At 37.9% G+C, this 72,089-nt stretch overlaps 1 pseudogene; it reads right to left on the bottom strand.

The window, feature by feature from the left end:
• Positions 1 to 41,994: 41,994 nt before the first annotated feature.
• LOC122706424 lies at positions 41,995 to 57,838 on the bottom strand (annotated as a pseudogene).
• Positions 57,839 to 72,089: the final 14,251 nt, after the last annotated feature.

Here is a 72,089-nt window from a genome sequence, read left to right as displayed (position 1 = left end):
AATACCAGACCACCTGACCCACCTCTTGAGAGACCTGTATGCAGGTCAGGAAGCAACAGTTAGAACTGGACATGGAACAACAGACTGGTTCCAAATAGGAAAATGAGTATGTCAAGGCTGTATATTGTCACCTTAATTATTTAACTTATATGCAAAGTACATCATGAGAAATGCTGGGCTGGAGGAAACACAAGTTGGAATCAAGATTGCCAGGAGAAATACCAATAACCTCAGATATGCAGATGACACCACTCTTATGGCAGAAAGTGAAGAGGAACTAAGAAACCTCTTCATGAAAGTGAAAGAGGAGAGTGAAAAGTTGGCTTTAAGCTCAACATTCAGAAAACTAAGATCATTGCATCTGGTCCCATCACTTCATGGGAAATATATGGGGAGACAGTCAAACAGTGTCAGACTTTATATTTTGGGGCTCCAAAATCACTGCAGATGGTGACTGCAGCCATGAAATTAAAAGATGCTTATTCCTTGGAAGGGAAGTTATGACTAACCTAGACAGCATATTAAAAAGCAGAGACATTACTTTGCCAACAAAGGTCCATCTAGTCAACGCTATGGTTTTTCCAGTGGTCATGTATGGATGTGAGAGTTGGACTGTGAAGAAAGCTGAGTGCTGAAAGAATTGATGCTTTTGAACTATGGTGTTGGAGAAGATTCTTGAGAGTCCCTTGGACAGCAAGGAGATCCAACCAGTCCATCCTGAAGGAGATCAGTCCTAGGTGTTCATTGGAAGGACTGATGCTGAAGATGAAACTCCAATACTTTGGCCACCTCATGTGAAGAGTTGACTCATTGAACAAGACCCTGAGTATGGGAGGGATTGGGGGCAGGAGGAGAGGGGGATGACAGAGGATGAGACGGTTGGATGCATCACCGACTCGATGGACATGAGTTTGAGTAAACTCCGGGAGTTTGTGATGGACAGAGAGGCCTGGCGTGCTGCGATTCATGGGGTCGCAAAGAGTCGTACACGACTGAGTGACTGAACTGAACTGAACTGAACTGAAAGACTAGCAGGGTACTCTTTCTGCCTCCTTCTGATGTCTATGTCAGAAGCTTTCTCTATCCCTTTTATACTTTAATAAAACTCTATTACACAAAAGCCTGAGAGATCAAGCCTCTTCTCTGGCCTCGTATTGAATTCTTCTCCTCCAGAGGCCAAGAATCCTGGTATTTCAAGGTTCAGCAACAACCTTTCACTAATTCATTTGTTGATTTCCTACTTGCACCTCATTTCTTTCTTTGGAATAACTTCCATTCTTCAGAATTATTGTTTTCAGGGATGACAGACTCACTCAGTCTTTACTTAGTGGAAATATATTTACTTCACCCTCAATCCTGAATGTTAATTTAACTGGGTACAGAGTTTTCAGTTTGTTATAGCCACGCGTTCCAGGAAACAAACTCACTCAGGAGGACAATGCAGATAGTGTAGTGCAGTTTATTACACCGGCGGGCCCAAGGCAGAGTCTCCTCTTGGCCAAGGACCCCGACCAGCATTTGTGAAAATCTTTTATACCCCATGTGTAGGTGTCTGAACCCACCACCCCAAATTCCTTGAGACTTACATAAACAAAGGAAGGGTAAATACAATCACAATAACCCCATCATTCATGTGTTATGTGTTCAAACAGTTAATAATCAATAAGCTCATGGTTATATTCCAACCAGTTAATAACCGATAAGCCTGTGGTTACATTCTGATAGATACAGAAAAAATTTATGACCTATCTGGAGGCACGGGTTATTAGAGTATGTTTTCTCTTAGGCTATGAGTAACCTGGATATGATCTTCAAGATTTGCCTGTCCAGAGGGGGTCTTATCCTTCTGTTGTCGTTCCCATAGACACTGAACACAGAGTTCAGAGTCCATTGGAGAGGCAGCCGAGCACAATCAGCATGAACAGGCCTGAGATGGAGCCCAGGCCCTATGAACTCCTTCAAGTTGAGAGCTATTTTATCTTATCAGTTTTAGCATTTTAAGTTATAGCTTCTTTTCCTTTTGGATTCTGTTCTTGCCATTGATCTATCTCTTGTCAGGTTAAATTCTAATAGTAGGTCTTTTCTCACTCTTTCATAGTACTTTTTCATTTTTGTGTTCTGCAGTTTCACGACAATATTAAAGGGTGGTTTTATGTTTAGATTGTTCTGCTAAGGATTCCTTGTATTTGTTGACTGTGAAAATACTTTTTATTAACTCCAGAAAATTTTCACCTTGTATACCAGCATACATTTACTTTCACTAATTCTAATACCTTCCTGAATATAATGTTTGGAACTTGTCAACCTATTTCCCGTGTCTCTTAACATTTCACTTACTTTCCACTTCTATATTTCTCCAAACGGCTTCATAATTCATAAGTCAGATCAGCTCCAGTTAATTTATTCTTTTTTCAGCTGTATCAACCTGTTGTTTAATTGATCCACTAAATTTTTAACAATAATGTTGATTTTCAATTATTTCTACAGATTCCACTTGGTCCTCTTGTAGATATGAATTTTAACATTTGCTCTCCTTGTGGTTTAATGTATAAATCATTTGGGTGAAGATAATTTCTATTTTTTTTTAATTGGAGGATAATTGCTCTGCAATGTTGTGTTGGTTTCTGCCATACAACAATGTGAATCTGCCGTAGGTACGTGTACGTCCCCTCCCTCTAAACCTCCCTCATGCTCCCACCCCATCCCCCACCTCCAGGTTGTCAGAGCACCCACTTGTGCTTCCCGGGCTATACAACAAATTCCCACTACCTATCTATTTAGCATATGGTAATGTATATGTTTCAACGCTACTCTCTCAAGTCTTCCCATCCTCTCCTTCCCCAAGTCTGTGTCCACAAGTCTGTCCTCCATATCTGTATTTCTATCCCTGCCCTGCAAATACACTCATCAGTACTATTTTTCTAGATCCATATATATATATGTTGACATACAATATTTGTCTTTTTCTCTTTCTTATTTCATTCTATATAATCGGCTCTAGGTTGGGTGAAGACATTTTTCAAAGAATAATATTTCTCAACCATGAGGAAAGAAGTCATAATAAAGAGTTAATAATGTGACAATAAAGACAACCATCGCATAAAAATTAGTTTCTCAGTTTCCATCCTTGATCCACTACAGCCTTTGTTCCAGAGATCAACCAAAATGATATTGTAAAAACATGTATTAGATCACAACAATACTCAAGTTGTGACTATCCCGTCTCCTCCATCACATTTAATAAGATTCAAGTCTTTCCTATGACTTATAAAGCCCTCACGATCTGGTTTCTCAGATGTGCCACGCACACTGCCTTCCTTGAAAATTTGCTTATGTTTGTCCTTCTCCTAGAACATTCTCCAAGGTATTCTCAGTACATTCAAGTCTTTGCTAAAATGTCATCTCATCCAAGATGAGAAGTTAAATCAATCCCTCCAGCTTAAGTAGCACTCACTTGTTATTCTCTATCACCTTATCATGCTATACTTATTTTTGCAACATTCATCACCATTTATGTATTGAGTTTCTACTATATGTTAGGTGATGCTCTAATGGCTAAGCAAAACAGACAAAAATCCCTTCTCTCATGAAGCTTACATTTTAATTTCATATCAGATGATATATGTTTATTTTTTATTGTCTATCTTCTGCCATAACCATCTCCCCTGGAAACTTGATGCTTTTATCTCCCATTTTTACACACTAAGCCTTCAGAAATGCATCAGTTATAGTTCAGGTAAACTACTCTGGCACTGGTTTTCATGGAAGTTTTGGTTAGTAGGTTTCCACTTTCATAAGCTGTAATTCCCTGTTATTAGCCTGTCAATCTCTCCAATTAGAGGAAGGGGACCACAGTTCACCCTGTGACCTCATTTCTCTTAGGGATCTAAGAAGAGTTGCTGATATTTTACTTTCTTTCAGCATTTTATTTGTTGTTAGGAATGTAGTGATGTTTTCTAAGCTTTTCATATAACAAACTGGAAACTGAAAGTCTGCTTAAGGTTATTCAGAAATATATTTCTCCTAATAAAAACAGGAACATCAACACACACACACATACACACATATATTATATATAAGAAATAAATGTATATACCATTGTCTTTATCACCTATCCCTCAACATCCTTCTTTCTGACTTTGAATGGGTTTAGAAGGTGATGATTGGAGCCTCTGCAGCCATCCTATAACCGGGAAGCAAGACTTTGCTGACATGCTAAAGATGACAGATCAGAAAGATGAATGGAATTTGGATCCAGAATTTGATCTCTGTACTATATCTGGGACTGTCCATCTCTGGACTCTTGTTATGTGAGATAAAAATAGGTCTCTGTTATCTTGTTTAAGTCACTTTTCATCAGTTATTCTGTGACTTTGCAGATAAGAGTAGTCAGATCCAAAAAAGAAGAACTAATGTTAAATCAGCCAGTTACAGCCTCTTTCATTTCAAACTATTAAATCAATCATCTATGTTCTGCTCCCTCTCTGTAATTTCTCCTAAGATGATATTTTGGGAGCTACAGGAAATATTGCTTTGTTCTTGAGGTCTCTGAAAAGACTAGAGTTCCATCTTGCCACTGTTTCTGGCCCTCTTAGGTCCCTGCTCCAAGTGGCTGGTGAGGATCAGTTTCTGCTCAGCACATCTGCTCCTCCTGATCCTGGAAGCATCAGCATTTACTCTCCACCTCATCACTGTTCACCATTTGCTGTTTGAGAAGTGTTTACTCTATCCGAGGTAAGCTCCACAAGTCACTTCGGGGTTGACTGCCTCATTTCAACTATTGCCAGTGCTTCATATCCCTTGAATTTTGACTGTGACTTCTATTCAAATCCTATCAAGGAAGTGATCTCCTTGTGCTTATTGACCACATAATCACATCTTGCTACATGACTAATGACGGAACTATTTGATACTTTTGTGAGTGTTACAGGAACCAATGAACTTCAGGGGAACTCAAGGAATCCAAAAGAAGGCATTCATGGTGACTAAACAATCTACACTACAGATAATAATCATGTGTACTTATCCCATATTGTCATAGTTCAGTAATTTTCCAAAGTGCAAAATAGATAGCTGAGGAATAAAAAGCCCCTTGGTTTTGACTTTGCCCACAGTTCTTTTAAATATTCCTTCAGTAACATCCATTGTGATAAGGGCAAGGAGGATACATTTATCTCAACACTTGCCATCCTCCCTCCATGTTCCTTCTTCTTAAAACTAATTAGGGACCAAGAAAGTAGATTTTCTACTTAATTTTTTTTTTTTCATCCAGACTTCCTTAACACTGTGTCTCTCACACTCCTGCCTCTTCTTCAGTATTGTAATGATAGAATCATACTGAGGAGCCTGATTTATGGGGGAAAAAGTGAAAAGTCTTAGCAGTTAAACAATACAAGACAATATTCCTTAACCAAAGTAACTTAAATTGATAAAGACTAAACTAATTGACAGGGAATTTGTTGGACAGAGTGGGTAGCTCAAAAATCTAAAGGGAGTGCTTTCAGTTCAGTTCAGTTCAGTCGCTCAGTCGTGTCCGACTCTTTGTGACCCCATGAATCACAGCACGACAGGCCTCCCTGTCCATCACAATCTCCCGGAGTTTACTCAAACTCATGTCCATCGAGTCGGTGATGCCATCCAGCCATCTCATCCTCTGTCATCCCCTTCTCCTCCTGCCCCCAACCCCTCCCATACTCAGGGTCTTTTTCAATGAGTCAACTCTTTGCATGAGGTGGCCAAAGCATTGGAGTTTCAGCTTCAGCATCATTCCTTCCAATGAACACCCAGCACCGATCTCCTTTAGGATGGACTGGTTGGATCTCCTTGCTGTCCAAGAGGCTCTCAAGAGTCTTCTCCAACACCACAGTTCAAACGCATCAATTCTTCGGCGCTCAGCTTTCTTTATAGTCCAACTCTCACATCCATACATGACCACAGGAAAAACCATAGCCTTGACTAAATGGACCTTTGTTGACAAAGTAATGTCTCTGCTTTTTAATATGCTATCTAGGTTGGTCATAACTTTCCTTCCAAGGAGTAAGTGTCTTTTAATTTCATGGCTGCAATCACCATCTGCAGTGATTTTGGAGCCTAAAGAAATAAAGTCTGTCACTGTTTCCACTGTTTCCCCATCTATTTGCCATGAAGTGATGGGACCAGATGCAATGATCTTAGTTTTCTGAATGTTGAGATTTAAGCCAACTTTTTCACTCTTCTCTTTTACTTTCATCAAGAGGCTCTTTATTTCTTCTTCACTTTCTGCCATAAGGGTGGTGTCATCTGCATATCTGAGGCTATTAATATTTCTCCTGGCAATCTTGATTCCAGCTTGCACTTCCTCCAGCCCAGCATTTCTCATGATATGCTCTGCATATAAGTTAAACAAGCAGGGTGACAATATACAGCCTTGACGTACTCCTTTCCCAATTTGGAACCAGTCTGGTGTTCCACGTCCAGTTCTAACTGTTGCTTCCTGACCTGCATACAGGTTTCTCAAGAGGCAGGTCAGGTGGTGCTTTACAACTAGCACAGGGAGTGCTCTACAACTAGTCAAAAGGAACCTAAGAATAATTGAACGGGTAATGAGCACCAAGGCAAGTCTATGGGCTGTGCTGTACTTGGTCGCTCAGTTGTATCTGACTCTTTGTGACCTCATGGACTGTAGTCCACCAGGCTCTTCTGTCCATGGAGATTCTCCAGGCAAGAATACTGGAGGGGGTTGCCATGCCCTCCTCCAGGGGATCTTCCCAACCCAGGGATCAAATCCAGGTCTCCTGCACTGCATGTGAATTCTTTACCATCTCAGCCACCAGGGAAGCCCAAGAGTACTGGAGCAGGCAGCCTAGCCCTTCTCCAGGGGATCTTTCTGACCCAGGGATCGAACTGGGGTCTCCTGCATTGACAGGCAGATTATTTACTGCTGAGCCACCAAAAGAGACCCTGGTAGAAGGATAATTTCCCACACACAAAAATGAGCTGCTTACAGAAAGTTATACAGATGCTGGGCAGCAAAACAGTAGATGTCTAATTACATGAGGAGAGATCTGGACAAAGGAGATTTCCCAACTACTTTCTCCCTTTGAAAAATTTCCACAGTTAATAATCCTTAACATAAAGGTATTGTCATTTTCTTTAGGGTGGAAAATATAGCTCTAAATCAGTGAGCAAATAAGGGCTATTTTATTATTAAAACATTTTATTTTCTTAATCACTTTAGCAGATGCTAAGGGAACTCTGAAACATTAGGGTTCAACAAAACAACACAATGAACAAATACAAGATGTGGATTTGGTTTTTGGAGCATTTCATCATCATCATTTAAAAGTAAACACACAGCGTGCACTTAATCTGTGGGTAAAGCAAGAGTTTCCAATCTCAGTTGCATAACTAACAGAGAATTATGTCAATAGAGTTTAATGAGCTTGGGTTTAGAACTTGACAGTCTTTGGATCAGTTTCCCAACTTGTGAAATTGGGACAACAATTGTGTTTCCTTAAACTATCTTCAGGAATCAAGGAAAAATCAAATAAGATAAGACAAATAAAATATTTTAGAATACACATTATGTTTTTTACCATCAATATTAAAATGCCCCGTTAAATTAATGCTAGATACACGAAGGATTCCATCAAGAAATAATACATTGAATATGGCTTATGTAAAACACATCATAAAATGAATCCTCACAGATAAACAATTTTTGAGACAATATCATATTCATAACTCTCTCAAGGCTAACTTCAACATATCCAACTGAATCACTAAACTCTACTTCCTTCCCAGAGGAGACAACATTTAGTATACTTCAACAAAACATACTTTTTTCTTCTCTTTCTGAAAGATAATCAACTGCCAGAAATAAAAAATATAAAGCATATCAAAGATACATTTCAACATCCCCAAAGGATAATAATCTTATCTCTCTTCTGCAATACAGGTTTAATCAAATTTTATAATCAAGAGCAAAAGAAACTTTGCTATTTTGCTGCCCATCAATTTTTGTAAAAATTTATTTTAGATTATATATATATATATATATTTTTTTTTTTTTGCTTAAAGGTTAATTACATACTTTGTTTCTCAAATTTAGCTTCAACTTTCTCATTTGAATTTCATAAAGAAAATAAGAGGATTTTCTCTTTTCTCATACAACTATTTGGCAGAAGAAATTCCTACAATATTATGAACAGAGTCCTTAAACTGCATGCTAAGGCAAAAAAGGTCTCTCTAGGGTATGCGATGTTCTAGGACCTAAGAAATTTACAGTTTTAAGAAGTTCCACCTTAGAGTATCCATTTTTCAGTCTGTCTCTAATGCCAATGTACAAGACACAAGTAATTTATAATGCAGTAAACAGACACTCACATTGGCCTTTTTCTGCTGAGCAGTTTGAACAAGGCCACTAAAACAATGGCATCCTGAAAATAACCTCTTTCATCTTGTGTATAAGCAATCGATATTAAGATACTAGAATGACTATAACACCAAGATAAGTAGTTTAAAATACTCTGCTCTAGAAATAATAGCTTGGACAATAATCTAGAGTGTGGAAAATATATTCTAGAAATACAAAACATATGAAATATGAAAATATTTCTATATGAGATAAGATACAAATTAATGCATGAAATGCTTGCAATTAGTCGTGTGACAAAATCACTTTAATGAATAAATAATAATTACATACATCATCTAGTTGCTTTGTCTGGCCAAACACAATCTTTTTCCATTAATTTATAATTAAAAACAATCTTAAAATACACTTATTGCTAACATTTGTGTGCATGATTTAGAAACCATAAATTTTATAACAAACCTAATGTTTATTTTTCCTAATATAAATGAGACTTCACTAAAATGTGACATAATCTCACTTCAATTCAGATAAATGAAACACACTGTTGACAAAATCTTTAAATATCTTCTAAGAATAGCACGAGTTATATTTGGATCTGCAATACAACAAACTCAAGTAGCAAAGAAAGTCATAGTTTTAAACATAACTATTTTCAAAATTACAATATTCAGGATTTTTTTGCAAATGAAGATAATAACAGTATTTATTATTTATTTGTAGATCCAATTTGAAAGAGCAGATAGTGATATGTAGTCATGTTCTCAAAGAGTACAAAGGAAAGCAATAATTTAAATTAGGAATTTATCTGGAATTTGTAGAGGTATGTACAATTTAAAAATATACTTATTAGCCTCCAACTAATAAAAATAAATGAAAAAAAAAAGTTAGGGGTATGGGATTAACAGATACAAATTACTATGTATAAATTAGACAAGCAACAATGATATATTGTATAGCACAAGGAATTATTATCTTTTAATAACTTTTTAATGGTATATAATGTATAAAAATACTGAACCATTATATTATACACCTGAAACTAATATTGTAAATCAACTATATGTCAATAAAAATTCTGTTTCATCAATAAAAAAATATGTATATATATACTTCATTCTCAAAGAATGAAGAATCTGATGCTACTCAACACACTATGGTAAATAAAAGAGGCTAACAGAACTACTAGCTACTTCTTGTTTAAAAATATGTATTAGATCAGAATTTCTTTGATAACAGAATTACTAGCTTGTTCTGATTTATTTTTCTAACTCAAGCTCCTATCTAGTCAGCGGCCTTAACTTTTCCCAAGATAGGTAAAGAAAAGCAAATTTAGAAAGAAAAAGTACAGTGGACATATTATTTTTCATATTCTTTATCTCTGCAGTAAAGAGTAGGAAAAGTTAGGCCAAGCATGAAGAAAGGAGGAGAATGGAACAACAGCCAATTTAATTTTCTTCTGTGGTTATTTCTTCAAACTCTGAATTAAACATTTTTTATTTAATTTATTGTAACTTTACATAACAATTGAAGTTTTATATAGCATTTTAGTATAAGAACTAGAAAATTCTCCTGCTGACAGATTCAAGAAATTTGAGACTTATCTATTACATTCTTGCTTCATAACAATTAGAAACTTGGGATGTACTAGGAATACTTGTACCTATCAAATTCTTATAAATGTTTGTGTTTTCACAACCATTATTTATTTTGCAAAGTGCCTCTTGGAGGACATGAAAGCAGATAGAACTCCATTTTACAAAAGAAAGTTAATGATAAAGTTATTGTAAATAAATTCAAGAATGTAATGAAAATTCACATGCCTTGATTATGTTCTTTCTTTTTGCAATTACATGCATAATTCAAAGTTTTTCCTTGTCATTTAATTTGGTTTATCAAGTGTCAGTGAAAAGATACTCAAACGTCACTGAATTTAAAGTGCCATAAAATTTGACAGTATATGTGTTTGGGTTGATTGATATATATTCATATCTCATTTTATTGCATTTTGCTTTATTGCATTTTACAGATATTACATTTTTCACAAACTGAAGCTTTGTGGCAACTGTGTATTAAACAAGACTGTCAGTCCCACTTTTCCAATAACATTTGCTCATTCTGCATCTCTGTATCACATTTTGTTAATACTCCTAGTATTTTAAACTTTTTCATTATTACTATACCTGTTATGGCGATCTGTGACCAGTGACTTTTGATGTTACTATTGTATTTGTTTGGAGGCACTATGAATTGTGCCCATATAAGATGATAAACAATGGATAAATATTATGCGTATTGTGACTCCACCACTGATCAGCCATTCCTCTTTCTCTCTCCCTCTCCTCTGGTTCTTCTGTTCCCTGAGACACAACAGTATTGAAAATAGGCCAATTAATAAGCTTCAAAAGCCTCTAATTGTTTAAGTGAGAAAAAGAGTCACTTAAAATCAAAAGCTATAAATGACTAAACTTAGTGAGGAAGTCATGTCTAAAGCCAAGACAGATCAAAAGCTAAGCCTTGTGCCAAACAGTCAAGTTGTGAATGCAAATGAAAAGTTCTTGAAGGAACTTAAAAGTACTACTCCAGTGAACATAAGAATAAGAAACAGCCTTATAGGTGATATGGAGAAAGTTTTAGTGGTCTGGATAGAAGGACAAGCCAGCCACAGCACTCCCTTATGTCAAAGCTTAATTCAGAGCAAGACCCTAACCTAACTCTCTTCAACTGTATGAAGAATGAGAAAGGTGAGGAAGCTGAAGAAAAGTATGAAGCTAGTAGAGATTGGTTCATGAGGTTTAAGAGAAGAAGCCCTCTTCATAACGTAAAATCATAAATGCTGACATTGAAGCTGCAGCAAGTTACTCAGAAGATCTAGCTGAGGTCATTAATAAAGGTGGCTACATGAAACAAGAGATTTTCAATGGAGACACAACAGCTTTCTTTCGGAAGAAGATGCAATAGAAGACTTTGATAGGTAGAGAAGAGAAATTGGTGGCTGACTTTAGAGCTTCAAAAGACAGGCTGACTGTCTTGTTGGAGACCAATGCACTGGTGACTTTAAGTTGAAGCCAGTGCTCACTTACCATTCTGAAAATCCTTGGACCCTTTACAGTTATGTTAAATCTACTCTGCCTATGCTCTGTAAATGGAATAATATAGCCTAGACAATAGCACATCTGCTTACAACATGGTTTATCTACTATTTTAAGCCCACTGTTGACAACTACAGCCCAAAAAAAAAAAAAAAAACCATTTCAAACTGGTACTGCTCACTGCCAAGACAAGCACCTGGTCACCCAAGAACTCCGGTGGAGATGGACAATGAGATTAATATTGTTTCCACGTCTGCTAACACAGCCTGAATTCAGCAGCATGGAACAAGGAGTTATTTAGACTTTCAAGTCATATTGTTTAAGAATTACATTTCATAACAATATAGCTGCCAAAGAAACCAATTCTTTTGATGGATCTGGGCAAAGTAAATTGAAAACCTGGAAAGGATTCGTCATTCTAGATGCCATTAAGAAAATTTGTGACTCAGGGGGAGAGGTCAAAATATCAACACTAACAGGAGTTGGGAAGACATTGATTCTACTCCTTATGGATGACTGTGAGGAGTTCAAGACTTCAGTGGAGGAAGTCAATGCAGATGTGGTAGAAATAGCAAGAGAACTACAAGTGGAGCCTGAAGATGTGACCAAATCGCTATTATCTGATGATAAAAATTTAACAGATGAGGAGTTGCTTCTTAAGGATCAGCAAAGAAAGCGGTTTCTTGAGATAGAACCTACTCCCAGTGAAGACACTGTGAAAATTGTTGAACCAACAACAAAGGATTTAGAATATTACATATACTCAGCTATTAAAGCAGCAACAGAGTTTGAGAGGATTGACTTCAATTTTGAGAGTTCTCCTGTGGGTGAAATACCATAAAAAACCATTGGGTACTACAGAGAAATTATTTGTGAAACAAAGAATCAATCAATGCTGCAACCTTCATTGTTGTCTTATTTTAAGAAATTGCCACAGTCACCCCAACCTTCAGCAACAACCACCCTGATCAGTCAGTCAGCAGCCATCTACTTGGAGGCAAGAACTTCCACAAGCAAAAAAGATTATGATTCTCTGAAGGCTCAGATGAAGTTTAGCATTTGTAGCAATAAATTATTTTTAATCAAGGTTAAGTGCACTGTTTATTTTAGACATAATGCTATCGGAGGCTTTATACTATACTCAATTGCAGTATAGTATAAACATAACTTTTCTGTGCATTAGAAAATCAAAATATGTGTCACCCACTTTATTTTAATATTTACTTTATCTCTGTGTTCTGGAAACAAAGCCACAATATCTCCGAGATGTGTCTACAATTAATGATCTATTTTACTTAGTTTAAATATCTCCAAATAAACCATGTAATTACTTGTCATCATGACCCCTCAATGTATGACCACTCAACCACTAGTTCTAATTTTTTTCAAGTTCCTAAGTAGCCTTCAAATCATTTGAACACATTTTTACCACTGAAACTCGTAACTTTTTGCATTCCATGATACTGTTTCTCCTCTCCCCTGTTGAACTGCATTTCTGTCTCCATAGTCATCTGCTCTTGTTTATTATGCTCCTATATATAAATTCATAGGTTCATTCAGATAATGTCTTCCTTTTCTTCACAGCTTCATAAATTCTCACAGATTGCCTGAGCACCTTAATGCAGATGACTCAAAACTTTTCTTTAGCAATGGTGACATTTCCTTTGTTTTGTTTTACGCATACTTCATTGTTTTGTTACCCACTCCAGTGTTCTTGCCTGGAGAATCCCAGGGACGGCAGAGCCTGGTGGGCTGCCGTCTATGGGGTCGCACAGAGTCGGACAAGACTGAAGCGACTTAGCAGCAGCAGCAGCATTTTGTTATCAATTACATTCCTGTATAGTTTCTCTGGCTTCCCTAGTGGCTCAGATAGTAAAGAATCTGCCTGCAATGCAGGAGACCCAGTTCAATCCTTGGGTTGGGAAGACCCTGGAGAAGGAAATGGCAACCCACTCCAGTATTCTTGTCCGGACAGAGGAGCCTGGCAGGCTACAGTCCATGGGTCGCAAACAGTCGGACATAGCTATGCGACTACCACTTCACTCATAGTTTCTACCTTGAGTTTAGTACAAGAAAAAAGCATTTCAAATAGGTTTGAGAAATATTGGCAGGTACATTTTCTACCAATTTTATTTTTTTCTTGTAACACATGTTTAATCTGGGATATATTTTTATGACAGATGTTAGGTTAAGAAGCTTTGGTTAGTTCACACTATTAAAGAAACTATGTATACTTCTAACCTATGATCTTACTGAGCTTTAATTTGTGATAATGTTTCAGTTCATTTGTTGGATTTACTCAGAAGATATTCATATGATTATTAAAAAAATGAAAATACTATTGTAACATTCAGATATAATTTTAATTTTTTAAATATTTCTATCTTTGTGTTACATGGGTTACTATGAGTAACAGTAAACAAAAAGGGTGATACTAAAAACACTAGAATTATCCCAGAGCGACGCGACTTCTGTCTACTCGTTTTCAGCACCTTTGCTACCATTCTTCACACTAGAAACAAAGATTATTTTGAAACCTAAATGTGATTCTTCTTAATGTTTTCTATTGTCATCTCACTATTTTCACTAAATGGCTTAACTTGGCTTATGAAGCCCTATCTGATCTAATTCGCCATTCCACTTCTTCAGGTCTGTTTCTTGCCATAGCATCTCCTCTCCTGGTTCCAGTCACCCTGGCTGCCTTTTAATGCCTCTCATCCACAAGACTTCTACCACTCACTATAAGGACTTTGAACTCCATCTAGTTAGCGCTCACTTTACTAGTTTGCATTCTTTATCCGGAGGCATTTTCATGAAGAATATGTTAATGGTACAATTTCTTCTGTGCTGTATCTCACACAATATTCATATATTTTCTGTGTACAAAACTCTGAGATTATATTTCACATGAAAATGTGAAAGAATAATCTCAATAAATTTAGAAAAAAATTTCAAATTACAGGAAAAAAACTGTTATCAATCTACTTCTTTTTAAAATATAAATTTTTGGCCTAGATGCTTAAAGAAGAGCTACACAGTCTCATAAACACACATATTTCATTATAGGGAGTATATGGTGGCATTTGGTGAAATAAACTTCTTGTTTCAGCTCAGATAAATTTTCTATTTTCTTCTTTCTTCACTAATTTCCTCTATCTTGTCTATTTTTCTCATTCCCTCACATTTCTTAAATCAGCAATGATATTACTTTAAAAAATTATCTATAGATAGGTTTTTTAAAATATAGTGATTAAGAAGGTAGCTCTGCACTTAGAATAAATGTATCTGAAAACTATCCCCACTTTTCTAGCTCTGAAGACTTTGGCCAGTAACTCAAGCTCCCTGTGTCTTAGTTTTCTCATGGGTAAAGTAATAAATGTTTAAAAAAAAAATAGCACTGACTTTACAGGGCTATAGTGAAGATTACAGTGCTTGGTAGATTAAAAATTGGGAAATACAGTATTCAAGGTTCAGGATAAATAAAAGATGCATTTGATGCAGAGATATCTGACAGAAAAATTAATTAAAAATTAATTTTGGAAGATATTTGCTTTCAATGCACTATAATCAAAGTAATGGAGGATGTTCATAGATCCAAGAACACAACATCTATGATCAAAAATAAGAAATTGCAATAAACTACTAGAATGTGTCAAAGTCCTGTGAAATCTAATAATTTCCTGTCTGTGTGCACTCAATTTTTGTGCAGTCACAGTAAGAAATACAGGTCTCTAGACACACTGGCCCCTGCTACCGCTTCTTAATTTTTGGCTTGAGTCAAGAGTTTGCCAGTATCTGGCCTAATTAAGCTTAACCCAGTGAATTACACAGCTGAAAGAAATGGACCATCTGTTCAACCAAAAACAGAATGTTTTTCATTTCTTTGAATGTGCTGTGTTCTCTCCTCTTGTTATTGTTTAGTCACTAAGTGTGTCTGACTCTTTTGTGACCCCATGGACTGCAGCCCACCAGGCTCCTCTGTCCACAGGATTTTCCAGGCAAGAATACTGGAGTGGGTTGCAATTCCTTCTCCAGCACATCTTCCCAACCCAGGGATCAAACCCATGTCTTTGGCTTGGCATGTACATTCTTTTACCACTGAGCCACCTGGGAAGCCCTGCTCTCTCCTTTGTGTGTGAAAAGTGCGTGTTAGGCTCTCAGTTGTATCTGACTCTTTGAAACCCCGTGAACTGTAGACTGTCAGACTCCTCCAGCTGTGGAATTCTCTGGGCAAGAAAACTGGAGTGGGTAGCCATTCCCTTCTCCCGGGGATCTTCCCAAACCAGGGATCGAACCCAGGTCTCCTGCATTACAGGCGGATTGCTTACCATCTGAGCTACCAGGGAAGCCTGTTCTCTCCTCTACATGGACCTAATGGTGTATTATACATGGTATTTTCTCTGAAATCCTACACATCATTTCTTTACCTACCTATCATATTTCAGATCTCATTTTAAATATCATTTTCTCTAAGAAGACTCTGTGATCCTATTAAGAGTACTCTCATATAAACATTATTCACTCTGTTAGCAATCTATACTTACCTGATCAGACAATTTATCATGTTTTACCATAATTACTTAATTTTCCGTTTCATTTGCTTGACTTTAGCCTCTTCCAGAAAAAGGATAGTGTCTGCTATGCTAAGTGTTAGGTCCCAAACAATCAGGATAGTGCTTTATATAAAATTATAGTAATCAATAAATATGTAAAAAGATTAATTAAATGAGACTACATTGGGCATCTGAGATCTATTCCGTGTCTTCTATGTTTTGCCTTTATGATTCATTAATTTCTTAACTTTATCCTCTATTTCACAAAATGGGCTTTTCTATTACCCTGTCTTATATTTACTCCCACCAAGTGCACTTTTAAAGCAGAAATTGTCAATCACATTTTCCTCTACAATAACCTTTATTATACTTTTCACAACGATCCTTTTAAGCTATTCGATCTCATCAAATGTCCTTCTGAACTTTAATAAATAAATAAGTAGAAGATATTCAAACTTCTCTTATTTCTTATGGAAACACTTTTCAAAGGTCTATGATTTTTGTCCCAATACAGAGATTGGTTCCATTTCTGTGCCTTATAATAAAGCTTTACAAGTACGTGAATTCTTTTCATATATTTACAAGATGTCACCAGGCTTTTGACTAGGAGATCGACATTACCCTGGGTCCTGACTTGGTCCTGGCTGTCACACCATTTCCCAAGAGGACTCAAGCACAGGAATACATACCAAGAAGTGGAGGAATTGAAATAGTACGCTAATTGTAACTTGATCTTTGGTCCCAAACGACTATGTAGTGCACTGATAATGGGAATGAACTGACACAGAACATGTGGAACACTTTTTTTTTTTTTTTGGTTCATTTGCAATAAACTAATATTCAAATCAAAGCAAATAAGATGACCTATTTCCCCTAAGCCACACAAATATAAAGATTTTCAATTCCATTGAGATGAGATGTGCCAGTATCTGATAAAACATATCTAGAGAGCAAGAAACAGAGTTCATCACTATTCTAATATACGCAGAGGTATCTGTCATCCTTCACAGAAGAAAGACAGGAAGATTCTGGAATAACTCCTAGAAACAAACACTAAATCAAGTAAGTTCTCCTACTCCTTTACCCCTAAAATGGGAGGTCTGTGTTTGCCCTGATGGGAGATGATGCCAATTTATGCTACCAGCTCAGTAACCCAGCCTCTTCAAAGGAGAGGAAGGTAGCTGAACCACTGACTGTCCAGCACATAAAGGTTTTCTATGTGTAGACTCTCTTGTTTCTAGAGAGTCCTATGCACCAGCACCAGCTTCCCTGACACAAATATGAGATCTTGTTCAAACTGTTTCTTGAAGTTGCTGTAATAGTTGTTATCCCTATTGTATCAAGAGTCATAGTAGGGGGAGGTCACAATTTTTACCTTTATTGTCACATGCCCACATACTCTAACTATATACTGTGATTAACTGTCGCTTCTCAGGTATTTGACTGCCCCACAAGGAAAGGGTAGTTCACTTTTGAAACCACTGATACAGTGGAGTGCAAAAAGGCCAAAGCTAGAATTCTCAGTCTGTTCTATAATATCACACTGTCTTGATCTCTGTGGCCTCCAAAGATGTAACAGGATCTTTGTTTTCATAACTCACCTTCTTAAGAAATATGAATCAAAAGTTGATGTCACCCTTCAATGTCATGTCATATATATTGGCCTAGCAAAAAACCATTGATATTTATGGTCTGTGGATAGGACCCACTTTTTTCCAGTCTTATATAAAATTCTATATTTTTTTTATTTCAGTTCAGTCGCTCAGTCATGTCCAACTCTTTGCAAACCCATGGACTGTAGCACACGAGGCCTCCCTGTCCATCACCAACTCCCAGAGTTTACTCAAACTCATGTCCATCGAGTCGGTGATGCCACCCAAACATCTTATCCTCTGTTGTCCCCTTCTCTTCCTGCCTTCAATCTTTCCCAGCATCAGGGTCTTTTCAAATGAGTCAGTTCTTCGCATCAGGTGGCCAAAGTATTGGAACTTCAGCTTCAGCATCAGTCTTCTCAATGAATACTCAGGACTGATTTCCTTTAGGATGGACTGGTTGGATCTCCTTGCAGTCCAAGGGACTCGCAAGAGTCTTCTCCAATACCACAGTTCAAAAGCATCAATTCTTCGGTGCTCAGCTTTCTTTATAGTCCAACTCTCACATCCATACACGACTACTGAAAAAAAAGATAGCTTTGACTAAATGGACCTTTGTTGACAAAGTAATGTCTCTGCTTTTTAATATGCTGTCTAGGTTGGTCATAGCTTTTCTTCCAAGGAGCAAATGTCTTTTAATTTCATGGGTGCAGTTACCATCTGCAGTGATTTTGGAACCCCCAAAAATAAAGTCTGCTATTGTTTCCATTGTTTCCCCATCTATTTGCCATGAAGTGATGGGACTGGATGCCATGATCTTAGTTTTCTGAATATTGAGCTTTAAGCCAACTTTTTCACACTCCTCTTTCACTTTTATCAAGAAGCTCTTTAGTTCTTCTTCACTCTCTGCCATAAGGGTGGTGTCATCTGCATATGTGAGGTTATTGATATTTCTCCTGGCAATCTTGATTCCAGCTTGTGCTTCCTCCAGCCCAGCGTTTCTCATGATGTATTCTGCACATAAGTTAAATAAGCATGGTGATGATATACAGCCTTGACGTACTCCTTTCCTGATTTGGAACCAGTCTGTTGTTCCATGTCCAGCTCTAACTGTTGCTTCCTGACCTGCCTACAGGTTTCTCAAGAGGCAGGTCAGATGGCCTGCTATTCCCATCTCTTTCAGAATTTTCCATAGTTCGCTGTGATCCACACAGTCAAAGGCTTTGGTATAGCCAATAAAGCAGAAGTAGATGTTTTTCTTGAACTCTATTGCTTTTTTGATGATCCAGTGGATGTTGGCAATTTGATCTCTGGTTCCTCTGCCTTTTCTAAATCCAGCTTGAGCATCTGGAAATTCATGGTTCACATACTGTTGAAGCCTGGCTTGGAGAATTTTGATGTTACTTCAATTTATTAAAACAGTATTACATTAATCCTTTCAAGAAGCCTAGGGTGGGTGCTATTATCCACATTTTAAAACTACATTGAAACTCACTGTGGTTGAATGATATGTTCCAAGTAGTAGAAAATGTAGGAGAAAGCGAGCAGCCTGGCCTATCTGGGCTTTCTTGCACATTCTCGAGTCCTTTACTAAATACAACCAGTCATACTTACACTGACAAAAAGAAACATATGCTTTATAGAAAAGAGCTGCTGTTTTAGACAAAACTGACTTCAAATGTCTGCTACATAGCTCAAGATCATGTGACCTTAGCCTCTTTTAGACTTAATTTATCATCTATAATATAGGCAAATTATCATGATGAATACAATGGCTCTCTAATAAGATGCATGCATGCTTAGTTGCTCAGTTATGTCCAACTCTTTGTGACCCTCTGGACTGTAGCCTGCCAGACTCCTGTCCATGGGATTTTCCTGGCAAGAATACTCGAGTGGGGTGCCATTACCTCCTTGAGCAGATCTTCCCAACCCAGGGGTCGAACCCACATCTCCCATGTCTCCTGTATTACAGATGGATTCTTTACCCACTGAGCCATTGGGGAAGCCCCTCTAATAACATACCACTACTTGAAAATCACGATATCCAAAACAAACAGTAATTTCTTCTTTAAAATCTGCTGTTTGCTTTTCCTCGCATTTTATTAGAGCATAACAGTCCCAAAGACTTTAAGTTTGACATCAGTTATCTTTGACTCTTTTCTCACCTTCATTTTTAATCCGTTACCAGATATATTATTTCTATCCCTAAAACCTATCACAATCTTCTAGCCTTTTAATTTATATTTCCAAAAAGTATTTTCCTATTTCCTTGTAACTGGGAAATTACAATTGACAATTACAATTGAGAGTTGTAATTACCTCCTTATTGCCCCCAGACCATAAATGTTTCCAAAATAATGTCTCTAAATTCTGAAGCCATGCCTTCAACAAACTGGCCATACCCAAGTATCAGTTCTAAATTCTAACAACCACGTATCTTCCACTGGCTGAAACAAAAATATTTTCTCCTACAGAGAATATCTTCCACATTCCAACACTATGTGCGAATGTTCACACTGACCTCTCAGCTTGGACTCTTTCCTTTACCCCCAGTGATGTGAATCTTTGAAGTCAGGGCTCAGCTGTCACTTCTTCATATAAACTATCAATGATAAGTTCAAAGAGGGATAACTGCTACTGTGAATCTATTTCATTATAAAATTTATTTTTACTAAATGTATTAAAGCATGACTAAACTCTGTCTTGAACTAAAATGATTTGCCCATAAGCTTCAACGGAGTATAGAACATAACACTGCATTACTATTCCCCAAAGTCCTTATCATCAAGTGAGTTTATATTTGTTGAAGATTATTTTCTTTCATAATATTTCTATCTTTGTCATATACTTTCATTTTAAGCCCTTTAAAAAAGTCCTCTCCAGTCTTCTTATTCCAGAAAGACTCATTTTCAGGACTGCAAACATGAATGTGAGGATGCATCAAACACTTTCCAATGAAGCCCAGAAAACAAATTAAGATGTGACTTTGAGAAATAGCACCAGTCAAACATAATTCTAGAACTGGGCAAACAAGACACTTCTTGTTTCTTTGGGGAGACTCTCATTGCCAAGGCTGAAAATGATGAAGTGCTGATTTCTGTGAAAAGAGGCTCATGCATCTTGAGTGCTTAGGTGAAAACTGGCCATATGTATGCATCAACTTTGTCATAATTTTCTAGTTACTACAGCACATAAAATTTACTGTGCCTTTTCCCTTTGATATTTTTTTAATCTGAGAGAATAATATTTTCTTAACTATAACTACAATCTAAGTCATAAATCAAAGCACATGTACTATGCTATAAAAATTCAGTGGCATTACTAAAGCTGAGATAATATTTACAAGAAAATGTAAAATTTTTGTCAAAGTAATAAACAGCTAGTGATTTTACTTTTGGTTCGTTTAATGTTACTTTAATAATAATAATATTAGTAATTAGATTTCTGCTAGAATTTTTTCTTAAGGTACTTGAATGTGATTTAACTTTATGAACAAATTAGCAATTTAGGCTGAAGAAACCCAGGCATTTGGTTCTGAATTGTACTAGAAACATGTCAGATATAAAGTATAATACATTGTCAAAAGAAAATTGGTTTTTAAGTTAGAGTAATTTTGAAAATATGTTTGAATTACCATATCTCTAAACTAAATTCATAAGAAAATGAAACTGAAATACAGACAAGTTAACATACAAGAGCAGGAAAAATATCACCTGATAATGCAATTATTTCACATATTTTTTTAGAGTATGCATATATGTGCATCAGATTATTTATAGTACCTATATGGATAATTGCTCAAATCATTAACATGCATTAAAGTCTACTTGCTAAAATAAAAAATCAACATCATGACATGATGCTATAATTCTCTAGTGGCTTGTGACTGATTCTATTTTTGTCTCCTATTTACTTGTGAAAACTGTAGAATCGGCATCTCTAATTCACCTTAGTAGGTCCCCAATTTGTACAGTTGCAGGATGTACAAAATTTGCTGCAGATTTATAGCGTCACAATGATTTCTTTCCCCTTTTAACATGAAATTGTATTTTTAATGTAAACAAAACCTTTAAAATGAGGGAAAAAAAAAAAAGCTGTCTTTTCCTGTCAGTGCTTACAGCCTTAATGGGACATCAAGATGGTCTCCTCGAAGTTGCAGAGAAAGCAAACTTCCAACACCTCTGCTGCCTTAGACTACTAGCATTTTAAACCAAATTTACTTAGCTCTTATTTGGGAAAGGGATAATAACACTTTTGTATAGTCATGGACAGAGAATTCCTCACGTATTTAATAAATCTCCATTCAAGTAAATCACAGCTAATTGCTATAGCACATAAAAAAGTGTTTCTTGCACTCCAACCAAGAATATTTTTGCATATATACCTATTATATTTGTGTAAGATTTTAAAATATTTAATAGAAATGCCTGACCAATTCAGATGAATTTCTATTTAAGATTTCATTCAAATATTAAAATAAGGATGCCTCAAAATATTTAATGCAAAAATTAGATTGCTACAGCATACATGATACTGCTCAAATATTCTGAACTAAAGGCAGTTGAAATGGCAATGCTTAGTCATTTAAACTTACACAAAATCAATTTTCAAAAATTAGAAAAACAGGCATTTCTACTTTCAGCTTAAAAATATAAAGATTTTGGAAGCAGTCACTCTGATTCTTAGAAAAAGAAAAAACCTGGACAATCCAAAAATTGGTGATATTTCTTGGATCCATTAGCAATCTGAGATCTCAGCGCAAATTGCCACTATTAAATTTGGAGAGAAAGGTGAATCTCGAGAATCAGAGCCAAGGTCTGCTTAGTGGGAGCAGAAGCTGCTAGATTCATAAAAATTACAATGTTAATAGTTGAGTTGTGTCTGACTTTTTTGCAACCCCATGGACTATAGCCTACCAGGCTCCTCTGTCCATGGAATTCTCCAGGAATGAATACTGGAGTGGGTTGTCATTCCATTACCCAGGGGATCTTCCCAAACATGGATCAAAGCCAGGTCTCCTGCACTGCAGGCAGATTCTTAACTATCTGAGCCACCAGGGAGATTCAGAGCCATAAACTAGTTCAGTTCAGTCACTCAGTTGTGTCTGACTCTTTGTGACCCATGGACTGCAGCACCCTACGCTTCCCTGTCCATCACCAACTCCTGGAGCCTACTCAAACTCATCTCCACTGCGTCAGTGATGCCATCCAACCATCTCATCCTCTGTCATCTCCTTCTCGTCCTGCCCTCAATCTTCCCCAGCATCAGGGTCTTTTCAAATGAGTCAGCTCTTCACATCAGGTGGCCAACGTATTGGAGCTTCAGCTTCAGCATCAGTTCTTCCAATGAATATTCAGGACTGATTTCCTTTAGGATGGACAGGTTGGATCTCCTTGCAGTCCAAGGGATTCTCAAGAGTCTTCTCTCAGCACCACAGTTCAAAAGCATCAATTATTTGGTGCTCAGCTTTCTTTATAGTCCAACTCTCATATCCATACATGACTATTGGAAAAACCATAGCTTTGACTAGATGGACCTTTGTTGGTAAAGCAATGTCTCTGCTTTTTAGCATGCTGTCTAGGATGGTCATAGCTTTTCTTCCAAGGAGCAAACATCTTTTAATTTCATGGCTGCAGCCAAGTCATCTGTAGATGTAGATTGTAGAGTGCTCCCTCTCCCCCACATTTTAGCACCACAATGAGGCTGCTCCAGGAGATAATAGCTAAAAGAGCTAAAAGATGCTTACTCTTTCTGAGTAGCAGTACAGAGAAGCCCCCAAGTCAAGAGGAGAGATTAAAATAATGGCAGAGGAATTCAAAGCATCTTGCAACTACAGTTGAACAAACATTGAATGCAGCTCCAAGCCAAATTAATATAAATTCTCACTAAAAGCCTATTTACTTGATTTCTTATTGTGTGTGCATGTGTGCGTGCATGCATGTGTGTGTATGTGTGTGTGTGTGCGCGCATGTGTGCGCATTCTTCTTTGTATTATAGCCTGCCAGGTTCCTCTTTCCATGGGATTTTTCAGGAAAGAATACTGGAGTGGGTTGCCATTTCTTCCTCCATGGGATCGTCCCAACGCAGGAATCATACCTACATCTCTGATGCCTTATTACCCAGTATAATCTGTCTGCTCTATAATAAAAAAAAGTAAAAGTTCTGCCAAAAAGCAAGAAAAAATAAACACTGTCTAAAGATACACAGCAGTATCAGAACCACGATCTGATAGGACATGGATGCTGGACCTAGTGGATTTAAAATATCAATCATTAACATGTTAAAGGCTCTAATGGAGAAAAAGGAGACATATGCAATGACATGGGTAATATCAGCAAAGAGATAGATACTACAAGAAGAGACAAAAGCAAATACTAAAAATCAAAACACAGTAGCAGAAACAAAGAATGTCCCCCATGGACTCATCAGTAGACAACACAACTGAGGAATCAGTGAATTAAAGGACTGTCAATAAAATTTGATAATGAACTATGTAATTTGATAATGACCCAGTAATGAACTATGGTGTAAACTGCAGACTTTGGGAGATGATGTGACAGTGAAGTTGCACCGATTGTTGACATTTTTATATTATGTTATTGGATGTTGACTGCAGAAGAGGTTGCATGTCGATGGAGGTAGGGGGTGTGTGGGAACTATATGTTATCTTCCACTTAATTTTGCTGTGAACTTAAAACTCCTCTAAAAAAACAAAGTCTCTTTAAACAAACAAAGATATTTCAAACTGAAGTATTAAGAGAAAAATAAAAACAACTATAGCATACCTTTAATTGGAGCAAGAGAAAAAGAAACAAAAATAATGGAGCAGAAAAAATTTTAATAATGACTGATGACAAATTGAAATTGTAAGGGAGTATTCATAGTTCAGACACACAAAAATGGGGTGGGGACAGGAAACCGTTTAGGATCTGGTCCAAGATGTATCTCTAGACCACTGAGAACTTGAATTTCCTCCTAATTATATCAAACCCAATGATATCACCAGGTATATTAGGAACAATCTCCACCAACTGCAACTTTATGGTCTCAAGTCCCTCTCACTGCTTGTAACTAGGCAACCATGTCAGATCCCAACAAATCCTTGCTTAACAAGCACTGTTCTTGACAGATTCAATTACAATTCTTGACAAAAAACTTATGTGACTAACTGTGGCCTTACAGCTTTTGCCTTTATAAGCTTCCTCTATTTTGCAGGCTGCTGCTGCTGCTGCTAAGTCACGTCAGTCGTGTCCGACTCTGTGCGACCCCAGAGACGGCAGCCCACCAGGCTCCGCTATCCCTAGGATTCTCCAGGCAGGAACACTGGAGTGAGTTGCCATTTCCTTCTCCAATGCATGAAAGTGAAAAGTGAAAGTGAAGTCGCTCAGTCGTGTCTGACTCTCAGCAACCCCATGGACCGCAGCCCACCAGGCTCCTCCATCCACGGGATTCTCCAGGCAAGAGTACTAGAGTGGGGTACCATCGCCTTCTCCGAGTTTACAGGCTAGCAGAACACAATTCGAGTGCTTGTTGAATCTGTGACTCCCAGGCTGCAGTACTAGCAAACCACAAATAAATATTCCTCTTTATTTCAATCAGTCTTTGTTTCAAAAATTTTGGTTTATAGATTTGGCTGAGCATCTATTAAAATTAATGGCAGTCACCAAAACACATTTTACAGAAACTCAATGAATAAGCAAGATGAATATAAACAAACAGAAAACCACCCAAGCATATTATATTTAAACTGTAGAACACCAAACAGAAGAAAATTGTGAAAGAATAAACAAGGAAAATGGATTATAGTAAATTTCTCATTAGAAATTATACACGAGAGTTAAGAAAAATAAACAGGTGAAAGAAAAAAATATGCCAACCTGGAATTCTATATCCAGTAAATCACTCATCAAAAGTGAAGAAAAAATGAAGACTCTCAAACTAACAAGAAACAGGAAATTGCCAGCTGACTTGCCTTTCATGAAAAGTTAAGATCTTCAGGCAAAAGAAAAATGATATAAATCAGAACTTCAATCTGCATAAATAAGACTATCAGAGAAGGAATAAAGGTAAAATAATGTTCTCTTCTTAATTGATCTAAAAGATAGTCTTTGCTTACAGTAAAACTAGTGAAAATGCATTGGATGATTACAGTACATCAGTAAGTGAAATGAATGATGTTAATTACCACAGACTGAACTGTGCCCCCTAAAACCTACATGTTAACCCCAATGTGACTGTATTTGAAGATAGAGCATCAGTTCAGTTCAGTTGCTCAGTCGTGTCCGATTCTTTGCGACCCCATGAATACAGCACGCCAGGCCTCCCTGTCCATCACCAACTCCTGGAGTTCACTCAAATTCATGTCCATCAAGTCGGTGATGCTATCCAGCCATCTCATTCTCTGTCATCCCCTTCTCTTCCTGCCCCCAATCCCTCCCAGTATCAGGGTCTTTTCCAATGAGTCAACGCTTCACATGAGGTGGCCAAAGTACTGGAGTTTCAGCTTCAGCATCAGTCCTTCCAATGAACACCCAGGACTGATCTCCTTCAGGATGGACTGGTTGGATCTCCTTGCAGTCCAAGGGACTCTCAAGAGTCTTCTCCAACACCACAGTTCAAAAGCATCAATTTTTCGGTGCTCAGCTTTCTTCACAGTCCAACTCTCACATCCATACATGACCACTGGAAAAACCATAGCCTTGACTAAATAGACCTTTATTGGCAATATAATGTCTCTGCTTTTTAATATCCTATCTAGGTTGGTCATAACTTTCCTTCCAAGGAGTAAGCATCTTTTAATTTCATGGCTGCAATCACCATCTGCAGTGATTTTGGAGCCCCAAAAAATAAAGTCTATAAGAAGCTAATTAAGATTGAGATCATCAGAGTGGGGCCCCAAACCAACAGGATCAGTATCCTTAAAGGAGAGACATCAAAGAGCTTGGACTCTCTTTTTGCCATGTGAAGATGTAACAAGAAGATAACCATATAAATACATGCCAGAAAGAGAGCTCCCATCAGCCACTGAACTGGTTATCACCTTGTTCTTGGACATCCCAAACTTCAGATCTGTTGAAAAATAAATTTCTTTTCTTTAAGGCACACAGCAGGTAGCAGTGAAGTTGCTCAGTCGTGTCTGACTCTTTGCAACCCCATGGACTATAGCCTGCCAGGATCCTCTGTCCATGGGATTTTACAGGCAAAAATACTGGAATGGGTTGCCATTTCCTTTTCCAGGGATCTTCCCCACCCAGAGATCAAATGCAGGTCTTCTGCACTGCAGGCAGACTCTACCATCTAAGCCACCAGTAAGCCCTTAAGGCACACAGTCTGTGGTATTTTGTTATAGTGGCCCAAGCAGACAAATACAGTAATATAAGAAGCAACAAGAGAAACTGGAAATGTTCTGAGTACCTACACTACATTGAAAGTGGTACAGTGTTTTTTGAAGGTGGACTTAGATTAGTTAAAAATATGTATCTTATAAAATCCAGGAACACCACTAAATAATAGTTTAAAAAATACAATTGATATTCTAAGTGAGGAAATAAAATGAAATCACATAACAGCTCAATTAAAACACTAGATAATAATCCAACTATAATAATGATCACTTTTCAAGTGGTCTGAAAAACATCAACTGAAAAAACTGAAATTATCAGAGTGGTTTAAACAGAAAAAAGAAAACGAGATGCTGAAATATGTTGACTACAAGAAACACACTCTACATACAAAAACTACATCTAGGTATAAAGTAAAGGAAAGGCGAAAGATATACTAACAAACATCCAAAGAAACCTGGAATAACTACATTAACTTCACATAAAGCTTATTCAGAAGAAGAGATTATCTGGGATTAAGAAGGGCATTGCATAATGATAAAAAGGGTCAATCTTCAAAAGACATTAAACTCCTAAATGCAGATGTACCTAACAGAACATCAAAATACAGGTGGGAAAAAAAAATGATAAAACTGAAAAGAGAAACAGAAATATTCACCATTACAGTCAGAGACATCAGTATCCTCCATCAGTTGATGGATCAATTCAGCACAGCTTTCCATAACCTGCACTACAGTACACCTGATCTAACTGACATCTATAGAATATTCAACAGCAGCAGAATCCATATATTTCTCAAGCTAATGTTGATTTCACCAAGATGGACCACGTTCTAAGCCATAAAACAGACCTTAATTTTAAAAGAACAGGAATTATACAAAGTATATTCTCAATCAGCAATGGAATTGATTTAGAAAACAGTTATCAGAAAGACAGATGAAAATTCCTAATGATTTAGAAATCAAGCAGCACCATTTCTAAATAAGGTATGGGTCAGTGTGAGATAGGCTAGGGCCTGAGACCTTCTACCAGAGTGCTTGGGCCGGGACAAATGTCTCCTTGCCCAACAGACTACAAAGAAACTATTAGGGACTGAAATTAACTTCACACTTAGGCAATTATGAACAAAACGACGCAAAAATGCCACAAAACAATTCTGTCTTTCTTAGATGCCACAAGAAAAAGCAGGCTACTGCTGGTGATGCCTGCCCCCGGGCCCACCAAGGCGATGGACAGACCACTCGAACTATACCTCCTGCCCAAGCCGCCCACCTCCACCTTGTTATCTCATTTAAGGAAGCAGCTGGCCAAGGACACCTGTTTCTTGTTTTTGCTCCCTCCAGCTGCACCGCAAAACCTAGTAAAGCTTTGTCGGAAATTTTCCTGGCGCCTGCTAACCAATTTCTACTGATTAAACAGTATCAAAAGAGAAACCGAAAAATATTTTAACTGAATAAAACTCAAAAAACAACTTACTAAAATTTACAAAATGCAACTTAGAAAAGTTTAGGAATTTTGAAAATTCCTAGATCTTTCGAACTCTTGCCGGACCCCAGAAGTCTTAAAAACAAAAGCGGCGTCTCCGGCAGGAGTATCTGGCAGCCGCGAGCAAGCCGTCAACAAAAACGTTAGTTCTCCCGTAGATAAGAACTCCCCAATCCTGGACGGCTCCCTGGGGATGTCTTCCCAAGACAGAAGAGAGGCCCACGCAGCGCGGAAGGAGAAAGCTGGCGTGGCGTCTGCGCCTGCACCGCTTGGCCCCTAGAAGGAGCCCACGGAGCTCGGGCCCCTGGCCCGCCGCAGCCACTGCGGAGTATACGCCGAGTCCGGGGAACACTGACCCACCTGCCCTCCGAAGGCCGGAGTGGCCACGTCCCCACGTCCTCAGAAGGAAGAGCTAATGCCCACGTGGCTGACTCTTCCAGGAGTGGGCTCCTAAAGCTAGAATTTGACGTCTCTGAGGACGCTGCCAACAAAGCCCCCCACCACCACCCCTACACAACCCCCTCACCGAGGAAACTGGGAAAGGGGCCCAGCCTCAAACCTCCCTCCAGGAGACCGAGGCAGGAAAAGGCCCCGGAGCAGGCAGAGGAGGGCCCCTTTCCCCCTCCTCTGCTTACAGCGTGGACTGGGACGAGCTGTGTGACCCAAACTTTAACCTGTTCGGAGGATGCAGAGAGACCCGGCTCCCCACGAGGACCCTCAAACAGGCTGGCGGAGCCTGAGGCTGGACGGCTCAGAGCAGGGCCTTTGACGACCACTCACCTCGGTGGAGCAAGGTGCCGTCCACCTCCGTTGGATGACACCCCTCCACTGTAGGCCAGGGCAGGGACCTCCAGGAGCGGCAGGCAAGCCCGGGATTCTCTGGGTGTGCGGGCTCCCGTCAGCAGTGCGGTCGGTGAGCCCGGGGCTCATCCCCTCCTCCGTGTGGCCAGAGCGGCCTTGGATGTGAATGAGGAGCACCTCCGAACCAACTGAGCTTCCAGGTACCAGGCGGGGTGGATGGACTCTGGAGCAGTTTGGGGCGTCCCTGGTTAAGGACTCAGCCTGGTGGAAACAGTCCTTATACCTCAAGTTCCATCGGCTCCTTTAAGGAAGGTCTGCTGAGACCCGGGCCGTGAGACCAGCCTGCACGCGCGCCCGAGGCCAAGCTCGCAGAACCTGGTTTTCTGCGAGTCCCGGATGTTCTCCGGCCTGGCTGGCTCCCCTGTGTCCTGCTTGGCGTGGGGCTCCGCTGCTGCCCGTGGGGCGCATCACGGACATGCTGTCACCGCACAACAAGGATGCGTGTTGAGAATTGCAGAGTAAGAAAGGAAGGCCACGCAGGAGAGAAACTAAAGCTGGCAAAAGAGGAGCTCGCCCAGGTCCCAAATCAGGCCCAAGCAGAGGGCCTTCAGATAAGTGTGAGGAAGGAGGAGATGGTGCAGGCACTCCCTGTAGAAGACATGAACTGACGACGGAAGACAGCAATGACCAGAATCGTGACGACCTCATTCTCCAAGATGGAGATCTGACATGGATGTCCGGAAACTGGGAAAGCCGAGCTGAAATCAATCCCTTACTATTATCTCTGCGTTTAGAAAGGTAAAATGTATGACTGTGTTCATATTTGTTGGTTCTTGACAGTTTATGACCTATTTGGGATTACATTTAATATCATATACATGCTCTCAGATCTAGATCCCATGGGCTTTGTTTCAGATTCCTATGAAAGCGTGTGAGGCAGAATTTTAGTAAGGATAAAAACATAAAATAATACACAAGCTTGCCACTTAACAAGTGATAGATCAAGATCCTACTATTTTCACAATTTTCCCTGTACTGACTTTAAGATGGAAGAGTAAAAAGCAGGATGATGCAAGCAAACATTGATTTAATTAAAAACTTAAATTTCTCTAATAAAAAGAAGAAATTTGGAACTGAGAAAACAAGTTTGTTTTAGTATAGAATTAAATTTGTTAAATGTGGAAATATATCTTGTTGATTTTAGAGGTCTTGGGGAATACAGCCTTTTTTTTTTTTTCAGCCTTTTTCTACTAATAAAAATTAACAATTCAAAATAATCCCAGGTGAGGGGCTTACCCATTTGTCCATAAACATTTAAAAGAGATCCCCTCTTTTTTTATAAAATGAACCTGGAGAAAGTCAAGCTATCTGCCAAGATCCAAGTGTAATTAAAAAGCTGATGGAATTAAATATACCTTTAGGTCAGGAGCTGCACTTTGACCTTCATAGTGCAGCAAAATCTGTACTTAAAACTTTTAGTCAGGATAAATTTAACATACTAAAATAGACACCTTGATGAGATCAACCCCCGTGTACCCATCCTAGTTTTAATAATTGTCAATTCATGAGACTCATGAATTCATCCATTTCCCAACTCCATATCATTATGAAGCAAATCTGTCATCCTGTCATGTCATCCATACATATTTCACTATCACTCAATGATAGTTTTAAAAGCCATAACCATACTATTATAATAAGAAAATGTTGATTATTATCTTTAAATAAGTGAGTAAAATTTCTAATATCTTCATAAGTGTCATTTCTTCTTGACAGTTTATTTAATCAGAATCCAAATGAAGCCCACACTTTGTGGTTGGTTAACATGCCTCATATTTCTTTATTTTTTCCTTGCCACTTTCTTTTGAGAAAAACCAACTACTATAGAATCATTCTCCATCTGAATTTTGCTGATTGCATCCTCAAAGTATAAACATCTTCCTCTATCTTCTAGATTTCCCATAAAATGTATATTCAACTTAGATCAAACTCCAGTATGATTTAGAGAAATGGACTGCTTCCTACGTGTTAACTGATGATCAAGTACTTAGATTCAGTAGATTGATTGGGCATTACAAAATGTTATTCTGGTCATTCTTATATTATTATCTGGAAACTTCCCATAAAGTTAGTCTCCCTCTCCTCTATTTTGCTTGCTTAATTCTTTCACATTATTTTCCAAATATTTTCCTTATTTTCAAAATAAGGAAAGGATTTACTTGTATCCTACAACATTGAAAATTAGTATTTTTATGTATTAGTATTTTCATTAAATGTTATCTCATTTCAGTATATGTGATACATATTAGGATTTTAAGTATCTGTTATTTTCAACAAGGGTAGTTATTGTTATTGGTCAAATTGTTTTATATTTGGACAACAGAATCCCCTTCATGTTGGCTCTTGAGTTCTTTTGACACAACTATTACCAACCTGGGTCCTTGGACTCTGTAATCAATAGAAACTTATTACAGGTCTGAGGATTTCAGCAAGACTTTATTGATGGCTATGCTGCAGTGTGAGGGAGCAAAAACAAGAAACAGGTGCCCTTGCTTATTCCCTGAGTGGGAGAGTGAGCTAGTTTCTTAAATGGAGTAACAGCTGGGGCGGATCACCAGGTTGGCCAGGAGGCATAGCTTCCATGGTCTGCCCACTCCTTTGCTGGTACTGTGTGCAGGGATTATGCTCAGTAGCCTACCTTTGCTACTGGCATCTGAGAAAGGCACAGCTAAGACTAACAGATCAAGAGGGTGGCAACCATCCTCCATTTAGATCATTAATCACCACTGGAGTTAACAGATTCAGAGGGACTGCAAGCAGGGACAGTACCTAATTGAGATTGCTGATGGCTTATCCAGCATTCTCTTAAATGTCCTCCTTCAGATGTGATTCTGGAAATGTTGATGAGTGAGTTTTGCACCATTGTCCTCTGGTTACAGGGACCAGTGAAGTGATCAGAATCAATGGGTGGGGCATGCTTGTGGAGTATTTCCTTTAGACCCAGTGAGGACAAAGGAGCTGCATTCCTGGTGGGAGTCGCTGAGCAGACCAGCAAAATGCAGTCAGAAATATGCCAACAAGAGTGGCAAATAGGAATACAACCCACCACATCAGTTGTTACTTATCTGTTGATTGTCTTGCCTTTTGCATAGGTATCTCAGATCTTCCGCCGGCTCACAGGTGTATTCCTCTGTCGTGGCCTGCAGAGTTTTGGGAGGTAAGAGCTTTATTGTGGACAAATGTTACCCAACTAGGTATCACTTGCATTTTGACTGTGGGGCTGTGGGGGGGCTCAGATTACCCTTTCATTTTGGCAATTGTCGATATTAGGGGGATCCTTCCTTCCAAGTTTTAAGAAGAACCTGGTCTCCAGGGTTAATTTGTGAAGGGACTGCCCCTTCTGTTTTTGTTTTGTTTTGTTTTAAGCAGGATCTTACAGTGGTTTGTTGGCATAGTCCAGGATTGCTGTGTGAATTTGTCTGAGATTAATAATAAACTGCTCAGTTTGGCTCATTTCTTCTTCAGAGAGAATGTCAATAGTAAGAAAAGATCATAGGTCATTTCAAATGGGCTGAATTGCTGATTACTCCTGGGGGCTGTACAGACCCTGAGGAGTACAATAGGAAACCGGTTGGTCTAAGGTTCAAGAAGCTGTCTTGCTAAAGTTTTCTTTAAAGTGTGGTTCATTTTCTCTACCTTTCCTGAAGGTTGGGGCTACCAGGAGGTGTGTAGGTTATAACCTGTTTCTAGAGCCCTTGAGAGCCCCTGTGTGATTTTGACTATAAGAGAAAACTTGTTATCGCTCTGGAGCGATTTTGAACTTATTTCCTTTAAGAGGGACTTACAGACTTTAGTAGCCTTTTTAGTTGGAGTAGGGAAGGCTCCAGCCCATCACGTGAAGGTGTCAGCAAATTCAAGAAGATATTTATATCTTAACTGTAGGGTCATTTGGGTGAAATAAACTGGTCTCTTTTCCTCTGGGTGTTTCTCTTGGTGATGAACTAGCTTGAGAAGTGAGGGGGGGATCATATGGGTCTGTGGGTTATTATGAACACACAGATGACAGGTCAGTGTCACTTATTTTGCTGTTCTTTTAAGCACCTTCCCTAAAAAGGTCTTTTGCATTAAATTCCATCATGTATCCCTAGTTGGTGGCAAGGTAAACTTGTATTTCCACTGTTTAAGTCTCAGATAAATAAGCACCTTGTCATCCTTCGTATACCAACCAGTGCTTCTTTTCTCATAACGCTGTTTTTTCAGTTTTTCTTATTCCTGTTGGAAATACTGGAGAAAGCCAGGGAGCCCCAAGGGGGAGGGGGTCGATCACTAAGATCACAACCTGCTCAACCTCTCGCACTCAAGCTGCCTATTTTGTAGCTGGATCAGCTCTTCTGTTCTCTTGGTTCACAGAAGATCCACCCTTCTATAGTAGATTACTGCCATCTGGGTCAGGAGCTGCTCTGCCTCTAAAAGAGCCAGGATTGAATGTTTGTGTTTTATGGGAGAGTTTCCAGCAGTTAACATCCTTTTTCTTTCCAAATGACAGCATGAGCTTGAAGCACATGGAACTCATACTTAGAGTCAGTATCAATATTTAGTTTCTTATCCTTCCCTAACTGCAGAGCTCTAATTAATACATTGATTTCAGCCTTCTGGGTCAAAGTCTGGGGTGACAGAGACTCAGCTTCTATGACTTCTGGGCTATCGTATACCCTGCCTTTAAGGTTCCAGTTTCTATAAAACAACTCCCATCAGCAAACCATTGGACCGCTGGGCTGTCAAGAGGTTCATCTAGAAGATCAGACCTGCCGGAATAATTTTGCTCTATAGTTTTTGTACACTGATGCAATAAGTCTCTCAACAGCTAGAAGCAGAGTTACTGGGTTCAAAGTTTGACACATCTTTAAGGTAATGTTGAGGGTGTCCATTAGGAGAGGCTGGTATCTTCTCAACCTTCCCAGGCAACAAGTGGTGCTCTTCTAGCATGGATTGTAACTGATGAAGTGTTAATACGTGTAAATGTTACCTTAGTTAACCAACACGGTGGCTACTCCATCTGCAGGCAGCTTGACTATCCCAGGGCTACTGAGTCCAGTTGTTTTAAAAAGTAAGCTACTAGTCTTTGACCCCAGTTTTTGGGTCAGGACACCTAGAACTATTCTCATGAACATATAGGATAAAAGGTTTGTCTAAATTTTGAAGCCCCCGTGCTGGTTTTCTGCTCAATTCAGACTTTAGAGTCTTGAAGTCATGCTGGTGGTCCCTGTTCCATTGTAGTGGTTCCCTTTCTTCCCCCATCAAGGTTTCATATAGAGTTTTGGCTATAAGGCCATAATTCAGAATCCAGGTACAACAGAACCCAGCCATCCCAGGAAAGCCTTAGAGTTGTCTCTTTGTGGTTGAAGATAGTAATGCACTAATTGCTGTCTTCTGATCTATGGTCAGGGCTCTCACCCTGGGGTCAAAACAAATCCTAAATATTGAATCTGCTACTGTGAGATCAGAGTCTTGAGATCTGAGACATGAGACTTCATATCCCTTTTCTGCCAGAAAACAAAACCTTAACTGTATTCTCATCTGAATTTCATTTTGTCTCACAACTAATCAGTAAGTCATCAAGATTTTTTAACTGACTTCCATTCTCTTTCAACTACTCTGTTAAAGCATTTTCAAAGAAAGGCCTGTCTCGAAAATCCTGTGGAAGCACTGTCCAAGTGTATCAAGTAGCTTCCAGGGTGTCAGGGTCCCACCATTCAAAGGCAAAAAGGTATTGAGTCCAGAGGCAAGGGGATGCAGAAAAATGTATGCTGTAAGTCCAACACAGAACACTGAGCACTCCCTGGCATTTGGGTGAAGAGGGTGCATGGGTTTGACACCATTGGGTGAATAGGGATGACTCATTTATAGCTCCTGTGTCTTGCACAAACCAGTAATCCCCACTAGGCTTTGAAACAAGGAGAATCAGGGTGTTGCAAGGGAATTGGCAGAGCCTAATGAGTTCGTGTTTTCAGAATTTGGTGAGCAATGGTTGGTTCCCCTTTAGGTTCTAGGGCTTTAAAAGATACTGTTTCTTTCGGGGATATTTTCTCTTAGGTTTTAATCCTATTTTTTAAAGTTTTTATTTAATAGCAGAGTATACTTGATTAACAATTTGGAAACAGTCCATTGTTCCATGTTCAGTTCTAAATGTTGCTTCTTGACCTGCATACAGTTTTCTTAGGAAGCAGGTAAGGTGGTCTGATATGTCCTCCTCTTGGAGAATTTTCCACAGTTTGTTGCGATCCACACAGTCAAAGGCTTTGGTGTAGTCAATAAAGCAGAAATAATGTTTTTCTGGAACTCTCTTGCTTTTTCAGTGATCCAACGGATGTTGGCAATTTGATCTCTGGTTCCTCTGCCTCTTATATCTGTAGAACATATGGAAATTCTTGATTCACATACTGTTGAAGCCTGGCTTGGAGAATTTTGAGCATTACTTTGCTAGCATGTGAAATGAGTGCAATTGTGCAATAGTTTGAACATTCTTTGGCATTGCTCTTCTTTGGGATTGGAATGAAAACTGACCTTTTCCAGTCCTGTGGCCACTGCTGTGTTTTCCAAATTTGCTGGCATATTGAGTGTATTACTTTAACAGCATCATCTTTTAGGTTTTGAAATAATAGCTCAACTGGAATTCTATCACCTCCACTAGCTTTTTTCATAGTGATGCTTCCTAAGGCCCACTTGATTTCACATTCCAGGATGTCTGGCTCTAGTTGAGTGACCATGTCATTGTTTATTCCTTGGTATTTTATTCTTTTTTATGGGACTTTTTAAAAAATTTTATATGCTCCAAAACATTCTACTTGGAAATTTTCACTAGAAATAAGAAAAAAAATTAAGGAACAGCAGCACAAATACATAATGAATACTTTAATTATAGATGTATTAAATGTATATTAATGTAATACTTCCATAACATGATAGCTCATATTGTGTTCAAAAATAATACAAAGAGATGATACTAGAGAGCTACATAATCTTGTACTCTGTAGCAGAAGGGATATCCTCATGGGAGCCAAAAAAAAGGAGCCCTGGAAAGTGAAGAGAGAGAAGTTACATGTGGTCTACAACTCGCGTATGAGCCAGCTGTGGGTTTTTTAAAAAATGGTGTTAAAATGAATCTGAGAATGCCTTTAGAGATAATTCCCCCTTCAGAGAACATCAGAGAATTCCCAGTGGGATTGTAAAGGCAAGAATGGAAATTGTATTGTGGGGTTTTAGCCATAACTTTCACCTCACTGTGCTGTAAGTGAAGAAATAAGGGAAAGTGTTCAGTCATGATGTGCACCTTAATCCGCATCAAACAATTCCTTTTAGCCAGAAACACTATAAATGCCTCAAAGCAGTCAAGCCTTAACTAAGTCTCAAAGCCTAGTTAACATAAGAAAATTCGTACTGGAAAAAAAAACATGCAATTTAAAGATTATGAAAAATGCTGTAACAAGAGTTTAAATTTTAGTAACCATCAAAGAGCTCAAAATGGAGAGAAACTCCAAGTGTAATAAATTCTACAAGGCTTTTAGGTTATCATTTACCCATTAGTAAACCCCACACTGGGGAGAAATCCTTTAAATGAGATCAAAATGAGAAGTTCCTAGGTAGTGATTCATTCATTTCAGCATCAAAACTTCCATAAGAAAGACAAATTTTATGAATATACTGAATGTGTATTGGAACATTTGATCATGTTTAACAGAGGAGCAACACAAATGCTGAAGTAGATAGGTGCTTTGAGGTGCCTCCCCAACCACCTTAAATAAAACACCATCCTTCTCGAGAGTCACACTAGCCCCATGCCCTGCTTTATTCTTCATAGCACTCACCACTCACCACACTACACATTTATTTCTAAAAATGCATTAATTTCATTAGAATGCAAACTCCGGTGTTTTACAAATCTGTATTCTCAATACCTAGTATGAACCTAGCATGTAGTAAATACATAATAATTGTTGATGTGTGAATTATAGTACTTTCCTTAGGTGGAGTATTTGGTATCTTGAAGTTAATCCATTCTAAATGAAACAGAATTTACTTTAGCAGGCTTTTGTTCATTGTTTTGTAATACATCAGAGTAGAAAGCATTGTAACTGCTATGATCTACAAATTATTCTCCAATTATGTGGGGGATGAAAATATTGTACTAAAAGCACCAGCACCCTCATTAGTGTACTGACCAGTGAGAGACCCAGGTGAAGTGCTTCAAAATGATCACGAAGACAGCATGGAGCTTCTGAAGACAAAGTTCCCTTATTTTCTGTGATTCTAAATCTAAATAATACCTTACTCCTCTCAGGAATAATTCTCTCTGGGCCTTGTCAACCACTGGTACAGAAGACACGGCAGTTTGGAATCCAAGAGCAGTAACCCTTTTCTGGCAAAGTTCGGCACTTAGGAATCACATCTCTTATTAATTCAAAGGACAACACTAAGGGCCTACCATTCAATAAGCACTATGCAGAAGGATAGATTTTTAAAACATAGAGTTTGCCAACTCATAGGACAAATGACTGTAAAGCAATGTGATCAGTGTGAGAGACTGAGGGAGTAAAAGCAAAGGAACATGTAACTTTGACTGAAAAGGGCTGGCAGAAGCCTTCTGAGTACAGTATCACTGGAACTGAGTTCTAAAAGTAAAATAGGTATTCACTTGGCCACAAAGAAGGGCAGAGCATTCCAGTCAGAAGCCACAAGGATATCGAGGGGATAAAAATGCACAGCACCTGGGGGAAGTGACTGGTAAACTTGGAACTGATCGTGATGCTCCAGAAAGGGTGGGATGAGGGTGGAAAATCTGTGATTTAAATATTCAGAAAGCACAGAGGTATTTTCATAGCAAAACCTGTTAAAAGTTAAGTTAAATAAACATCTTCTTAGCTGTGTAATGATAAGGAGACTAAACATCTTTTTAGCTGTGTAAGGATGAACACGGAGAGATAGGGAGAGATTCTCCTTGTCCCAAGAGGGACTATCAGAATGTTTATCAAAAAGGAGCCTAAGGAGCACTGAACTAGAATATGATCACACAGATCTGCGGAGATGAGGCTGGCAAGGTCAGTGGAAGAAAGAAGGTTCCAGCCTTCTGTGTTGCCCTGCTTTGTGGAAGACCGAAAAAAGAGAAAATGTGAACCAGTAAAGATTTTAGATGAAAGATGAGGATTAGTTTGAAAATATTGAAATTAAAATTACTAGGGGATGTCTAAGTGAAGATATATAATAAGCAGTTAGAAAGAAGGTTAAGAGAGCAAAAGCAGGGATTCAAAATGTAAGTCTGGGAGTCAGCCTAACATTACAGGTTGTAAAAACCTTGGCTATGAGTAACATCACATAAAAGTACAGCTGACCCTTGACAACCTGGGGGTTAGGGTGCAACCCTCTGGCAGTCAGAAATCTGAGTGCAGCCCTCCATATCTGTGATTTCTTTAGATGTAACCAACCACTGATTGTGTATTGCTGTAGTATTTACTATCGAAAAAAAATAATGTTTAAGTAGACCCATGTAGTTCAAGCCTGTGTTTTTCAAGGGTCAACTGTATTTAGAGTAAGTGAAAAACAAGAAAACGAGAAAGCAAAGAAGGGGAAAGGGGAGAAGGATGAAAAAGAGCAACACCTGCAGGGTATTGGCTGAAAAAAAGAGAAGCTCCAGGAAAAAGGAGAAAACCAGCATAGAGGAAAAGTGGTCTTCCCGTAAGAAGCAGGAGACCTCTTTTCCCCTAAAAAGTGGGAAAATGAGTAGGGCAAAGTGGGGACACAGACAGTGATCTCCTATAGTCTGTTTTCTGTTAGACAGGACTAAGGCCATGTGATAGGGAAACTAACAAGGGGCCAGAGAAAAGTGAGGCAAATCAGAGGTCTGGATTAGCCACAGTGGAAAAGGGGCAGGGGCCATGCTAGCAACAGATGAAAGGTTTTATTTACACTGAGGGCTCTTCTGAAGTTGAAGGTGAGATACTTAGAGTGACTCCAGTTTGAGGAGCTATGGGAACTTCACCTGGAACTCAGCATTCCGTAAAAGAAGAGGGAATGATAATGGTTAGGTTGAAGGACAAGGGGAAGATAAATTTGAAAGGGCTGTGGAGAGCACTTCATATGGTGCCCCATAAGGCCAAGGCCGGACAGAGAAGGAAGAAAATCTGAAAGTGGCTGAAAGTAAGGAGAAAAAGGGGCAGCAAGAGGGGGAAACTATCAAGAAGCTAAAGAGACAGAAAAGAGAGAAAAATGATATTTTTTTCCTCTGAAATCACTACTTTCCAGATTTCTATATATTTGACATGTTTAATATGTTTCTATTCAAAACTCCTCTGATTTGAAACTAATTTAAATTTTATATAAACATGAGCTGTTGTATAACTTGTATATAAGGTTTATGACTTATTGTCTTAAATTTTTATAATATTTTCCTCTGAAATTAAAATTTTCATCCTTTTATTTCTAAAAAAAAAAAAAAAAGTGAAAAGCTGGAATGATGAGAATCTCATTAGTTATTGAAATTTAAGATTACAGAAAGAAAAACTTAGGATGGTGATATCTGTGGTGTGGCCATGATAGTTAAGTTCCTGGAATGTGATGAAGCCAATCAAAGCAGCTCAGGGATATTGGCAAGGCATCATACAGGTCATCCCAGGACAACAGTAGGAACTGAGATAGAAAGACTGTCAGCAGGATACCAAGTTAGGCTCTTGAACATTAAGACTCGCCCCTACAATTAAAGACAAAAAATGTTAAAATTTCAAAATGTATGGAAAGATGTGCCATAGAGATATGACTAATGGCAGACTAACCTAACTTGATTTTATCTTCATTATTCATTTAATAAACCATGCATATTCCTTTAAACAAAATATGAAAATCACTTTAAAATTTTTATAAAATGCCTAACAGACTAAAAATTTTAAATGCAATTAGTAGTATGTGGTAAAACAAATGAAAATTATTTTGTGAAATCTTTCATTATTTATTTTATTGTGGAAATACTATTCTGGATTTGAGTCACCATTTTTCTATTTACTAATTTTTAAATATATCCATAGGATATATCCAAAGCAAAAAGGTGACATGATTTTAATCTCTGAAGCACAGCAAACTTCAAGATAAGGAAATTAAAGAATGATCTAAAAACAGTTAAAATGTTCAATTCTATGTTATGTATATTGTACCAAAATAAGAAAACTATAAAGTAAGAGAAGAAATCTTTATAGAGATAAAATGGATTCCTCCTTAATATTAGTTATAGGGTATCAGTAGTTCAAACTGAGTTAGAATAACACAAATGCCATTTTTTTTAAATTAAAGAAGCATTCCTTCACAAGTTTAAGGATATATAATAAAAAAACAGTTCAGTTAAGTTCAGTCACTCAGTTGTGTCCGACTCTTTGTGACCTCAGGAGTCCAGGCCTCCCTGTTGGTCACCAACTCCCAGAGTTTACTCAAACTCATGTCCATTGAGTCAGTGATGCCATCCAACCGTCTCATCCTCTGTCATCCCCTTCTCCTCCCACCTTCAATCTTTCCCAGCATCAGGGTCTTTTCAAATGAGTCAGCTCTTCACATCAGGTGGCCAAAGAATTGGAGTTTCAGCTTCAACATCAGTCCTTGCAATGAATATTCAGGACTGATTACCCTTAGGATGGACTGGTTGGATCTCCTTGCAGTCCAGGGGACTCTCAAGAGTCTTCTCCAACAGCACAGTTCAAAAGCATCAGTTCTTCGGTGCTCAGCTTTCTTTATTGTCCAACTCTTACATTCATACATGACCACTGGAAAAACTGTAGCTTTCACTAGATGTATGTTTTTTGGCAAAGTCATGTCTCTGCTTTTTATAAGCTGTCTAGGTTGCTCATAAGTTTCCTTCCAAGGACTAAGCATCTTTTAATTTCATGGCTGCAGTCACCATCTGCAGTGTTTTTGGAGCCCTCAGAAATAAAGTCTGTAACTGTTTCCATTGCTTCTCCATCTATTTGCCATGAAGTGATGGGACCAGATGTCATGATCTTAGTTTTCTGAATATAGAGTTTTAAGCCAACTTTTCAATCTCCTCTTTTGCTTTCATCAAAAGGATCTTTAGTTCTTCTTTTTCTGCATAAGAGTAGTGTCATCTGCACATATGAGGTTATTTATATTTCTCCTGGAAATCTTGATTCCAGCTTGTGCTTCATCCATCCCAGAGTTTCTCATGATGTATTCTGCATATAAGTTAAATAGGCAAGGTGACAATATACAGCCTTGACGTACTCCTTTCCCAATTTGGAACCAGTCTGTTGTTCCATGTCCAGTTCTAACTGTTGCTTCCTGACCTGCATACAGATTTCTGAGGGTGTGAACATGCTGCACTCAATATGCCATCACATTTAGAAAACTCAGCAGTAGCCACAGGACTGGAAAAAGCCAGTTTTCATTCCAATCCCAAAGAAAGGCAATGCCAAAGAATGCTCAAGCTACTGCACAATTGCACTCATCTCACACGCTAGTAAAGTAATGCTCAAAATTCTCCAAGCCAGGCTTCAGCAATATGTGAACCGTGAACTTCCAGATGTTCAAGCTGGTTTTAGAAAAGGCAGAGGAACCAGAGATCAAATTGCCAATATCCGCTGGATCATCAAAAAAGCAATAGAGTTCCAGAAAAACATCTATTTCTGCTTTATTGACTATGCCAAAGCTTTTAACTGTGTGGATCACAACAAACTGTGGAAAATTCTTAAGAGATGGGAATACCAGACTGACCACCTGACCTGCCTCCTATGAAAGACGGTAATGGCATTTAATAATTTCATGATTTTCTGGCTGTTGATCCACACAATTCTTCAATCCCCAATAACACATTTCTCCACTATACATCATAGCCAGCAAATGAATGTCACTAAATATTCCTTCACTCAGTTAATTAGCTATGTCTAGGTCTTGGAAAGAAACACCTTTATTTAACTGGATGGGACACTGAAAATTCAACAACTGATTCCACCAACAAGGTACTTTTTAAGCAAGTTGGATTATCTTCTCAGCCATTCTCTCCTTTTGGTCAGAGAATGACAATACATGTAGAGTAGAGCTCCTCATCTCCAAGGGATACATTCCAGGAGTTCATCCCCAAGGAAATCACAATGTTTCAGATGCACATTATTTTCTTTAAGTAAAGTTTCTGGCTCTGAAAGAAAATTGATCAACTCTTTTTGTGCAGTAGCTTCAAGAAAATCTTCATCTACTAGCTTGTTCTACACAAAATATGTCCTGTCCAAATAGCCTGTCTGTAAGGTTGTTGAAGATTGTATGGATTTGAACATTTTTTGTCTTCTTAGCACAAAAGTTTCAATTTTTCTAGATGTGCAGAAGCCAGAATTAAAAAGTGATTATCTTTGCCAGTGGCTTCGCTAAGTTGTTGTATGTGGGTCTGAGCCAGATCTCCACGCTCCTCCACTTGCCTTACCACACTCGAGCCTGCAGCTGCCTTGACCGCAACAGGCAGGCACACACATTTTGTTCTTCTTGATGTGATGGTAAATGGGATTGTTTGTTTAATTTCTCTGCCTGGTGACTTAGTAGGTAAAGAGTCTACGTGCAATGCTGGAGACCTGGGTTCAATCCCTGAGTCAGGAAGATCCCCTGGAGGAGGAAATGGCAACCCACTCCAGTGTTCTTGCCTGGAGAATTCCATGTATAGAGGAGTCTGGTGGGCTACAATCCATGGGGTCACAAAGAGTCATACATGACTGAGTGACTAATAGCACTATCTGTTATTAGTGTATTTTTTTTAACCTTTTCTTGGCCCATATTATTTTGATTTTTAAAAATTTTGATTGAAGTATAGTTGTTTTACAATGTTATTACTCTCAGATGTACAGCCAAGTGAATCAGTTATATATGTATCCACTTTTTTGTTTTAGATTCTTTACCCATATAGGTCATTACAGAGTACTAAGTAGACGTCCCTGTTCTACACAGTAAGTCCTTATTAATTATCTATTTTATATATAGTACTCTGTATGTGTCAATTCCAATCTCCCAGTTTATCCCTTCTACCTGTTATTTGTTGGTAATTATAAATTTGTTTTCTATATCTATAACTCTCTTTCTGTTTTAGATAAGCCTATTTTTACCATTTTTTAAGTGATACCATATGATATTTGTCTTTCTGTCTGACATATTTCACTCAGTATGACCAGCTCTAGGTTCATTCATGTTGCTGCAAATAGCATTATTTCTTTCTCTTTTATGACTGAGTAATATTCTGTTGTATACATGTACCACACCTTCTTTTTCCATTTTTCTATTGATGGACATTTAGGTTGCTTCCATGTCCTGACTAAATGTAAATAGTGCTTCAGTGAACATTGGAGTGCATGTGTCTTTTTGAATTATAGTTCCCTCTGGATATATGTGCAGGCATGGGATTACTGGATCATATGGTAGTTCTGTATTTAGTGTTTTAAGGAATCTCCCAACTCTTCTCCATAGTGGCTTTACCAATTTATTTCCCACCAGCAGTATAGGAGGGTTCCCTTTTCTTCACATCTTCTCCAGCATTTATCATTTGTAGATTTTTTTTATGATGGCCTTTCTGATGGATGTGAGGAGATACTTTGTTGTTTTGATTTGCATTTCTCTGATAATTAATGATGTTGAGCATCTTTTCATGTACTTTTTGGCCACCTGTAGGGCATCTTTGGAGAAATATCTCTTTGGACCTTTTGCTCATTTTTTGATATTTTTCTATAGTGGGCTGCATGAGCTGTTTGTATATTTTTATATTAATCCCTTGTCAGTTGCTTCATTTGAAAATATCTTCTCCTATGATAAGGGCCTAGTTGTTTATTTCTGTTTGTATTTTCATCACTTCAGGGGTTGAATTTAAAAAGATCTTGCTGCAGTTTATTTCAAAGTGTATTCTCTGCTTTCCTATAAGAGTTTTAGTGTCTGGCCTTGGATTTAGGTCTTCAATCCATTTTGAGTTAAGTTTCATGTATAGTGTTAAGGAGTATTCTAATTTAATTTTTTACATGTAGCTCTCCAGTTCCCCAGCAACACTTATTGAAGAGACGGTCTTTTCTCCATTGTATATTTTTACCTCCTTTGTCACACATTAGGTGACCCTAGGTGCATGAGTTTATCTCTGGACTTTCTATCTTGTTCCACTGATCCATAATTCTGTTTTTGTGTGAGCACCATACTCTCTTGATGAATGTAGCTTTGTAATATAGTCTGAAGTCAAGAAGACCAGTTCCTCCAGCTCCAATTTTTTTCCCCAAGATTGCTTTGGCTTTTCAGGGTCTCTTGTGTTTCCACACAAATTGTAACATTTTTTAATTCTACTTCTGTGAAAAATGCATTTAGTAATTTCATAGGGATTGCATTCATTCTGTAGATTTCTTTGAGTAGTATAGTCATTTTAACAATATTTATTCTTCCAATCCAAGAATATGGTATATCTTTCCATTTGTTTGTGTCATTTTTTATTTCTTTTATCAGTATGTTATAGTTTTCTGACTATAGGTCTTTTGCTTCCTTAGGTAGGTTTACTCCTAGGTAATTTGTTCTTTTTGATGTGATGATAAATGGGATTGTTTCCTTAATTGCTCTTTATGATCTTTCATTGTTAGTGTGTAGGAATGCAAGAGATTTCTGTGTGTTAATGTTGTGTTATGCAACTCTACCTAATTAATTGATGAACTCTAGTAGTTTTCTGATAGCATCTTTAGGATTTTCTATGTGAAGTATCATGTTATCTGCAGACAGTGACAATTTTACTTCTTCTTGTCCAATTTGGAGTTATTTTCTTTTTCTTCTGTGATTGTTATGACTAGGGAATGGACATTTTGTTGTATCCCTTAAAAGAAATGTTTTCAGCTTTTTTCCATTGAGTATGATGTTAGTTGTAGTTTTGTCTTAATATGAGTTTTACTATGTTGAGATAAAGGGCTTCCCTGATAGCTCAGTTGGTAAAGAATATACCCACAAGCAGGAGACCCTGGTTTGATTCCTAGGTCAGGAAGATCTGCTGGAAAAAGGATAGGCTACCCACTCCAGTATTCTTGGGCTTTCCTTATGGCTCTGGTAAAGAATCTACCTGCAATGTGGGAGACCTGGGTTCGTTCCCTGGGGTTGGGAAGATCACCTGGAGATGGGAAATGCTACCCACTCCAGTATTTTGTCCTGGAGAATTTGATGGACTGTATAGTCCATGGGGTCACAAAGAGTTGGACACGACTGAGCAATTTTCACTTTCACTTTCATGTTGAGGTGTGTTACCTTTCTGGAGAGTTTTTGTCATAAACGGGTGCTGGATTTTGTCAAAAGATTTTTCTGCATCTATGGGGATGATCATATAGTTTTTATTCTTCAATTTGTTTTGCTGTATCACACTGATTGATTTGCAATATTGAAAAATATCAGAGATATTGGGATAAGTTTCACTTGGTCATGGTATATGATCCTTTAAGTGTATTGTTAAATTTGATTTGCTAGAATTTGTTGAGAATTTTTGTGTCTGTGTTCATCAGTGATATTATTAACCTGGTATTTCCTTTTTCTGTGGTACCTTTGGTTTTGGTATTAAGGTGATGGTGGCCTCATAGAATGAGTTTGCAAGTGTTCTTTCCTCTGCAATTTTTGGAATAGTTTCAGAAGGATAGGTACTAACGCTTCTCTAAATATTTGATAGAATTTGCCTGTGAAGCCATCTGGTCCTGGATGTTAGCAATGTTATAGCTGATTCTTCTACTTTTTCTAAATCCAGCTTGAACATCTGGAAGTTCTTGGTTCACGTACTGCTGAAGCCTAGCTTGAAGGATTTTGAGAATTCTTCACTAGCATGTGAAACAAGCACAATTGTGAGGGCATATGAACATTCTTTGGCATTGCCCTTCTTTAGGATTGGAATGAAAACTGACTTTTTCCAGTCCTATGGCCACTGCTGTGTTTTCCAGATATGCTAGCATATTGAATGTAGCACTTTAACAGCAACATCCTTTAGGATTTGAAATAGCTCAACTGGAATTCCATCACCTCCACTAGCTTTGTTTGTAGTAATGCTTCCTAAGGCCCACTTGAATTCACACTCCAGGAATACTGACTCTAGGTGAGTGATCACACCATTGTGGTTATCTGCGTCATGAAGACCTTTTTTGTACAGTTCTGTGTATTCTTGCCACCTCTTCTTAATATCTTCTAATTCTGTTAGGTCCATACCATTTCTGTCCTTTATTGTGCCTACCTTTGCATGAAATATTCCCTTGGTGTCTCTAATTTTCCTGAGGAGATCACTAGTCTTTCCCATTCTATTGGTTTCTTCTATTTCTTTGCATTGTTCACTTAAGGCTTTCTTATCTGTCCTTGCTATTGTTCGGAACTCTGCATTCAGATGGATATATCTTTCCTTCTTTCCTTTGCCTTTCACTTCTCACTTTTCTCAACTATTTGTAAGGCCTCCTCAGACAACCATTGTTCCTTGTTGAATTTCTTTTTCTTGGGGAAGGATTTGGTCACTGCCTTACGAACCTCCATCCACAGTTCTTCAGGCTCTCTGTCTACCAGATCTAATCCCTTGAATCTATTTGTCACTTCCACTGTATGAGCGTAATGGATTTGATTAGGTCATACCTGAATGGCCTAGTGGTTTTTCCTACTTCCAGTTTGTGGCTAAAGGATTTGGTATATTAAGACTTATCTTTGGGTATAGGATATTTTATTTTTGATAGACTTAACATTTTTTGCCAATGGTTTTTTAGCAGTTAGTTGTGGTTTTGTGTCTTCATAAGAAGAGGTGAGTTCACGTCTCTCTACTCCACCATCTTCTCTCTGTCCCTCTAATCTTCTATCAGGGAAGCATATTTCACCCTTCCTGGCACAGAAATATCTCAGTCCCGCAAATCTACCTGTTTAAGTCCTTGGGAAACACCTTAGGAATCAGCAGGCAGGCTGTCTGAGGTTGCCAATAGGTGTATTCTCTGCTCTGGTTTGTCATCTGTTGAATCTCACCTTGTTCTAAGAAAATACTGGCTCTCATTTTATCTAGTAAGTCTCTTCCTTTTGAGGCGGGGGACAGTCATTCCGACATATACAAAAATGAATGGGCAATAATTATAGGTAAAAGGAAATATTAATCACCTTAGCTTTGTCTGTCCATTAACTCTCATCACAGTACAGCCATAGTTGGAGACGTGGCCAGCCAGCTAAGTCAGAACACAGTAGGCAGTTCCAGTATCCGTAAGGAATTCCATTCTCCTTCCTGCCACATCAAGAGTGACCTGAGGCTCTGTTGGAGTGATGAGGATGGATTGAGTAGGGTTAGGCAGGCACTTCAGGCCCATTCATTCATGTGTAGGAATCTGACAAATTTGGGAGGAACTGGAGCCAGTTAGGGTTGTCCTTCTGGCATCTCACAAGAGGGTACTTGGGACATTCCCTCTTCCTAGTGCCCCTCCTTTTGACAGAATGTCCACTGATTGTGGCCCAGGAGGCTTCTCCACTGTTTCTTTGGTCTTCTTGGCCTCTAGGGTCCCCTCAAGGTGATGGGTGAATCAGAGCAACCAAAAGCTTCATCTTCTTTACAAATGTCCTATCCTATTCTTATTGGCTTCCTCTGTTAAATCTCAGTTATTATAGACCTTGAGGATCTCTTTACCAAAGTTGACATGAGGTTTGGGGCCCAGACTGACACTTTTTAAATTTTCTCCTAATGTCAAGAGCAGACTGGGTGATAAAATGCATAGCCAGTGTCAGCCTCCCTTCTGCAGAATCAGGGTCTATCCCAGTGTACTTCCTGAATGGCCCTGTCTCCTGGCTCAAGAAGACTGCCTGGTTTCCATCTCTTTCCTGTGTAACTTATCAGACCTTATCATAGTTTACAGGCTTCACCATACAAGTTTCATTCTTTCTGATACACAAGTAATACAGTGTCTCATACTAGCTTTGCGCGTATAGGACCCACTAGTCCTATTGTGGGTCATGATCTGGGATTGTGTCACCCCTGTTTGATAAATCTGGTGGTGCAGATTTGTTGCCATTAGGCTATCTGCATGTTCTCTGGCCTTGCTTGTATCCGTTCTTATCACCTGAGGAACAACAGTGGGGCCAGAATAATTGTGATGTCCTGCCAGGTCAGAAAGAACCTTAATCCCAATCTGATAAACCCATCCCTAAATTTGTTGGGGTTCTCCCAAGAACCTGCCAAACCTATCCTTATAGATTACTTGTTCACCCATTGAGAAGGGGACATGCACTCTAGTACTTGCCCCATTTCTGTCAGCTGTTTCTGGATCAGATAAAGGGTCTGTGAAGCAAAAGTGGGAACTAATTTTAAACCTGATTGGAGACAGCACTGGGAGCTCTGATTTGGGAATTTCTGACTTGAAAGGGTAAGGAAGGGGTAGGTCTAGAGGCTGAAAGCCATGTTAAAGTGGAGTGAACAGGCTTCTGAGGAAGAGACTTACTGAGCTGATGGCTAGTTAGCCATTAGAAGTGGAGATATGTGAGAAGTTCTGCCTCCCAGTCTTTTGGAAAAATGGAAAGAGAGGCTACACATTCACACAGTAGGAGTTTCTTAGCCTGGGGGTCTTGTTATTGTTGTTTCATAGCTAAAAGTCGTGTCTGATTCTTTTGCGACCCCATGGTCTGTAGCCTGCCAGGCTCCTCTGTCCAAGGGATTTCTCAGGCAAGAATACTGGAATTGGTTGCTAGGCATTTCCCATGTTTACATAGAAATCTGAGGGCTGACAACTGGAGATCCTGGGGGTGGTTGAGGGAGCCCTCAAGACTAGGGTGACAAAACCAAAGGGGGAGATAGCAAAGGAGATCACAGAATTCCCTTCCTCAGAGTTGGTGACACAACAGAAAGATGTTAGGGGTCATGAAGAGAGTGACCAGGATGGAGTGTCCAAGACGCAAGGGGCAGGAGTGTAGGTCTGAAGACCAGGGGAGAGTTAGAGGAAGAGTCAGAGAAAGAGAATGAAATTACCATTTAAACCGCCCCTCTGTGGGTACCTATGCAGGCACTTCCAATTTCCTGAAAGGCCAGGAACCAATCATTTCACACAGAAAAGTCTTAACTGCTTCAGCCTGTTCCTGATAGAAATTCTCTTGGTGACAGGGGGGCGGAAAATGAGAATTTTGTGAAGATTGGACTTCTAGCCATGACTTGATATGAGCGTCGAATCTCTATCACTCTTACATCTCCCAGCAGGAGAGGCCACGAGGCCAAGATCTGCACGGTATGAGGCGAGCCTCTCCCACCTCTGCTTGTCATCTGTCGTTCTGAGCTGTTGTCAGTCAAGGAAGCCTAGTGTCATAAGCTGAGAGGAGTCAGGCTGTAGCTGCCCCACATCCACTTTCTCGGAAGGAGAGGACAGAAAAAGAAGTAGAGATGAAGAGAAGGCAAAGGACCAAGGAGAAGGGACACGTGGTGCCTGAATGAGAGTTCTGGGGCCTGCGCAGGCTCACCAAATGCAGTGACACTGAGGCAAAAGGTTTAGGTGGCCACTTGTCAGCTGAGAAGAAGCTGCATTTGGCGGCCCTCAAATGCCTAGGTACCCCCTATGTGGTCAAGATAAACAGAAGCTCCATGGGCATCCCTTAGTGGTCACTAAACATGTTACTGACCTAGGTCCTTGAACTTTTTAATAAATAGACATTGGTAAGAGGCCCACACGGATTTCAGGCAGGGTATTATTAGACCCGTGATGCAGCATGGGAAAACAAAAACAAGAAGCTTTGTTCTTGCTCACTCCCCAAGAGGAGGCTAGCTAGTTCCTTAAAGAGAGTAATGCCAGGAGTGGATCAGCGGATTGGGCGGGAGGTATAGCTTGCGTGGTCTCTCCACCCCTTTGGTGATTCTGTGTTCAGGGATCATTCACGGAAGCCTGCTTTTGCTCCACACATCAAAATAGGATGGTTGGCATGTGGCCTTTTTGTTCAGAATTGCCCCAGCTGCACTTGTGTGCAATTATATTTAGTCCTTTATAGTTCATTTGTATTCCGTTGCTCAAGGAGAGGTTTATCCAGTTTGACCCTCCTGGAGAGAGTCCAGGTCCCAGACCATCTCACAGTCTTGATAATTTTGTATAGTTTCCTATATTTCTTGTAGATAAAATACTTTGTCATCATCTTGTACATTTCCTATTCCAGATTTGACTCAGACAATTCTCAGAGAAATAGTGGCCCTTTTTTTTTTTCTTCGTGTTTAAAGATCACAATCTGGGTTCAAGTGCCTACTTTTTCTTAGGTCTTTTACTGACAGAGCTACATTGCTTTATTTTTAAGAGATAATAGTGAGTTCATAAAAGCTTTAAATCTGTTAATACACACTAGTAAACAATTACAATATGAAAATTGAAGCTAACATCCCCCAGAGTGGACTCAGTCTTGATTTTCCATCATGATAAGAAATTGAGAATTGACCCTTGATATTCTATAGGAAATTCTGACTTCATTTTTCTAACCCCTTCCAACTTCACTAATTTGACCAGAAAGAGTGAAATATGGGAGGAAAATAAAAATGTATTGAACACATACACAAAGTATGCAACTTCACCAAAATATCCTACCTTTTTCAAACTCAGAAATATTTTTCTAATTCCAAAAAATCTCTGCCAGTAGGAAATAAATTTATTTAACATTCATTGACTCAAGAAAAAAATTATTTTCACACTAGAAGAGATCATCTTACTCTGTGAATTTTATAGATAAGGAAACTTGCAAAAATGGATTTATTGATTTTTCTCAGTGAAAATGATCGAGCTCACAGTTAAAGAGAGCGTCATATTACTTGCTCCTTTTGTTTCCACATACTACACAGACTCATATTATTTCTTTAACTTCTGTTCAAGTGTAGTTGACTTACAATATCATGTTAGCTACACTTATAAAGCAAAGTGATTCAGCTATACATATATGTATATATATCTACACACACACACATGCATATAATACACATATGTACACAGTTTCTCAGATTCTTTTCTATTATAGGTTATTACAAGATGTTGAGTATATTTCAATGTGCCATGCAGTAAATCCCTTTTGTTTACCTGTTATATATATATATAGTGGTCTGTATTTCCTAATCCCATACTCCTAATTTATCCCAGCATTCCTTCCCTCTTTAGAAACTATGTTTGTTTTCTCTCTGAGTCTGTTTTGCTTTGGATATAGATTCATTGTATTGCTTTTTAGATTCCACATATAACTGATATCATCTAATATTTGCATGGTAATCTCTGCATCCATCCATGTTGTTGCAAATGGCAGTATTTCATACTTTTTTAAGGCTGACTAAAACTCCATTGTACACATATGTCACTTCTTTATGCGTTCATCTGTCAATGGGCACTTGTGTTGCTTCCATGTCTTGGCTATTGTAAATAGTGCTGCAAAGTGAACATTGGGGTGTATGTATCTTTTCAAATTAGAATTTTCATCTTTTCCAGATATATCCCAGGAGTGGGGATGCTGTATCATAAATTAGCTTTATTTTTAGTGTTTTAAGGAACCTCCATACTGTTCTCCATAGTGGCTATATGAGTTTACATTCCCACCCACAGTTTAGGAGGGTTCCCTTTTCTCCACACCATCTCCAGCATTTATTATTTGTAGACTTTTGATGATAGCGATTACAACCAGTTTCAGGTGATACCTCCATCATAGTTTTAAATTTGCACATCTCTGATTAGTAGCAATGTTGAGCATCTTTTCATGTGTCTCTTGGCCATTTGTACATCTTCTTTGAAAAAGTGTCCAGGTCTTTGGCCCTTTTTTTTTTTTTTTTGATTGGGTTGTTTGTTTGCTTGTTTAATATTGAGCTATATGAGCTGTTTGTATACTTTGGAAATTAACCCCTTGTAGTCATATTGTTTGCAAATATTTTCTTCCAGTCTGTAGATTGTCTTTTTGTTTATGGTTTCCTTTGCTGTGCAAAAGCTTATAAGTTTGATTAGATCCCATTTGTTTACTTTTGCTTTTATTTATTTTGCCTTGGGAAACTGATCAAAGAAAAAAATTACTACAATTTTGTCCAAGAATGTTTTGCCTCTGTTCTCTTCTAGGAGTTTGTGCCTTTTATTTAGACTTTTAAAATATTTTTAATTTATTTTTGTATATGGTGTGAAAGTAATGTGAAAGTGAAGGTCATTCAGTCATGTCTGAGTCTTTGCGACCCCATAGACTATACAGTCCATGGAATTCTCTAGGCCAGAATACTGGAGTGAGTAGCCTATCCCTTCTCCAGGGGATCTTCCTGACCTAGGAATTGAACCTGGGTCTCCTGCATTTCAGGCAGATTGTTTACCAACTGAGCTATGAGGGAATCCTGGTATACGGTGTGAGGGGTATTCTAATTTCATTGATTTTCATGAGACAGTCCAGTTTTCCCAACACCACTTGCTGAAAGACTGTCTTTTCTCCATTGTTTATTCTTGTGTTCTTTGTGAAGATTAATTGATCATAAGTGTGGGGTTTATTTCTGGTCTCTATTCTATTCCATTTGTATGTCTATTTTTGTGCCAATAAAACACTGTTTTGATTACTGCAGCTTTGTCCTATTGTCTGAAGTGTGGGAGGGTTATGTCTCCAGCTTTTTCTGAAGGAAACTGGAGGGTTGTATCTACATTTCTTTTTTCTTAGGATTACTTTGATAATTCTGGTCTTTTGTGGTTCTGTTTAAATTTTATGATTATTTGCTCAAATTCTGTGGAAAATGTTTTAGGTAAGTTGAAGGGATCACATTAAATCTGTAGACTATGTTGGGTAGTATGACCATTTTAACAGTATTATTCTAATCCAAGAGCATGGAATATCTTTCCATTTCTTTGCATCTTCTTCAATTTTCTTTACCAGTGTTTTATAGTTCTCAGTTTATAGGTCTTTTACATCCTTGGTTAGGCTATTCATAGGTATTTTTTTTGATGCGGTTTTAAATGGAATTGTTTTTTACTTTTTGATATTTCATTGTTAGTGTAATGAAATGCAACAAATTTCTGTATGTTAATATTGAATTAGTCTACCTTGCTGAATTCACTTCTCACTTCTAATAGTTTTAGGGTGGGGAATTTAGGATTTTCTATATAGAGCCTACATATAATGACAATTTTACCTCTTCCATTCTAACTTGATTACCTTTTATTTCTTATCTGATTGCTTGGCTCGGACTTCCAGTACTATGTTGAACAGACATGGTGAGAGTCAGCTTCCTTGTCTTGTTCCAGAATTTAGTGGAAAGGCTTTCAACTTTTCACCATTGAGTATTATATTGACTGTGGGTTTATCATAAATGGCTTTTATTATGTTGAGATGTGTTCACTCTATACCCAATTTGATGAGGGTTTTTTAGACACAGTCTAGCATTTTCTTTATCTATTGACAAAATTTTATGGGTTTTTTCCCTCCACTTGATGTGGTGTATGACATTAATTTACATGTGAGGAACCATCCTTTCAACCTGGAATTAATTCGACTTGACTATAGTGCGTTATGATCCTTTTTGTGTTGTCGGTTTCAGTTTGCTAATATTTTATTGAAGACTTGCATCTGTATTCATCAGAGTTTGGTTTTGATATCAGGGTGATGGTAGCTTCATAGCATGACTTTGGGAGTGTTCCCTGCTCTTCAGTCTTTTCGAAGAGTTTGAGAAGGATCAGTGTTAGGTCTTCTTTGTATGTTTGGTAGAATTCCCCAGTGAAGACATCTGGTCCTGAACTTTTGTATACAAGGAGTTGAGGGGGTGGGTGGTTGGTTTGGTTGTTTTTTTTTTACAGATCAAGTTTTACTTCTAGTGATTGATCTGTTCAAATTATCTGTTTATTGACTCAATTTTAAAGACTGTATGTTTTGAGAAACATGTCCATTTCTTCTAGGTTCTTCAATTCACTGGCCTATAATTCTTCACAGTATTTTCTTATGTGTTTTTTTTTTCTGCAGTATTTACTATGTCTCATCATTCATTTCCTAGGTGTTTGGATCCCCTCTCTTTTCTTCTTTTCTTTGTTTTCTCTCTTAGCCTGGCTAAGTGTTTGTCAATTTGTCCTTTCAAAAACTAGCTCTTGGTTTTATTGATCTTTCCTATTGTTCTTTTAATCTTTGTTTTATTCATTTCCTCTCTGATCTTTATTATTTTCTTCCTTCTGCTGAATCTGGTTTTTGTTTGTTCATTTTCTAATTCTTATAGGTGGTAGGATGTGGTTGTATGTGTGTTTTAATTTACTGGGAAAGGCCTGTGTTACTATGAATGTTACTCTTAGAACTTTTTTAATGCATAGATTTTTGCAAAGTTTTGTTTTCATTGTTTTTTGTCTCTGGGTATTTTATGATTTCTTGATTTCATCAATGACCCATTGGTTTTTTAGTATCATGTTTTTTAGTCTCCATACAATCAGATTTCTTTCCTTATTTCTCTTTCTGTGTTGGTTTGTAATTTCATACGATTGTGATCAGAAAAGATAATAATTTCTGTTCTCTTAAATGTGTTGAGGCTTGCTTTGTATACTAGTGTGTGGTCTATGCTAGAGAATATTCAATGAGCACTGGAGAAGCACGTGTATTCTGTTGTCTTTGGATGTAGTGTCCAGTAGATATCAAGTAAGTCAAACTGTTCTATGTTATTTATTATACCTATTGCCTTATTGACATTCCGTCTGGAACGTCTGTTCACTGATGTCATTGAGGTGATAAAGGCTCCCTCATTACTGTGTTCCTATCAGTTTCTTACTCTCTGTCTCTTAGGATTTGTTTTTTATCTTTAGGTGCTTCTAAATTATGTGCCTATGTGTTAGCAAGCATAGTATCCTCTTCTTGTATTGATCTTTTTACCGTTACAGAGCAGCCTCCTTTGTCTGTTCTTGGACTTTGATTTAAGTCTGTTTTGTCTATTTGAATATTGCTACTCCCACTTTTGTGTCATTTCCATTTGCAAGAAATAGCTTTTTCCATCATCTCACTTTCAATGTATGTGTGTCTTTCACCAGAAATCGAGTCTACTGTAGGCAGCATATTATAGGTACTTGTTTGCTATTCAGTCTTGCACTCTCTGTCTTTTGACTGCGGCATTGTGTCCGTTATATGCTTAACTTCCTTTCTTTTTGATGTTTGTGATTCTATTTATGCTTTTGATTTGTGGTGGTGGTTGTTCAGTCGCCCAGTCGTGTCAGCTCTTTTCAACACCATGGACGACAGCACTCCAGGCTTCCCTGTCCCTCACCATCTCCTGGAGCTTGCCCAAGTCTGTGTCCATTGTATTGGTGATGCCATCCAGCCATCTCACCTTCTGATGCCTTCTTCTCTTCCTGCCCTCAATCTTTCCCAGCTTTAGGGGCTTTTCTAATGAGTTGGCTCTTCACATCTGGTGACCAAAATACTGGAGCTTCAGCTTCAGCATCAGTCCTTCCAATGAGTATTCAGGGTTGGTTTCCTTAAAGCTTGACTATTTTGATCTCCTTGCTGTCCAAGGGGCTCTCACGAGTCTTCTCCAGCACCAAAATTCAAAGACATCAATTCTTGTGCTCTGTCTTCTTAATGGTCCAGCTCTCAAAACCATATGTGACCTTTGTCGGCAGAGTGATGTCTCTGCTTTTCAACACCATGTCTTGGTTTGCCATAGCTTTCCTGCTAAGAAGCAATCATCTTCTGATTTCATGGCTGCAGTCACCATCCACAGTGATTTTAGGGCCTCAGAAGAGAAAATCTGTCACTACATCCACCTTTTCCCCTTCTAATTTGCCATGAAGTAATGAGGCCTGATGCCATGATCTTAGTTTTTTTAATATTTAGTTTTAAGCCAGCTCTTTCACTCTCCTCCTTTACTCTCATCAAGAGGTTCTTTAGTTCCTCTTTGCTTTCTGCCTTTAGAGTGGTATCATTTACATATCTGAGGTTGTTGCTGTTTCTCCCATCTATCTTGATTCCAGCTTGTAACTCATTCAGCCTGGCATTTCTCATGATGTTCTCAGCATAGGTTAAACTAACAGGGTGACCGTAGACAGCCCTGTCATACTCCTTTCTCAGTCTTAAGCCAGTCAGTTCTTCCATACAGAGTTCTAACTGTTGGATTTGTGGTTACCCATAGCTTTATCTACCAGCTTTAGATTGATAGTCATATAAGTTCAAATACATTCTATAAGATCTACAGTTTTTACTTTTCTCTCCCAATTTTTTTATTTTGATCTCCTGTTTTACATCTTTTGGCCATTAATTGTACTTGTCTCTTTTACACAATTCTGATTGTTTTATTAATCTGTGTACTGATTTAAGTGATCTTCAGTCCTTTTATACATTTGCCTTTCATATTATGTTTTTCTTTTTCATATAGATTCTTCTCTATTTAGGGAAGATCTTTAGGTATTGTTTTTGAGATTGGATTAAACAAAATATTGTTTTAGTTTTTTCTTGTCTGAGAAATTCTTAGTTTCTGCTTCTATTCTAAATGATAATCTTACTGAGTAGAGTATCCTAGATTTCAGGTTTTCCACTTTCATGACTTTGAATATATCTTTCTTTTCTGTGAAGTTTCTACAGAGAAATCAACTGATAGCCTTATGGAGGTTTCCTTGTAACTATTTCTCTTTCTGCCTTTAGAATCCTCTAATTATCTTTAACTTTGCCATTTCAATTATGATATGTCTTGGTGTGAGTCTTCTTCATCTTTGGGACCCTCTGTGCTTCCTGTTCCTGGATATATGTTTCCTTCTTTAGGTTTGGGCAGTTTTCAGTCATAAGTTCTTCAAATATATTTATGATCCCCCTTTTCTTTTTCTTTTCCTTCTGGAATACCTATTTGAGTACATTACCATGCATTATATTATTAAATATCTCATAGAATCTCATGTGTTGCTTTCATTTTTTATCTATCTAATTGGATGATTTCCATTATTCTGTTTTCCAGATGATTATTCATTCTTCTTCATTATTTAGTATACTATTTGTCGCCTTTAGCTTGTTTTTTATTTTGGCAATTGAGTTGTCTAATTTTAATTGGCTCCTCCTTATAGTTTCTAGTTCCTTGTTACAGTGATCTGCATTTCTTTTTATAATCATTCTTAATTACTTTAGCATCTTTATTACCTCCTGTTTGAATTCAGGGTCTAGTAGACCCATGTGGTCTGTTTCACTGTTTGTTCTTTCAGGGGATTTCTCTTGTTCTTTTAATTGGTAGTAGTTCCTCTGCTTTTTCATTTTATTTAAATTATCTGACTCTGAATTTAGGGGAAACAGTTATCTACTGTGGTCTTTAAGGGCTGTTTTTATGTGAGAGCTTCTCTACGTAGACTGTGTGGTAAGTCCAATATTTTTGGTGCAGATGCTCTTTTTGTTATAGATGCCTGCCATGTCTTTCATCAGAATGTCCTGGCCATTATCGCCTTGATAGGGGATGTATTTGGTGTTGCAGTGATGAGAGCCTACCTTGGATGTTGGTGGTGCCTCCACTTTGCTCTCTGGCTGTTGACAGCCCTGCTAATGCAGGGTCTGCTCCCTGGCTGTTGGAGTAGAGGTCCCTAGACCCAGTTCTAAGCTGTAGTGTGAGGAGTAGAACTGAGTCAGTACTTCTGTAAAAATAGGCACTGCCTTCTCCTTCTCGGGAGCTGTCACCAGGATGCTGCCTGCCCCCCATTGTGTGCACCCACAAATTCCATTGCTGCTGGCTCCACAGCTTTCCCTGTGGGCTGGGCCATCAGTCCCACTCCTGGCAAGTCTAGGCTCTCCACTTCTGCAGCCACTGGAGCTGTACCTCACTGTCAGGCTGTTGACAAAAGGGCTCCTATGGCAGATGCATCCCCCACCCTCTGCGTGATAATAATGGGGCTCCTGTGGTGGGCCCTCACTCCATCCCATGCAGGTCAGTGATAGCTGCCTGTACACGCTTGGCCCTCCAGGCTGTCTGCATGTAGCCATACCAAGTCCTGTCCCCAGTTCTGTGCACTGAATCCTGAGTTTAAGCACTCAGGTACCACACGCACCAGCAGGCATGCAGGTAGAGTTTCCCAGAGCAAGGGACCCTTCCTTTCACAGCTCACTCCCAAGGGTACAGGTCCCATTTAATTCCATTTTTTCCCTTTTGTTCTACCCAGTTACATGGGGATCTTTCCTGTAGCTTTGGTTATATAAGAAATCTTTTGTAGCTTTCAGTTGGCTTTCTGTGAAAGTTGTTCCACATGTAGATGTATTTTTGATATGTTTCTCCGGGGCAGTGAGCTCCATGTCCATCTATTCTGCCCCTTTGATCTTCTCCACTATTTTTTTTTCCTTGCTTTTAAATTTTGACTCTCATGATATCCTTTATGCTATATGACTGTAAAACAAAACAGGAAAACATATTTTTTCAGAGGGTGTAATTAATAATAGAGGGAAACTGTAATTGGTAATTATTGGTGGATTGAGTATTTGAAATAAGTGTGTTTGAGTCAATTAATTTCCAAATGTTTAACCTTCAGATTGTTCAAATAAAACTTTAAATGATCCCTCAGACTTTAAAAACAACTCTAAAAGACATTTTTGTAACTATTAACCTTTGGAGATTATCCGGACAGAATTTTCTTCTCCAGTCATGTTAAAACCAGTATAAAATTTTTCAGTATTATGACAACTCTTTTTTTTTTAACCTCTTTTTTATTATTATTATTTTTTTTTATTAGTTGGAGGCTAATTACTTCACAACATTTCAGTGGGTTTTGTCATACATTGACATGAATCAGCCATGGAGTTACATGTATTCCCCATCCCGACATATGACAACTCTTAAATGTGGAAACTTAACACTTTCTATTTTTTGTTTCTGAAACTTTAATTATAGTTAGCCTCCTATCTGAACAGAAGGAATACTTTTTGTCCATTAGTTTTAACTTTTTCAATGGCAGAAAATTGCTTTAAGGCGTGTCAATTCATATTGGTGTGCCTACTCATTTTCTCCTGTCACCAGAAGATACCACTTGATCCTCTGTCAGCACTTTAGCCTCCTTTCCATTCAATGTATAATTAGCTAGGAGATGGGTCAGAACAATATAGATGCATGAAATTCTACAACACATGCATTTGAACTGATTTTTGAGAGAATATTTTTTTTCTGCCTAGTAAATCAGACCTATAAAGCAATCTCTGTTCCATAATTAACATAATATGCTGATACCACTGTGTATCAGAAAATAAAAGGGCAAATACTTTCTGTCAATAATTAGACCTTTTACCAAGTTTACTTAAGTCCTTAACAACAGTACCCATGTAAGGGCAAGGTGCTGAGCCTCTGGGGAAGAGTACCATTATAGATAGTGTGAAGTACTGAAAAGAATGCATTAAAATAGAGGTAATTTATTACATTTTGAAATTCAGCCCTTTTTCTACATTTGTAGTTTTTTCCATTTTAAAAAGAGAGTCTTTTTACATATTTATAATACATATCTTTTCTCTAACTTCTAACATGTGAAGGATATAATTACAGGTTGTCATAAAAAATGCTATCAGTGTTTGAAATGGATTAATTAAATGCCACTGCTATAATTGTATTTTTTAAATATTTTTATGTACAGCAATTGAAATTGTGAATGTTTGATTTATTCTGTATGACTTTTTATCTTTTTTGAAATATATTGTTATATGGTTTCAGAACATGTAATCTTTTTTATACTAAAGCATATTTTGTATTTTCCTATTTTTATTGCAGATGTGAATTAATGGAACTCACTAATAGGATAAAGTCAAACTGGTCAAAATCACAAAATATATTTTTTCTATATCCTGATTAATTTAACTTATATAGCTTTTGAACAGATTTTCACTGAAAGAACATGTTTTTTTTTTTCAAAATAGCTACACAAAAATTGATATAATATGGACAATTTAAGTGTCTGCATCATTCTGAAGTTGAATCTACAAGGCACTGAAATAATTAACTCAAAAAGCAAGGCAACTTTAAATAAATAAATAATAAACTGGAAAACATTCCTGAAAAAATATACTATTTGTGAAAGATAATTCACAAAAACAGTCAACTTGCCCAATATGAGACAAAGCTTGAAGTGGATCTGTACTGACACATAGAAGTTTTAGAAAACGATGAGTTTGGTGGTCAGTTTCCAAAGTCTGTTCTTCGTAGTCAGTAAAACTCATCTAGGGAAAATATCTTCTTTCAACTATTGTTAAATTATCAGCAATCTTGGACAAAACACTTTCAGCAAAGGTATTTGTATGTTTTTCCTTTGGAGAAATAATATTGTTCTGTTTTACTCAGAGTCTATCTATTAATCTAAAGATCAGTTTTACTATATTAAACATTTTACTGGGGTCTTCATGGTAGCTGTGACAGTCCTTTTATTTTCCTTTACTTTTCTGAAAGATATGTACTCTTTCTGATCTTTCAGTAAATTTTATAATAGTGCCTTCTAAATCTTATCAAACTCTGAAATCAAAGTTAATGTTTATCCTTCTGCTGAGCAGTTTAGCTTCTATAATCCCCTTCCTGATTTAAATGCTGTTTTTTTGTGTATTTGAGTTCTGTCATAACCCACAGAAAAATTATCACTACTTTTTAGAAAATATTTGTGTAGATTTATAACTATATTTGACACTTCTCTTTGCTCATCATATCTCTTTATATATCTCAGTCCTTCCAGTAAGATCACTTTTCCTCTGGCTAAATAATGAGGTTCCTCTGTCTAAACAGTGAGATTCTCTTGGTAGCAAATTCTGTTCTGTTGCTGTTTTGTTTGGAAAAATGAAACTGGTTATTCAGTTCTAGGTGGATAGTTGTCTTTTCTTAGATTATTTTAGTTCTTGCTGCCAGCTTTCCATTGTCACTTTTGAAAAGTTCAGCTCAGTTCAGTCGCTCAGTCGTGTCCAACTCTTTGCGACCCCATGGACTGCAGCGCGCCAGGCCTCCCTGTCCATCACCAACTCCCAGAGTTTACTCACACTCATGTTCATTGAGTCAGTGATGCCATCCAACCATCTCATCCTCTGTCGTCTCCTTCTCCTCCCACCTTCAATCTTTGTCAGCATCAGGGTCTTTTCAAATGAGTCAGTTCTTCGCATCAGTGTCCAAAGTATTGGAGTTTCAGCTTCAACATCAGTCCTTCCAGTGAATATTCAGGACTAAATATTGAAAAGTTTGAAAAGTTAATTTGAAAAGTTAACTACTGACTACTGCCTTTCTTTGGAAGTAAGCTGTCTTTTAGGCTGCTTCTGAGATTCCTCTTTGCCTTTGGTGTTTTGCAGTTTAATTTTCATATATATATATGTACACACACACACACTCACATGCATATGAGAATTTCATTAAATTCTTCGATCCTGAAAGTTAGTGGACTTTCTGAGAGACATTGACTTTGTTGGGAAGCAATTCTACATGGGTCTCCTACATTCCTGTACATCTCATGAAAAGATATTGGGAGCTTTGTTCCAGCTTATCTTTTTAAGGTTGTCTGCATAGAAAACAGCCTTGGAATATACAATTTTCCTTCAGATCAAAAGAGAAATTTGTTTCCTGATCAGAATAATAAAAAATAGTGTGTCCCTCTAGGTAAATTGGGCAGCATTGCTAAAATCACTTTTCTGTTCTTTTTTTTTTTTTTTGCTATATCACACCGCATGTGGGATCCTGGTTCTGCAACTAGGGATCAAACCTGTGCCCCCTGCATTGGAAGCAGAGTCTTAGCCACTGGACCACCACTTTAAAATTTTGTGTTCCCTAAACTCAGAATTCCCCAGCTGTCACACACTCTACTATGAATATTATCCTCCTAGACCCTCCTCTACATCTCCTTATCAGATTTGGAGATCAGGAACTACTTAAACAAACATAAACTATAATGTCCCTACTTGTCCATGAGTAATAAAGTCCTTTCTCTGAGCAAGGCATCTTTTGTCTTCTGCCAACTTCTGTAAAACTGGCCAGTTAATTTGCAAGTAGTATAAAATCTCAAACCCTTCAAAGCTCTGGAGTGATGTTTATCAGTTTTGCATAATTCTTGAAGCCATTATTTATTTGTATATTCCTCTTGTCACATTCTTTTTCTCCTCTCTTTCTGGTACCCTACTGCAGTACTGTTAGTACGTTTTACTCTATTCCTCTTCCATGATATTTCTCTCATGTATTTCATCCTTTTCTTTGCCACATTCCAATTAATGTCTTCAGATACACCTTCAGGTTCACTAAAAGTATAATCTACTGTATTGATCTGCTAGGGCTGCCATAATAGAATACCACAAGCTGTGTGGCTTAAACAATGGAAATTCATTATTCTCACAGTTCTGAAAACTGGAAATGCAAGATCAAGCATCAGGTTTGGTTTTTGGTAAGACCTCTCTCCTTGGCTTACAGATTGTCACTTTCTCACATGTCTTCACGTGACCTTTTCTCTGCGCACATGCATCCCTGATGTCTGCCTCTTCTCACAAGGACAGCAGTCCTATTGGATTAGGACTCTACCTGGTAACCCCACTTAACCTTAATTACTATCTCCTTAAAGACGCTATCTCCGAATACAATTAGAACTTCAGCGTATGAATTTGGCGGTAGAAGTGACATAGTTTAGTTAGTAGCATGTACTAATGGCCATTTTTCATTTGGGGAGGATATAAGGCAAAGTATTTTATTTTCCAGAAGAATGCAAAAGAAACCCTTACATATAGCAGACACTATTGGGGAGAACAAGAGATCAGGAGAGGAGGAGGGACACTTTTGCTTTTCACTTTATTTTATGCATTTCGTGTTATATATTTCTATATGGCTTTAATTTTTACCACGTGGCAGACTGACTCTAAGGTAAGGTAAACCCCTGATGCCTGTGTCCTGCTGCTTACAGCCTGTGCTTACGTCATCCCTTCCCCTTAAGTGCTAATGAGGCCTGCGAGTTGCTTCTAACCAGTTGAATAGGGCAAAGGCGATGATGTGTCCTAGACTCACTTAGAGTCTCTCTCTCTCTTGACCGGCTTGATAAAGTGACTATGCTGGGAGGACATGTGCCATGGAGTTGAGGTCAGCCTATAGACAACAGCCAGCAAGAAGCCAGGGCCTTTAGTATTATACCTTCAAGGAAGTCATTTCTGCAGCAACGTGAGTGAACTTGAAAGCAAGTTTATCCCACATCAAGTTACTCAATAAGAACCCAGTCCTAGCCACCGCAGTGATTACAGCCTTGCAGAGTCTGTGGCCATGCTCCTGAGCCACAGAAACTTTCAGAAAAGAAATGTGGGTTGTTTTTACACTGATATGCTTGCAATAATTTGTTATGCAGCATGGAAAACTAATATATATCATGCATACATAACTTTAAACTATGAACTATGTTTGATTAAAAATTACATCTTCATGTTTTGACAGACTCACAATAAAACATTTTAAGGTTTTCTTTCTTAAATATGCTTTTCATTTCTGGAATTTGTATTTTATTTTATTTCATTATTTCATAAGCATTTCACTATGCTTAGTCATTTTTCTAATCTGTTTCTTTTTGCTCATATTTGTAATCCCTACTTTCATTACTTTAAGAAGTGCTTATTTTAAACTATATTTGACATTGTTGTGTTTCTGAATCTGCTTTGCATTGCTTCTGCTAAATCTTACTCATGATACTTTTGTTTTTATAGGCATTTTCTGATTTCCTATGAGAAGCTCACATGTTCTGGAACATTAAATATGCGAATTATTCAAGGTCTGTGTGGAAATGGGTTTCTCCGGAGAGTCTCTGATTTTGCTTCTCCACTATCAACTCAGCCACTTCAAGCTAACCTCAGAGCTTAAGGGTTTTAAGACAGTCAGGTGGTGACATCTCATGTTATGGATGGCTTGTGGTTATTGTTTCCTTTTCATTTTTCACTCAAGTTTAAAGGCCACTCTGACCATCTAAATTTTCAGTTTTCTGAACTGTTTCCTTTGCTTCAGCTCACCTTTACTCCCCAATTTATTGCAGTCAGTGTCTTTCTTTCCCCCAGATTCTTCTCAAACTACACGCCAAGGATACCAGTACACTTCATACTGAAAACCATTAGCTTCCTTTAATGTCTTTAGTTTACTGCTTATAACGCTGTACATCACTCTCCATGTTTTTTTGTACTATAATTCTTCTTGCTCCTTTTACAACCATCTCTTTCTCTCCACCCCAGTATCCTTCACATCCCTTTCCTGACAAAATTCTTTCAATGCCCATGTTTGGTCCTAACACTCTCAAATTTTCATGTTTTCCTCAAATTTCTCCTTCATTTCTTATCTTTAAATAGTAACTGCAATTTGATGTTACCCAAAACTATGAAGTCCAATAATTCTGACATACTCAGAAATCCAGATCCATGGTCATAATAGCCCTTAGTACGTTAATATTTATTAGATTCTGGTAAAGCGTCTGCCTACAATGTGAGAGACCTGAGTTCGATCCCTGGGATGGGAAGATCCCCTGGAGAAGGAAATGGCAAACCACTCCAGAACTCTTGCCTAGAAAACCCCATGGACAGAGGAGCCTGTTAGGCTACAGTCCATGAGGTCACAAAGAGTCGGACACGACTGAGCAACTTAACTTCAATAGTCAAAGTGACCAAATATAAATTCACTGTTTTTTCAGTCTGTCTCTTCTGCTTGTTTTCAATAATAATAATAAGAAAAGTGACAATACACTTAATATAGAGAATATGTATGCCAGATCTCAGTGCTTTACAGAAATTAAACCAATATAAAAAGAATCCTGTAACATAAACAGTATCATTATTTCCTTTTTACAAATGATAGAACTGAGACACAGAGAGGTTAAATTATTTTCTAAGGTGGTACAGCCACTTAGTGATCTTAGTGATTGATCTAGGACCCACGAGGGCTCCAGGGTCCTTTCTTGGTCAATACTCTCATATACAGCTAGTTAATACAGTAAGTCTCCAATTGCTACTTCCAGACACTTACATACAATATGTGAATTCTGTGCCTAAACTTCCGAGTAACCAAACTGTCGCATATTATAATAATCAGTAGAAATAAATTTTGTTGTCAATCCTAAGTCCTTCATTCTTACCAGTAGACTAATTAATGTGCTAGATGTAATTAAATCAGCATAAATATCATAGTTGAATTTCTCGAAGAAAAGATCAGAAAATGTTATGCCCATTAATAGCTTCTGTAGCTATTCAAGCAAATATAATGCAGCAAGGATAATTAAATCTTGTGCTTCGGGGAGCAAGTAGGTTTGCTTAAAGAACAGAAAGGAAAATATGCCTTTATTCTCTGCCCTAGGGAGAACAGTGGAATAACTGACTAGGTATATTAATGGAGTAGTAGAAAGGGTAACATCTGCTGTTCTCTGAAATATCAGAGCTTTGGCTGAGGTAGAATTAATTGACTCATATTTGGTATGGAATTATAATAACTTTAATTTACCACATGGTGGAAACAGGCTCTATTTTAATTTCATTTTAGTTTTAATTTACTAACTACAGAAAAGCATGCTATCTCATAAATACAACAAATATTATATTTTAGAAGGGCCTGGCAGGATATGCCTTTAATGATTTTATATTTCTGTTTTCAAAGTTGATTTCCATGGTATTGAGTTCTCAGAGCAAGAGTTTACTTTTTCTTTCTGTGGTTCACACACTGGCCTAAATCTGAATTATAATAGGCTATTACAGGCAGCAGAAGTAAACAGGTAGGCATTAGCATGATGAGCCTGAAATGCCAAACCAGCTATAGAGCAAAAATCCTCAATTATAATTCATAGAATGCTGTCTTATTTTTAATACTTTAAATATGCTCGAGTATTGGTAGCAATTATCTGAGTAGACTGTATAGAAGATTCAAATTTAATGCCCCCAAAAATGATAATTTCTAATTTTAAATGTATACCTACTTGTGCCATTACCAATCTACCTCCCTTATTGGCCTCATATACTAATAGCAGTGAGCTTTAATAGGCTGAGTAACTCTAATTCCAGTTCTCAATTTCAGATTGTGAGTGTACTTTTATTTTAATACCTTTCTAAAATTTAATTTTATTTCTATCTGCCCTCATTTTTTTTTTTAATGCCTGGGCCTCTGGGCTGTGCCAATTTGCATATTTGAATTAATGCACCAAATAATGTTTGAAAGTCTAATCTTATTAAATGCCTTTAAATCCAACAGTTCCCCTGACTGGTTAGACCTTGTTAAATTAACCCATATGTTATCAAAACCTTACGCTGGCTGTCTACTTGGTTGTCTCTGAGGGTCAAATGGACCAAATGGTTTCCTTTAAAAAAAAAAAAAAAAAACAGTATTGAGGCTGGAAAATTTATTGAGGTTAGATTTCGAAAGATTTTCCACTAACGCAAAATGCCATGAATTATAGAATTTACGGTTGACTAATTGCTTAAGAGTTGACAGTTGTTTAGCTAAGGTTTTTTCATCTCATTTTCCTACCCCTTAGTAAAGCTTTGTCACAAGTAATTTTAAAGAGGAGAGTGAAATGATTTATATGTTCCATATGCTATGACTGTACTAATGGTGAAAGAAATACTTCACTGGGTAACAATAGATCTAAGGAATGAAGTAAGAAAATAGCTGATAGTTAGCTGTGATAACAAATCAAAATATGAACAACTCTCTGTTAAAGATTACAAATAAATTCCAGTGGTCTTATACAAGAGAAAGCAAAAAATGCCAAAAGTGTAGATATACTACAAGCTATGTGGAATATACTTAAAGTGTATGTATCTGTGATTCATCCTGTCAGTTATATATAGGACATAATCAGTGATGACATTAAGCAACAAACTATTTAAATGATATCAATACAAGTCTCAGAATATACTCTACTTCTCAGGATTAATTATGAGGAACTCAAGAGAAGATTTCCATAGTTACCTCAGGCTGAGAAATAGCATTTGAGCCAACAGCTACAGTTGTCCTAGAGGAAAGGATTTCTTACTCTAGAAGAGAATTATAGATATGATCTTCTGAGTAAAAACAGTCAAGTTAAAGCATAAGGCCACTCTCCCCAAGGGGCTACCAGATAACTGTATTTATGGGATGTTATCCTTTACCATCCAATGCAAGTGTCCTTATGCATAAAACTGCAAGAGAGGATCTGAAACAAGCCCAGCTGCTTACCTATTCCTTTTCCATTTTTAGAAAAATTTAATTATAGATGATTTACAATATTATATTAATTTCAGGTATACATAAAAGTGATTCAGTTATATGTGTGTGTGTATATATATGTGTGTGTGTAAATATATATATATTGATTTTCATTATAAGTTATTACAAGATGTTGAATATAGTCCCTTGTGCTATACAGTAAATCCTCATTGCTTATCTATTTTATTTATTGTAGATTGTATCTAGGGCTTCCCTTCCCTGATAGGTCAGTTGGTAAAGAATCCACCTGCAATGCAGGAGATCCCAGTTCAGTTCTTGGGTTGGGAAGATCCTCTGGAGAAGGGATAGGCTTCCCACTCCAGTATTCTTGGGCTTCCCTTGTGGCTCAGCTGGTAAAGAATCTGCCTGCAATGGAGACCTGGGTTCCATCCCTGGGTTGGGAAGATCCTCTGGAGAAGGGAAAGGCTACCCACTCTAGTATTCTGCTCTGGAGAATTCCATGGATTGTATTGTTCATGGGGTCGCAAAGAGTAGGACACGACTGAGTGACTTTCAGCTTGTATCTGCTAATCTCATACTCCTATTTTATTTGTCCCCTCCCTGTCGTTCACCTTTCCTAACTATAAGTTTGCTTTCTATGTCTGTGAGTCTATTTCTGTTTTGTATGTAGGTTTATTTGTATTATTTTTTATATTACATTTACAGTGATATCATAGAATAATCATCTTTCTCTGACGTTACTTCACTTAGTATGGGTAGTATCTTGGTCCATCCATGTTGCTGCAGCTGGCAATATTTCACTCCTTTTATGGCCGAGTGATATTCCATTGTATGAAGATCACATCTTCTTAAACCAGTCATCTGTTGAAGGGCCCTTGTGTTGTTTCTGTGCTTGGATATTTTAAGTAGTGCTGCTGTGAACATTGGGTACATATATCTTTTTGAATTAGTGTTTTCATTTTTTTCTGGATACATAATGTTGATAGGAACACTTGACTATAGGGGTTACAAAGCCACATCACTTCTAAACCTGTGAACAAGATCTTAAGAGACAGTCCAGTGTAAAGTTCTGTTTATCATAATTGTTTAGTAATATTCAGTTCAGTCGCTCAGTTGTGTCCGACTCTTTGCAACCCCATGAATCACAGCACGCCAGGCCTCCCTGTCCATCACAAACTCCCAGAGTTTACTCAAACTCATGTCACCAAGACGGTGATGCCATCCAGCCATTTCATCCTCTGTCAGCCCCTTCTCCTCCTGCCCCCAACCCCTCCCAGCATCAGGGTCTTTTCCAATGAGTCAGCTCTTCACATGAGGTGGCCGAAGTATTGGAGTTTCAGCTTTAGCATCAGTCCTTCCAATGAACACCCAGGACTGAGCTCCTTCAGGATGGACTGGTTGGATCTCCTTGCAGTCCAAGGGACTCTCAAGAGTCTTCTCCAACACCACAGTTCAAAAGCATCAGTTTTTTGGCGCTCAGCTTTCTTTATAGTCCAACTCTCACATCCACACATGACCACTGGAAAAACCATAGCCTTGACTAGACGGACCTTTGTTGGCAAAGTAATGTCTTTGCTTTTTAATATGCTGTCTAGGTTGGTCATAACTTTCCTTCCAAAGAGTAAGCGTCTTTTAATTTCATGGCTATTAACCTACTAAAATTCAGTTTAGCTTCTTTTAGAACCAGATGTAACCAACTTTTAAATTTACCTCTAAAAGTAATAGTTTGTTGTCATTTAGTCACTCTGTCCAGTTCTTTGCAACCCCATGGACTGCAGCACGCCAGGCTTCCCTGTTATTATTATGAAATAATAATAGCAACTTCATTTTAGATACAATCAGTATTTATGACTTAGACTTGCTTCCGCAAAACTTGAGTGTGTTTGTGGCTGGCTGTTTGTGTGTATGGCAGAAATAAGGAGCAGGTCCCTTTTAAAACTTGTGATTTGTTTCTGAAAACAATAGTATAATGTTGGCTGAATAGCTCTGTCATAATTATAATAAAGTGACTCATAACACACTGCAAGTGCTGTTATAGCATTTTGTTGTACAAAAGAATGGTTGAATGATGATTCTCAAAATTAAAAAATAGGAAACTAAAATGCAAATTGCAAAACTACTGTATCCACTTGGCAAATGAAAATTCTTAACATAGGTATATTCAAAAAACATTTCTAAGAGAATCTGACCTAAAATTATTGTATTAAATATACCTTTTCTTAGCTATTAATATATTATTTTCATATAAATTAGTAATACAAAAGTTTAATAACCAGAATTTATAGCTGAAATTAACATATATCATTAGCATAGTTATACAAGTAGATCATTGTCATTAAAAATAGGACATTTGAATAGACTAAATATCTTTGTTAATGGTAGAATTATATGTAAGAACAAATTACAGTTAAAATATTTCATTAGCCTTCAAAGACTTTGTGTGTCATCATGACTATTGCCTTATTGAAAATGTAGTCTTTTAGTATGCCAAAAATGGATATAAAATGAATTAAAACTGGTAATTCAGCTGAGAACAGCATGGACCACAATATACAGAGTCATCATGGTATGTCAGACTTGCATATGGTACATTAAATACTCATTACAATAAGATTAGGTATATATTATTAGTACCATATTGAATATAAAGTACAAGTTAGTATTTAAAATTCTAGTTTAGCTACTCAATAAACTCCTAACCACTAGGCTATGATTTCATTTTTAACTGTACAGTTAAGATCATGTCTTGCTAAAAGCATCTGATTCTCCCTTTCATTATCACAGGACTTGTAAAAGTTTCACCCAGTCGTGATATCAGGTACAAAGTCCAACATCTCTTAATCAGGTTGAGATCTAGTTGCAGAGTCTCTTGATCTGAAGACTTATGAACTAAAGTCAAATTATCTGTCATATGATGATACAAGAGTCATGGGATAACAACAAACTCTCCCATTTAATTTTGGAAGGTGGGAAGGATTTAGTAATCATGGGTCCATAACAGTTTTGAAATTCCACTTGACACTAACTGGGGCTTGAAAATATTCCTTGACTTATATCCTTTTCATAGGTCCATAGACTACTATTCTCAGCCCTGCCTTCTAGGAATTAATTTCTTTTTTTTAATCACCTCCTTGGTCAATTATGAAGAGAAGATTGGAAGACATTTTTTTGGCAGTCTATTTAACTATGTGCAGAATTTTGGAGACCAAGAAGCAATTAATGTCTCAAGAACTCTTAATCTCTTCTTGTCTAAGATGGTGGTGCTTTTTGCTAACACAACTATACTTTACCGATAAATATATGTGGGTTTTTAAAAATGTATATTTCAGTCCACTCTGCCAAAATTGGGCTTCCTTTGTGGCTCAGCTGGTAAAGAATCCACCTGCAATTCAGGAGACCTGGGTTTGATCTTCCCAACTTGGGTTGGGAAGATCCCCTGGAGAAGGGAAAGGCTATCCACTTCAGTATTTCATCCTGGAGAATTCCATGGACTATATATTACATAGGGTCACAAAGAGTTGGACGCAACTGAGAGACTTTCACTTTCTGCCAAAATCTATTAGTATGTCCATAATTCTTTCCCCAAACCTCTTTCTCCAGATGCAATTATATGTATTTTGGATGTATCATGTTTTAGTAAAAATACTACTTTATCCATCCAGCATCACTTTTATCTTGCTGAATGGCATTTTGTTCATTTTAGAGGCATAATTTTAAGGGATATTAATTAATTTAGAAGTTTTAATAAAAGATTAGATAACAGGCTTCACCGAATCTTTATCCTGATATTATTTTTAGTGATAACTTTTGAGTTAGGCATTTTCCTTGTCTTATTAGCCGCACCTTTAATTTGTCGAAAAATAATTTCATTTAGCAACTCTGCAATCTTGTATTATCATACTACTACTAAACACTGCTCAAAAACTGGCTGTTTCTTTTCAGATTTCATCATTTATTGGTACCTCTGTATGTTTATCAGGCACATAATCCTCCAAATACAGGCAATAACTTTACTTATTTATTTATTTTTTCCAGGCAATAACTTTAGTAAAAGTTTCAGTACTAAAATCCACAGGTCAGATTTTTCTACTATTTCATTAGAGTTTCCTCACTTTTTCTGGCCATTTATAGCAGTTTTCTTGCAGCCGATAGCCCTGATCAAAATCACATTTTGTTGAAATGGCACCTCATTTCCCAGTGTCAACTTCTGGCCATCTATTGCCATAGTAAGGCTGCAGACTATATCATCCCAAAACTCAGTGGCTTAAAATAACATTTATTCTTATTCGTGTGTCTGCACGCCATGTGGGGGCATCTCTGTTGTTACCAGCAAGTCTTAAATAGGTTCAGTCCCAGCTACATGTTTGGTTTAGTCTGTTCTGTATCTCTCTTATCCCTCCAAGACAGTTTTGAGTGTGGAAAAGAGGATTCCTGCTCTTTCCCAGCTGGGCATCCCAGGTGCCTCAGTGGTGAAGAACCTGCCTGCCAGTGCAGGAGACACAGAAGATGTGGGTTTGATCCCTAGGTCAGGAAGATCCTCTGAAGGAGGGCATGGCAACCTACTCTAGTATTCTCGCCTGGAGAATCCCATGGACAGAGGAACCTGGCAGGCTACAGTCCACAAGGTCACAAAGAATCAGACACGACTGAAGCAACTTAGCTTGCATGCTCTTTCCCAGTAGCTAATCCAAATTGTGTGTGTATATGTTTAGATATTGTTCAGATCAATGTATTAGAGGTACATGGATACCACAACTTGTTGGTTTTGAAGTGCTGAGCCTTGTGTAAAATCTACTGCAAAAGATGGTTCTGGCCA

This window comes from Cervus elaphus, chromosome 13 (genome assembly GCF_910594005.1).
Source record: "Cervus elaphus chromosome 13, mCerEla1.1, whole genome shotgun sequence".
In the NCBI taxonomy this organism is placed as follows: Eukaryota; Metazoa; Chordata; class Mammalia; order Artiodactyla; family Cervidae; genus Cervus; species Cervus elaphus.
The sequence above is the reverse complement of the archived record's forward strand: the minus strand, read 5'-3'. Positions and strand labels throughout refer to the sequence as shown.